The sequence below is a fragment of the Lycium barbarum genome, chromosome 2, assembly GCF_019175385.1.
Source record: "Lycium barbarum isolate Lr01 chromosome 2, ASM1917538v2, whole genome shotgun sequence".
Taxonomy (NCBI): domain Eukaryota; kingdom Viridiplantae; phylum Streptophyta; class Magnoliopsida; order Solanales; family Solanaceae; genus Lycium; species Lycium barbarum.
The window spans coordinates 12,229,047-12,301,135 of NC_083338.1; the positions used below are offsets into that span (position 1 = coordinate 12,229,047).

General features: G+C 35.0%; 3 protein-coding genes, 3 long non-coding RNA genes and 1 other non-coding gene across 14 annotated transcripts; 5 read left to right on the plus strand and 2 right to left on the minus strand.

The window, feature by feature from the left end:
- Nucleotides 1–7,899: 7,899 nt before the first annotated feature.
- On the plus strand, nt 7,900–7,972 carry TRNAV-UAC (transfer RNA valine (anticodon UAC)). Its single transcript has one exon. It is a non-coding gene; the product is annotated as a tRNA-Val (tRNA).
- Nucleotides 7,973–16,877: 8,905 nt separating this feature from the next.
- On the plus strand, nt 16,878–20,764 carry LOC132626186 (uncharacterized). Its single transcript, XR_009577193.1, has 2 exons — nt 16,878–17,105; nt 20,249–20,764. It is a non-coding gene; the product is annotated as an uncharacterized LOC132626186 (long non-coding RNA).
- Nucleotides 20,765–21,502: 738 nt separating this feature from the next.
- On the plus strand, nt 21,503–22,973 carry LOC132626187 (uncharacterized). Of its 2 annotated transcripts, XR_009577195.1 has the most exons (4): nt 21,503–21,765; nt 22,032–22,110; nt 22,207–22,286; nt 22,650–22,973. It is a non-coding gene; the product is annotated as an uncharacterized LOC132626187 (long non-coding RNA). The 2 variants fall into 2 exon arrangements; XR_009577194.1 differs by having other exon boundaries at nt 21,504–22,110.
- A 3,714-nt stretch (nt 22,974–26,687) lies between these two features.
- LOC132626184 (uncharacterized) lies at nt 26,688–32,779 on the plus strand. The gene is made up of 7 exons (XM_060340961.1): nt 26,688–27,161; nt 27,879–27,929; nt 29,133–29,219; nt 29,825–29,922; nt 30,405–31,389; nt 31,817–32,331; nt 32,441–32,779. Exons 4-7 carry the CDS (start codon nt 29,858–29,860, stop codon nt 32,547–32,549), a joined length of 1,674 nt encoding a protein of 557 aa, XP_060196944.1. The 5' UTR covers nt 26,688–27,161; nt 27,879–27,929; nt 29,133–29,219; nt 29,825–29,857; the 3' UTR covers nt 32,550–32,779.
- A 1,099-nt stretch (nt 32,780–33,878) lies between these two features.
- On the plus strand, nt 33,879–37,190 carry LOC132626185 (heat shock protein 90-5, chloroplastic-like). 2 transcript variants are annotated; one of them, XM_060340963.1, is made up of 6 exons: nt 33,879–34,030; nt 35,219–35,322; nt 35,422–35,526; nt 35,605–35,745; nt 36,453–36,545; nt 36,734–37,190. In XM_060340963.1, the coding sequence occupies exons 3-6, from the start codon at nt 35,422–35,424 to the stop codon at nt 36,764–36,766; spliced, it is 372 nt and encodes a 123-aa protein (XP_060196946.1). In that variant the 5' UTR covers nt 33,879–34,030; nt 35,219–35,322; the 3' UTR covers nt 36,767–37,190. The 2 variants fall into 2 exon arrangements, with proteins under 2 accessions (XP_060196946.1, XP_060196945.1); XM_060340962.1 differs by lacking the exon at nt 33,879–34,030 and having other exon boundaries at nt 34,758–35,322.
- Nucleotides 37,191–39,846: 2,656 nt separating this feature from the next.
- LOC132626188 (uncharacterized) lies at nt 39,847–42,655 on the minus strand. The gene is made up of 3 exons (XR_009577196.1): nt 42,182–42,655; nt 41,212–41,277; nt 39,847–40,268 (listed from the first exon to the last, which is right to left on the minus strand). It is a non-coding gene; the product is annotated as an uncharacterized LOC132626188 (long non-coding RNA).
- An 8,285-nt stretch (nt 42,656–50,940) lies between these two features.
- LOC132626189 (transcription factor bHLH49-like) lies at nt 50,941–55,830 on the minus strand. 6 transcript variants are annotated; one of them, XM_060340969.1, is made up of 11 exons: nt 55,576–55,830; nt 54,676–54,723; nt 54,533–54,570; nt 53,544–54,401; nt 53,105–53,332; nt 52,961–53,026; nt 52,813–52,881; nt 52,198–52,269; nt 51,891–52,097; nt 51,477–51,564; nt 50,941–51,383 (listed from the first exon to the last, which is right to left on the minus strand). In XM_060340969.1, the coding sequence occupies exons 4-11, from the start codon at nt 54,333–54,335 to the stop codon at nt 51,346–51,348; spliced, it is 1,560 nt and encodes a 519-aa protein (XP_060196952.1). In that variant the 5' UTR covers nt 54,336–54,401; nt 54,533–54,570; nt 54,676–54,723; nt 55,576–55,830; the 3' UTR covers nt 50,941–51,345. The 6 variants fall into 6 exon arrangements, with proteins under 6 accessions (XP_060196952.1, XP_060196949.1, XP_060196953.1 ...); XM_060340966.1 differs by having other exon boundaries at nt 53,544–54,570; XM_060340970.1 differs by lacking the exon at nt 55,576–55,830 and having other exon boundaries at nt 54,676–55,551.
- Between the last annotated feature and the right edge of the window lie 16,259 nt (nt 55,831–72,089).

The window sequence follows — 72,089 nt, forward strand, 5'->3', positions numbered from 1 at the left end:
CAAAGGAAAGGTTTGAAGATTTGAGGCGAAGAATTGGTGTTTGTCACAAAAATGCCAAGGAGGAGCGTTAGACAATTGGCATTTCTATTCCAGCTTATTGTTTTTTACTGCTTTCCTATTTTCAAGCAAAGATTTAGTCAGATAGTTGCACTACTAAAAAAACGGGAAAAACCGACGACGAAAACCAACGGACTGCGTCGGTTTTTTCAATGAAACTGACGGGAAACCGACCCTTTACGGTCCGTCGGTTTACATAGCCTCGCTTTTTGAAAACCGACGGACCACGTCGGTTTTTTCCGACGGACTGCATCGGTTGCGTGGTCCGTCAGGTTTTATACAATAATTTTAAAAGATTAAAAAAAATTAAAAAAACCGACGGACTGAGTCGGTTTTTTTAATTTCTGATTTATTATGTTATATAAAAAATATATATATTTTATGGAAAAATCGACGCACGACGTCGGTTTTTTATTTAAATTTTTTTATTTTAAATACAAAACCGACACAGTGCGTCGGTTTTTTCATAAAATTTCAGAATTATTTTCCAGAAAACCGACAGACTGAGGCGGTTTTCCATGGGTTTTCTGGAAAATTTCCAAAATTAATTTCCAGAAAACCAACGGACTGCGTCGGTTTTCTGGAAAATTTCCCGCATTCAATTCCTGCATTTTCTGCAGCCACACCTGCATAGAAACCAGTACCAAAAGCAGCTCAAAACTAGCATTAAAATGCTCCAAATCAATTCTAAAAGAGCTACAACACATAAAATCACCCTAAGTAATAATAAAACACATCAAGCACTATCTAAACACATCAAATACGATCTAAATAGACCTTCAAAGTTCAGAAATATTTAAATGTCCAACCAAAAGTACCATTAACTAGTTTTAACACAATCTCTTTGCTTCATAGTAACTCTTAAGTATGTCGCATTCCGGACTAACTAGTTCCTTTACAAGCTTAATCATTGAATTCATAGCAGTTTCAGCAACAGTCCAATCTGATTTGATGTTAATCATTCTAACTGCAACAGACAACTTAGAATGCTGACTCCCTACCTAAAGTGGACGACTAGCCTCTTCTAATTCTTGATAGAAGTGCATTGCTTCTTCATTAAGAGATTCCTCAAAATTTTGCCCAGGTTCAAACCCAGGCTGTACGCCAAAAGCATCATTAACCATATCATTAACTCTATCATATTGGACATGACTATATTCCTGCAACACACTACTTTCACCGACAACCATATTGTAAAATATACCATTGACCCCATCAGTCTCTCTATGATCAGTCCAAACATAATATTTCTGCTTAAACCCACGACTATATAAATGAACCCTAACCGCTTCCGGTTTCAAATACTTCATACACCGGCAATGAGAACAAGGACACCTAATTACCCTTTCATTTTGAAAAGGGTGAAGTGTCATTGAATGTGTGATAAACCCATCAACACCTTCAACAAATTCATCATGTACACCCACACGATTACTATTATTCATATTATACATCCACATACGATCCATTTACAAAAATATACTCACAAATTATTGAGGTTATAGAAATATATTATAACTTAAGAATTCTAACTTAAAATATAACTTAAGAAAACACAATCCCAACCACTTCTAACTTTGAATTCTCAATAACAATTCTAACTTTAATAATTTATAAATTCTAACTTTAATATAATTTTGAAAAGCACAATCCCAACTAATTCTAACTTTGAATTGTCAATAACAATTCTAACTTTAATAACTTATGGATTCTAACTTTAATTCTAAAAAGTGAAAAGTAAATCTAGTCAAATAAAGTCTACATTTTAGTTTTGAGGTTATAGAAATATTATAACTTAATAATTCTAACATAACTTAATAATTCTAACTTTGAAAAGCACAATTCCAACCAATTCTAAAAATTGAAAAGTACATCTAGAGAAATAAAATCTACATTTTAGTATTGAGGTTATAGAAATACTATAACTTAACAATTCTAACTTTGAAAAGCACAATCTCAACCAATTCTAATTTGGAATGATCAATAACAATTCTAATAACTTATGGAATTCTAACAAAAAGCACAATCCAAAAAAAAAAAAAAAACTAGTCAAATAATTAAAGTATACATTTTTGCACATATTCAACATCAATAATATTACAAAGAATGATAACTAAGCTAACACAAATACATTGACAAAGAACATGAAATATAGCACAATCTCAAGCCAAAAAAAAAAAAAAAAAAAATGACAACTAAACTAGTCAAATAAAATTTACATTTTTTTCACAAATTCAACATTAATAACATTGCAAATGATGTTTAACAAAGCTAAATAGATTAGGCCTAAAATCTACAAATAAAACTAAAATTGAAAGAATTTTAAAAGCCCTAATTTAAGATAAACTAACCTCAATTAATTAACTTCAAAACGGGTCTGGGGTTGGTGGGGACGGGCTGCGCAGGCGGCGGCGCTGGGCGGAGGGGAGGGGGGGGGGGCGGTGGGTAGCTAGGGTTTGAGGGGAATGGGAGTTTAATTGGGAAGAGGAAAAGAAATGGGTATGAAAACCCGTCTGCAATGTTTTTAAAGAAAACCTGACGGACAAAACCGACCCTGTCCGTTGGTTTTTCCCGCACGTTTGACCATATTTGACCCAAAAATTTTAAAAAAAAAAGGAAACCGACCCTGTCCGTCGGTTTCCTAAAAAAAAATTGTTTATTATTTTTTAAAAAAACAAATTGAATTGCATATTATTTAAAATATTTTTAAAAATAAAACCAACGTCGTCCGTCGGTTTTATATTAATTTTTTTTTTAATAAAACCGACGTGGGACGTCGGTTTTTTTTTTGGCGGATATATATTTTCAAAATTCTGCCAAAAAACCGACGTTGTCCGTCGGTTTTCTAATTAAAAAAAATTAGAAATGTAAAAAATCGACGCAGGGATTCAGTTTTCCGTCGATTTTTGGCAGTTTTTTAGTAGTGTTGCTTAATTTTCTGAAGTTAGTGACCCTTTATATCTGTTAGTGAACACATTTTCTTATCCAGTTCTCAAACCACTTTGTAAGTGCCTGCTAAATAGGAAGTTGGTTATTTTTTCTTGTTTAAATTCTGAAATTTCGATGTTTAATGATATGCTGGAATGTTAATCCTTAGCTTTTTAAGTTCTAACGCAACATTAACTATCAGATAACAAACTCTAACTAACCTCTTAATTAAGCTACTGATTAACCGACTGACTTTCTGACATATTCCCCCCTTTGAACATTTGTATTTTTTACAAGTATATGTTATTTGCACTCGATCAATTGTTTTTTAAAAAACTTATTAAACACTTATAAAAAGTAAAGCAAAATAAAACAAACACTAAATACAACCATTTATTTTAAAATATCATCTAGTTCCAATCTGGACTAGATGATTATTTAAACAAAACTGTTTTCAAGTCACAACAAATGTAGTCATTTTGCATGCACAATTTACATCAAAATTAAATGATTCACAACAAATGTTTCAAACATTAGGGCCCTCGAGGGTAATCAAGTAATCGAAGTTTCCCAAAAAACAATATTATCCAAATTATTGCGTTCTCTAGTATGTTAATTATTTTCGTCCTCTTTTTAGAATTCATTATTACCTTGAAGAAATTAGCTTGCTGCTATATCAGTACGACAACAAGTTTCACTATTGTTTTGTTTTTCTTCTTTCTAATTTTGTACACATTGAATCAACCAGTGAAAATTCAAAGGAACGGTTGTTTATCAGTTTACACGTTTAATTCATCATAGTTCGTATAAACATTACTGTAAAAACCCAAATGAAGGGAAACTTTGAACGGTAGAGTTATTTTTCCCGGTCACGTGTTCAATCCGTGGAAACAGCTATTAATCCTTGTATTAATATAGACTTTCTACATCATATTCCTTGAAGTGTGGCTATTTCTCAAACCTTCTAATGCAGAATACTTTGTGCACCGAAGTGAGGGGCAGAGCTAGTAAGGGCCAAGGGGGTTCCGAACCCCCTTCGGCGAAAAATTATATTGTATATATAAGGTGAAAATTATTTTTGATGTATATATGATAGACGTTTAGCCCCCTTGACTTTTTCGTTTGTCTGTTTCTTTATAGTTTTGAACCCCTTTTGTTAAAATTCTAGCTCCACCACTTTCGAACACCCTTTTTAATTTAATTAAAACTCGAATGTTTTTTTTAAAGTATTTTAATTGGAGTGTTGAGGGAGGCAGCCACTAGGCCACGTTCCCAGCCCCTTACCTTTTTTCATTTTTAGTCCCCACAAAGTCTTAGATTCTTATCAGTAACACCAGATCTTCTACTGTCATCTACTCATTTTTAGTCTCGTCTTTCTCACTCGGTAAAAAAATTTCTCATTTTTAGTATCGTTCATACACTGACTCAATATTTTGTAATGATGTCAAACTATTTATAAATTTTGTCCTTTTAACCAAATCTTTTCTTTTCTAACTTCAAGCCTGTCCTCTTTTTAAATTATCTTTGTCGTTTTTCTTGATTTGTTTTCAACAAGTATCAATCAGAACAATGAATCTGAAGCAACTTAAGATAGAATAGCTTATTACTAACAAGATGAATATAGATCGTAAATGACCAAAATAAGTAATGGCAAATCGTCCATTAGTGCAATCTGCAGAAATCCACATATTGGACCGCGGACACTGATCCGAAAGTAACGATAAATATACAAACAAAAAAAATCCTAAGTGGATTTTCTAAGCAAAAAATAAGAAAAACCTAATCAATAAAGGTGTATTGCTGTATAAATAATTTCGTCATTTAGGTCCGTGTATAATATCAATATTACAACTGGCAAAAGTAAAGTCGTAAATGCAGTTGCATCTCCTAATTACAGAATATTATGGTCGGAGAAGTATTCAGTAAGCCGTACCAAGTACTTATAAACTGTCAAACAAAATCATTTTTTCTTTCTCGAAAGATATCATTTTCTTACTTTGCTGTATCTTTTGGTTAGGCAAATTGGATTCCCAGAATCTGCCACAGCACCTCCAATTAATATGACTCGAATCTGATACTCCTGCTCTACTCCCACTTTCTTGATCTTAACACCAAAATAACTTTCCAATACATGAGATGATCATCTATCTTTTTTTCTCACCTTTACACCCCATAAGTGCTCCTTTTCTTGTTTCTTCATTTCGATAAGAGAGTCGGATTCAGATTTTGAACTAGTAAAATTTAATAGAAGAAGCTAGTTATAAGACTTATATATTTTTTAAGTAGGTCGTCACGAATTCTCACGAAGTGGGTGAATCTTTTTGTCCATCACAGCCCGAAATCATCTAGAAGATATAAATCATTATGTATTGATTAAGTTGCTTAGTTATAATGAGTCATTAATTGCTCACATGATTATTTAACTACTGAAAAGTATGTGATAATATTATTTGTATAATTTTGTCATAAGAAAGTCACTTTCTATAGCCATTTCGCACCAAAAATCATTCTAGCCTTTTTCCTGAATTTTTCATTAACCAATTCCTTATTTGTTATTTATACCTGTCCACGTAAATTTAAATAGTCTCAAAAGGAAAAAGAAAACTCAAACCCCGTTCTAAATCCGTTGAAACTATAGTAAGATATCACTTCTTTTAAAAAATAGAGATTGAAAAAAAAAAGTATTATGCATTACATAAAATTGGACTGAGTAGTAGCTCTCTTTGCCTCATTAATCATGATGAGGTTGTTTTGCCACCACGTCTACGCATGGTTCCTCAACCACATTAACGATAAGGTAAGTAAAATGACAATTAGCTGACGAGGACAATTTGGCAAATAACCTATATATCTAATGTTTTAGAGATAAAAAATATAATCAAGTCAAATGATCCGTAAACCATAAATTTCATCTACAACTAGCGCTAACTATGAGGTATCTAACTAATGATGTTATCCAAACCCCACTTTTCGTTATAGGAGAGTCATAATGATGTCTTTGCTTGGTTGTTAAGACAATGTAGTTGGTTTGGACGATTCTCATCCATATCTTCTATTTGAATTTACTAGGTTTCCTTAAAAAAATCAAATCTTTCTTATATTTTATGGGCAGTAAAATATCGGGAAAATAACACTTTATATCTATTTGGAGAAAATATTTACAATATTTACCCGAAATAGCGCATATTCTAATATTACCTGTAATGGCACATTTATACATTATTATACATTTTTTTACAAGGTTGATACGTTTTCTACAGTAAGTGTTCATGTTGTATATCGTGTGCATAAATACTGTTGCAGAAAAAATTTGTCTATGCGGACGAAAATTAAAAATATGGCTATATGAATATAATACTTTATGCTGGATTGTATGTTATCGAAATTATGCCGTATACATCGCGTAAAATAGAATTGTCATTTAATAATTATAGTGACAAAAAGTCATTTTTGGTACGTGGTACCCAAAATAGTACACATCTCATACAGTGTTCCAAAAGCCAAGTCCAGCTGGTTGTGTCCTTGGCTTTGAGTTCTCCATGTTAGATATATTGCTTTAATAATTGATATATTTTGTATGAAATTTCAGTTTTTGTGCTGTTATTAATGGTCCACCAAAAACACACGTTTTTTATATTCTCAAATTTATCCATATATTGGTCCCGTTAATGTATTTTACAACTCTGACTTAGTTGGAAAGCCTTAAAATGATTTACTGTGGTACTGTTCTTTAACATATACAGGTCATCTTAATAAAAACTTTGTCCTTGTATTGATGTTCGTGTAGCCAAATTTAGGGCTCTTGACCACTTGGAATTCTCTGTCCCTTTTTACTGTTTAACTAGCATTTTGGTATTATTATTATGATGAGCAGAACATTAAAACTCCTATAATCCTGATATCTGGAACTCAAAATCAGTCGGTTCAGAATTGATGTTATTTATGTAGTACTCTTAAGGAAGAGAAAATTTAATGATGAGTATACTTTTGTTTTACTATTATCACTTTTATATTATAAATTTGCACAATCTGAAATTCTAAAGTTCTGAAGGATTGGGCCTTCAGAAATGTCCGTCATTCTTCATAGACATTGAGGTGCGGAGGTAATATTCTTTCTTTCTTTTTCCTGATATAAACATATACTCCTCCCGTTTCAATTTATATGAACTCATTTGACTGGGCACGACATTTAAGAAAGAGGGAAGACTTTTGAAACTTGTGGTTCAAAATAAGTCTTGAAAATTTGTGTGGCTGTAAATCATTCATAAAGTGAATTTGTTTCCAAATTAGGAAAGAGGTCATTCATTTTGGCACGGACTAAAAAGGAAATACGTTCAAACAAATTGAAACAGAGGGAGTACATTTTTCGTCCCGATTTATACGGCAATGTTTAATTGAACACAAAATATATATATGACAATGTTTGATTGGACATAGAATAATAAACAGACTTTTAAATATATGTTTGTGTTCCTACCTGTGTTTCCTTAATTATAAATGTTCGTGCTAGATAATTAGAAGTGCACGAGAAAATATAGACTTTTAACACATAAATTAAGATTATATATATATATATATATATATATATATATATATATATATATATATATATATATATATATATATATATATATATATATATATATATATATAACATTCCAAATGATCTATAATATACAGCAGTCTTCCACTTCTGCAAATCAGGTCAATTATTATAAAAGCTTGTCAATAAAGACTACATCAAAATGTTAAGACTAAAGAACTTCTAAATGCAATTATGCAAAACTATACTAATTAAAGTTGTTTTTGTATCAATCTACTTTCAACTATTAGTCCTTTGAATGAAAAACACCTAGTTTCGCCAATAGTGGTAACGCTGATAATTAAAATAATCGTAATGCCGTAAGCATCAAAGTTGCTGTGGTGTAGTGGTTATCACGTCAGTCTTACACACTGAAGGTCCCCAGTTCGATCCTGGGCAGCAACAGGCTTTTTGTTCTTTAGTTTTTCTCCTGTAACGTTTCTCTTTTTTCTTTTGTTTTCGGCTTCCTCTCTTTTAACTCTATGGACTAATTAACTAATATCGTAGTCATTGTTCTACATGAGAAAAAGTTGGATTTGGCATATAAAAATTCGAATGATTCGTGATCGCGAATGTAATGGAAAAAATAATTTCAGGAAAAGAATTTTGTGTTAAATATGGAAAATTGATTCGTGAATATAATAATAAAAAAATCCTAGATACTGAATATAAAAATTAGAATGATTCGTGATCGCGAATGCAATGGAAAAAATAATTTCAGGTAGCGAATTTTGTGTTAAATACGGAAAATTGAAAACAATTTTCCGAATCAAGAGATAGTGAACCATCTATATGCTTTTGTCTAGAAATTAACTGGTTCAGTCTTTGTGTAGTGAACTCTTCACTTTCTATTTCTCTAAGAAAAAAATCAAAGTGCAAAATGTTCAATAATTTGAGGGGTAAAAGCAGGTTTGCATTTGGATGTATTTGTACTTGTATCTAGAGAATCAAATCTTTCTTTGGTTTTGATGTTCATTTGGCCCAACTAGAGAGACCTTGATCTTGTGTCAAAGTCCATTTAGAAGCCCAAATTCTACCTTTTCAAATAGGCACCTAGTTTATTGATCCATCAAATAAATTACACCACATACATATATATGTATGCATTCATTTTGTTTTACAAAAAAGATATCATGCCAAATCTTATATGAGGAACTTACTAATTATACTATATTAATATTGATATGTAGAGGTCTCCATTTATATTATATCAACCCAAGTTGTCAGACTCTCAATCAACAATCCTCTATGACCATTTCAATCCCTTCTAAGATAAGATACAATACGATTTTGCAACTCTCTACTATACAACAGCAAGTCTTACCCCTGCCTTGGCAAGTAGAGGCGGTTTTTGCATAGAAAATGTATGTGACATACATTTTTTAAATATACTGTTGAATATCTAAGACAAACAACAATTGTTATGTGATAGAGATCATATTGCGTCATGCTTAGAGAACTGTTAATGGCTTATGACAAGTTGATCATTCTTTTCATAATATTCGAGGTAATTCGAATAATTTGGAGGAGTCTATCAGTAGAGAGAGAAAAGACTTTTAAATCTGAAATCGAAATTTGAAAGTTTTCAACAGCGATCTAGTGAAATTTGGACATTTTCTTCTTCAATTATTTTTGGTAATTATCGTATTAAAGTGGAAGTGTAATGGTAGCCGGACAATATTTTGTAACGTAAATGTATATAGCAGGTGTACACACACTGCTTATACATTGTATAAGTGTGTATAACAATGAATAATAGGTGTATGAACATTGTATAATAATGTATCATGACCTGATATATGATATTTATATATTGCTTCCCCCTCTTTTTTAAAACTTCTGACAGTGAAACATGATGGGAATAAAATAGACCTGCAAAAATAATATTCACGGTATTAGTGATAAACGCGGAACACTAACTTATGGTTAAATCAGCAAGAATAAAATGCAGCAATAATGACACCAAGATTTTATGTGGAAACCCTTCTGAATAAGGGAAAAACCACGGCCAAGAGGAGCAGCTGATATCACTATAGAGAAATTTTACACTGTGTAGTAACGAGTACAAATACTCCTAAGACCACTACACCCTCAAAAGAAATAACACTCTTTTGATTTTCCCACCTCACTACAATATCACTCACACTCTATTTTTCTTCACAGACTATTTTCTTACAGTCTATGGAATACCTCACTTTTGCTCTCACTCAGATGTATTGTCTGAGATTTTGGTGTGTTACAAATGAACCATAAGCTGCCTATTTATAGGAATGAATTTCCTATGGTGAGGTAAGCGCTTACATCACGATTATGATGAGGTAAGCGCTTACATCATGAAAATGTGAACAAAGAAATTGGCTTGTTAGCCAAGTCCACAATTGTTGCCAATGTATAATTTGTCAAAGGAAGAAAAATTTTCCTTTCTTAAAATATGGGATAGGGGACTGGACCCCACAAATCTCCCCCTCCAGTCCCATTCACCTGAAGGAGGGTACACTGGCTTCTAATTTGAGTGCATGCCGACAAGTTCTTTGCACGATTCGAACTTGTCTCTCGGTACCGCCTTGGTCAGCATATCTGCAGGATTTTCATTCGTGTGAATCTTCTTGACTTGGAACAATTCGCTTTCCAATTGCTCACGAATCCAATGATATCTGACATCGATGTGTTTTGTTCTCGCATGGTACATGGAGTTCTTGCTCAAGTCTATTGCACTCTGACTGTCACAATAGACAACATACTCCATTTGCTGCAATCCAAGTTCTTGAAGGAATCTCTTGAGCCATATCATCTCTTTGCCAGCTTCAGTAGCCGCAATATACTCCGCTTCCGTTGTAGATAGTGCAACACACTTCTGCAACTTTGACTGCCATGATATAGCTCCCCCTGAAAAAGTAAACAAATATCCAGTAGTGGATTTTCTGTTATCAAGGTCACCTGCCATATCAGAATCTGTATAGCCCTTCAAAATTGGATTTGATCCTCCAAAACACAAGCATTCATCTGATCTTCCTCTTAGATACCTGAGTATCCACTTCACAGCTTCCCAATGCTCTTTCCCTGGATTTTCGAGAAATCTGCTAACAACACCGACTGCATGAGAAATATCTGGTCGAGTGCATACCATTGCATACATTAAACTTCCGACGGCAGAGGAATAAGGAATCTTGGCCATTCTCTGTTTTTCCTCTATTGTTGTAGGACACATCTTTTTGCTCAATTTCAGATGACCAGGAAGAGGTGTGCTAACCCACTTAGCACTCTTCATATTGAAGCGCTCTAGTACACGTTCTATGTACTTTTTCTGCGACAAATAAAACTTCTTTTCATCTCTCGAACGAGTAATTCTCATGCCCAAAATCTGCTTAGCATGACCCAAGTCTTTCATTGCAAAAGACTTACTCAACTGTTTCTTCAACTCGTCAATCCTGGAAGCATTTTTGCCTACAATCAACATATCATCCACATATAGCAGAAGGATGATAAAGTCACCATCAGAAAATCTTTGTACAAACACACAGTGATCTGAAGAAGTCTTCTTGTAGCCTTGCTCCCCCATAACAGACTCAAACTTCTTGTACCACTGTCTGGGAGCTTGCTTCAATCCATAGAGACTCTTCTTGAGTTTGCATACAAGATTTTCTTTACCTTTTGCCTTGAAGCCTTCAGGTTGTTCCATATAAATCTCCTCTTCTAAGTCACCATGAAGAAAAGCAGTCTTCACATCCATCTGCTCAATCTCCAAATCAAGACTAGCAGTCAAACCAAGAACTGTCCGAATGGAGGACATTTTCACGACAGGAGAAAATATTTCGTCAAAGTCAATACCTTTCCTTTGACTAAATCCCTTAACAACCAATCTAGCTTTGTATCTGGGCTTCAAGCTGTGTTCTTCGGCTTTAACTTTGAACACCCACTTGTTCTTCAAAGCTCTCATGCCCTTAGGCAAGTTCACCAACTCATAAGTATGGTTCTCACGCAGAGATTTCATCTCATCTTGCATGGCTTCAATCCATTGATCCTTGTGCTCATCTTCCATGGCCTCCTCATAACATTCAGGTTCTCCCCCATCAGTGAGTAATACATACTCATTAGGTGAATAACGGGAAGAAGGAACATGCTGTCTAGTAGACCTTCTAAGTGGAATATCTGACTCATCCACGACTTCATGAGTAGGAGCATCTACTTCATCAATAGCAGCATCGTTATCATCATCAACATGCTGATCTGGAACATGATTCTAGGCATCACCATCGTCATCGATCCCACCAACTTCATCAGCATTTGTATGAGGAACTTGATCAAGATTAACTAAACCTTCAGAACTTGAAGATTTTATCTTCTCCGCTTTGTTAATATCTTCAATGGTTTGATCCTCCATGAAGATAACATCACGGCTTCTCACAACCTTCTTCTCAATTGGATCATATAGCCTATAACCAAACTCATCAAGGCCATAACCAATGAAGATGCACTGCCTTGTCTTGGCAGTTAATTTCGACCTTTCATCTTTAGGCACATGTACAAAAGCTTTACAACCAAACACTTTCAAGTGGTCATAGGAAACATCCTTTCCATACCAAACTCTGTTTGGAACATCACTTTGCAAAGCAACCGCAGGGGATAGATTAATAACATGTGCAGCGGTCAATAAAGCCTCACCCCAAAAGGAATTCGGCAACTTTGCTTCAGAAAGCAAACATCTGACTCTTTCCATCAAGGTCCTGTTCATCCTCTCTGCTAAACCATTAAGCTGAGGAGTCTTATGAGGAGTCTTCTGGTGTCTGATACCCTGTTGCTTGCAGTATTCGTCAAACGGTCCACAATATTCACCACCGTTATCAGTACGAATACACTTCAGCTTCTTTCCAGTTTCTCTTTCAACTGAGGCCTGAAACTGCTTAAAGACACCCAACACTTGGTCTTTAGTCTTTAAGACGTAGACCCAAAGTTTCCTTGAGCAATCATCAATAAAGGTAGCAAAATAAAGTGCACCACCCAAAGTTCTTGTTTTCATTGGACCACATAAATCTGAATGCACCAACTCAAGCAACTCTGTCTTTCTTGAAGGAGGATGAGACTTGAAAGAAACTCTATTTTGTTTTCCAGCCAAGCAGTGCTCACACTTTTCTAATTTAGCACTTTCGAAATTTGACAATAATTTCTTTTTGGCCAGAACATTTAGTCCTTTCTCGCTAATGTGGCTAAGCCTCTTATGCCATAACGTTGAAGAGCTATTGCTCTCAACTGCATTCACCATATCAACACAGGTAGAGGCCGTAGTCCAGTATAGACCACGACGCTTTTCGCCACGAGCCACAATCATGGAACCTTTAGTAAGCTTCCACTTTCCAGCACCATTGGTACTGACATATCCCTCATCATCCAAAACACCAACAGAGATCAAGTGCAAACGAACATCAGATGCATGCTTTACATTGTTTAAAACTAGTTTAGTTCCAATACTAGTTTTCAAACAAATCGTTCCAACACCAGCCACCCTGGATACAGTCTCATTACCCATACTCAAAGTTCCAAAGTCACCCGGAGTATAGGATGAGAAAAATTCCTTCCTTGATGTCACATGAGATGCGGCACCACTGTCCACAACCCAGCTTGACTCATCACAAGCAATATTTATCAGATCCGCATCAAGGACAGTAACAAGATCTTCTGTAGTGACAGCGGCAACACGATTGCCATCTTCTTTCTTTTCCTCCTTTTCTCTATTCTCTTTTTTCAAAATCCGGCAGAACTTCTTTGTGTGCCCTTTTTTCCCGCAATGATAGCAGTCAATATCTTTAAGTCTGCTTCTGGATTTGCTTCTATGATGTTCTCTATTTTGAGAACCACGATTCTTGCCTCTCCCCCTAGTGTCAGTCACCAAGACATCTGATGAGGAGGAACCTTGAGATTTTCTTCTCATCTCTTCATTTAAAAGACTGCTCTTGGCAAGATCCATAGAGATCACACCATCCGGAGCAGAATTTGATAATGAAGTTCTAATAATTTCCCAAGAATCTGGTAGGGAACCAAGTAGAAATAAGCCTTGAATTTCTTCATCAAAATTAATACCCATAGCAGATAACTGGTTCATGATCCCCTGAAAAATATTCAGATGATCTGTCATTGCGGAACCATCGTGGTATTTTAAACCCAGCATTTGCTTTATCAGAAACATCTTGTTATTACCAGTTTTTCGAGCATACAAACTTTCAAGATGCTCCCATAGGGTCCGAGCATGTGTCTCTCCAGAAATATGGTTCAACACATTATCGTCAACCCACTGTCTAATAAAGCCGCAAACCTGCCGATGCAACAAATTCCACTCTTCATCTGATTTATTATCAGACTTTTTATTTCCAAAGACAGGTTGATGAAAATTCTTGACATAGAGCAAATCTTCCATTTTGCCCTTCCAAATGGCATAATTTACGCCACTCAAAGTAACCATTCTACTAGTGTTGGCTTCCATCGTTTATCACAAATACAAATATTATTTTATTCGAAGACCAAAGTAATTCTTTTCTGATGTGGAAGTTCAGACTGTGCTGCAACCACAGAGCATACTCAGACAGAACCTTGGCTCTGATACCACTTGATGGGAATAAAATAGACCCGCAAAAATAATATTCACGGTATTAGTGATAAACGCGGAACACTAACTTATGGTTAAATCAGCAAGAATAAAATGCAGCAATAATGACACCAAGATTTTATGTGGAAACCCTTCTGAATAAGGGAAAAACCACGGCCAAGAGGAGCAGCTGATATCACTATAGAGAAATTTTACACTGTGTAGTAACGAGTACAAATACTCCTAAGACCACTACACCCTCAAAAGAAATAACACTCTTTTGATTTTCCCACCTCACTACAATATCACTCACACTCTATTTTTCTTCACAGACTATTTTCTTACAGTCTATGGAATACCTCACTTTTGCTCTCACTCAGATGTATTGTCTGAGATTTTGGTGTGTTACAAATGAACCATAAGCTGCCTATTTATAGGAATGAATTTCCTATGGTGAGGTAAGCGCTTACATCACGATTATGATGAGGTAAGCGCTTACATCATGAAAATGTGAACAAAGAAATTGGCTTGTTAGCCAAGTCCACAATTGTTGCCAATGTATAATTTGTCAAAGGAAGAAAAATCTTCCTTTCTTAAAATATGGGATAGGGGACTGGACCCCACAAAACATATGGGATTGGTATGGGTTCATCTGATTTCAATTTATTTTTGGTTTTTGATACCGAACTGGTGAAGTGATTTTATGTTTTATTTATCCATCTCTACTGATTTTAGTGGGAAACATTGAATTAAGAAGAAGTCATGGATGATATAGATGGAGAAAACAAGGTTAAGCTTTGCGCTGGAGTTTTTTATTTTATTCGCTAATTATTATAACTAATGTTTAAGTTATAAATTGCCAGTGGCAAGCCGAATGGCTAGTGGCGGCTGACTATCTTAGATAGTAACCTTGACAAGAAGTACAGTGCTGGACCCAAATGAGATAGAAAATGAAATGATAGTTAAGAGTGAATTACAGTGGATCAGAAAAAGTTTCAGGTAATAATACAACGCAATAGCTTAGAAAAACCATTGAAGTATCAACGAACTATAATTAATACTTTGAAAAAGCAGATAAATGAAAAAGGAAAATCACATAGTAGATTAGAAGAAGATTCACATAATTTTACAACACAATAACTTCAAATAGATGCATTAAAGCATTACAATGAACTACAATCAATATGAAAAAGCACAATCAGCAGCATATTTCCAAAGAGATCTCCAATAATCAGCATACTCAACAGAATATCTAGAAGAGATAGACATAAAAATTCCGAACCAATAACGGAAATTATACCTTTCTTCGTTTTCTCTTGCCTGTTTCCATGCGGCTGCGACTATCTCCAGACTCCATAGCATGTTTTGCAACTTCCTCCTCACGTCTAGCAATTTGTATATTGCTCTCCATCTCACGTCTTGCTATCTCCATTTCACGTTTTGTAATTTCCTCCTCACGTCTAGCAGTTTGTATATCTCTCTCTCGGGGTTGGTTTATTTGGCGGAGATGAAGGTGAGGAAAAGTTGATCCTGTACAAAGAGTGTCAGAAGCACCATAAAGTGCATATGTTTTGGCTATTGAATTGCACAAGGATGATGTATATCCCTATATCAGTAGGTAACAGGACGATTACAAGTTTGTTCAGTTATAGGAGCACCAAAAAATTGGAATTTGGGTTGACACCCAAAAGCGAGAGGTCGGCGGTGGCTGTATCTATAAGGATTGGGACATCATATATATGGCGAACAAGCTGTCACTGCTGCTTTGAATGATTATCCTAATATTGCTTCGATGAAGGCTTATCCATTCTCCTTGTAGTGTTTAAGATTGGTCCAATGCTCTTTTATTGTACAATAAGATAAAAATCCAAGGTGTTAAGTAACATACACAATACAAAAAATAAATAAATTAGTGTTGCCTTTTTTTTTTTTTCCCTTCATACTTATCGTTTTTAGTAGTATTCTTTAAAGACATAAAACCTCAAATAAACATGTAGTAGACGTTACTTTCCACATTTTGTTAGTCTGAATCAAAGTGTAAGAGTTCCATTCTTTCGTTTGTTTGTTTGCGTCACAAATACTGGCTTTAATTTTTATTTTATTTATTTTATGCAATTAAACATTTTGAATTCGTCAAGTTCCTAATTTTATGATTTAAGCTGATATATGCCTTTTTTTTTCTTTTTCTCAGCCAAAGAAGTGCTTCTCGAGCGTCCTTTTTTTTTTCTTTTCAAAATCAGTTGAAAAAGTCAATGAATTAATATATCCTGGGTGGTCTACTTACTCAAGTAGAGTAAGTGCTGCTCAAATATGATATTAAAGTAAGTGCTGCTCAAATATGAGATTAAATAATTATTTATTATGATCAACTAAACTATATATCCACTAATCACTTATTTAGCAAAGTAAACTATATCCAAAACCTCTTTTTTCCATTTAGATTTGCTATTTCTTTTGTAAATATTATTTAATTTAGATTTCTTCTTGTTATGTATCTAACCTAAAGTGGAGTTCTAGTCAAGTTTATAGCTATGTGCTTGGGTATATTTCAATGACATTAGCTATGAAATATCAATCTCATGAAGATTTGATCAGAGGCGCATTTAAGATTTAATGTTTATGGGCTCCTACAACAATATCAAGTTAATATACAATAATAACTGAGTTCATAATCAAGTATTTATATATATATATATGTGTTCTTGTCAGCCGAGAGAGGGGATACCACTGCAATGGAAGCTTCTTCTTTACTTTTCAAATCACAATAATTGATTCTTTGTATTATGTTGTAGGAGGAGTTTGTGGTGGTTAGCTTCAAAATGTATAGAAATTGGTTGCAAAGACTTTAAGCTATAAAACAATGTTACGAACAGATTAATCTTATTCAATGCATAATGATGCAGATACAAAAGATATGAAAGCTCCAAGCACATAAAACAAGGCCTTTGCGGTGCACTTTCGGTGAGTTAATTAAGTAGATTTCTTGAATGATAAAATTTCTCGGTATTGCTAGAAAGGGTGTGATTCCTATATACTACTCTCTGCTATGTGTCACTAAATTCATAATTTTCCTTAAGATCTACAAGTGATATATGTATCTTGTCAAAGTAAATTATTCAGTATTACAAATTTGAGCAGTCTTTCTTTGCTGCTTTAATTTTTTTAGTGTTGATTTGTTCATGGGTGTCTGCATGCGAATTCTACTTCTCCTTTTTCCTCTTTTCCAGTTCACTCTTTACCGTAACATTCCTTTATTCTTGTCATTTATCTTAAGTTGTGAGTTCAGGGGGTTGTTTTATTTATGAGATATTGAGTTGACCCAAAATATCGAACTTCCCCCCTTGGATTAGTGTTCAATACATATCTACTTATTCATGTATAAACACACACCGCTCCTACATAAATAAGAATTAAATAAGAACTGATGGCACATAATAAAAGATTACCCCCGCTTTTTGAACTCTTGCACAACATGAAATTTTTTCCGCTAGCCGCAGGAGCATTAAAATTAAAAAAAAAAAAAAAAAAATCTCCCTGACACTCCACTAAGGACAATAACATGAACATATCTAGAGATATCGGTTTGCAACATCTCTAACCTAGAGATTTACTTAGTTTGTCATTGATAAGCTTTGCAAGAACAAGTAAAAGGTAGACTTGTCATTGACAATATGCTTCCTTTATCTTATCGTTTAATGTTTATAAATATAACTCAGCAATATTTGCTGAGTATTTCGTTTCTATTTTTTACCAAAATATGGAACTTTTGACTTCAATAATTTACAACTGTTATCAGAATTCTAAATATGCAAAATTTATATTAAAATGCATGTGATATACTATACATGTGTTTAAGTTAATTGAAGTAATAAAACGTTGAAAGACGGTATTTAGCTTCACTCAGATTTATAAAATATATTTATAAATCACATTTCTAAAATAAAAAAGGGCGCCTGGAGCACTAAGCTCCCATATGAAAAATATAATTTATTAAAAGCAATTATTGAATAATTTATGTAGTTAACAAAGTGATTATTCCAAAATAATGTAATAAATGGTCAATCAATATTTCAGAAATGCATTAACTATTCATTATATGTTGTATGCCATTTACAAAATTCACACAATTATGTATTGATAATTGGTCAATTGTCAGTTTCGTACATTTTAGTAGATCAAGAGAAATCAAAAAGATCTATTTCTATCTTTATCCATTTATTTTGCCGATTTATGTTGGTTTATTCTTAGCATTAAAATAATGTAATACCTCCGATTCAAAATGAATGTTCACTTAGTCTTTTTCACACCCTTAAGAAAATATTAATTATAAATAGACTACCATTATTTTGATGCAATATTTTTAATCCTAATATAAGGGAAAATTGAGAAAAAAGATAAATAGAGATCCTGGCCTGTGCGCCACATTAGTTTTTTTATTCCCTCCTTTATATAGGTATATAGATAAACACAGATTAACATTTATTTGTAAAGAAATTTACCTTTAAATACAACAATTACCACATTTTTCTAACCGAAACCTAAGGCCATAAAAGGAAAGTAAAGGAATTTTAGGAGAAGATATCTATAGTTATAATAAGGAATGAAATAAATAGATTACCATCAATTTGATTCAATATTTTTAATCATAATATAAGGAAAACTTTTAGAAAATTGAGAAAAAGATAATTAAAGATCCTGGCCAAAGAGGTATCCACATCAGCTTTTCCATTTCCTCTTTTATATAGATATAAATTACCATTTATTTGTAAGGAAACTTACCTTTTGAATGCCAACAATTACTACGTTGATTGCTACATTTTTCTAACAGAAACGTAAGGCAATACAAGGAAAGTAAAGGAAATTTAGGAAAAGAGATTAACATTAATAATAAGGAATGAAATAAATAGACTACCATTAATTTGATGCAATATTTTTAATAGGGAAATTTAAAAAAATTAAGAAAAAAGATAATTAGAGATCATGGCCAAAGAGGTATGCCACATTAACTTTACCTAGGGTGTCAATGGTACGGTTCAGACGGTTATTTTATAAAATTTATACCGTATCACCAATTTTTTGGTTATTTCATTTTGTAGAACCACAATTAGAGAGTTCTAATATACAGTATACAAATGAAGTAATGGTGTAGAGATGACAATATCATTACAAGATATAAAATTAAAAGGTAATAAAATCTCAAGAAATATTAAGTGAATTAAGCTATTATCAAACAAATTGTAGTTATCTTTTTTCTGTCCTTGCGGATTTAAAATAAAAATAGAAACCTAGCACCTTACAATATTGGTTGTACTGTACTAAAAGTTTCCCTATTGATTTCAAAGTTTGAAGAGAAGGTAGTCCATATACACAATCCAACCAGAATATTATTCAGAGTATATAAATAAGTTAGTACTATATCCATAAATTTTACACGAAAGCACGTGATTCGTGCTCTCACTTTAATGTTTAAACTCATTTTACGTCGTCTTATATTAAATTATTGTATTTATCTTTTACATTTTTATATAAATTAGTCAATGTATAATTTGTAAATTGATAATATATACTAGACAAATTTAGTTTTTTTTTTTTCTTTTTCTTTCTCTTAAGAAGAAAAAAAGTTCATTAATTAAATTATATTAACAAAATTTTGGGAAAAGATCATGGATTCCCCCCCCCCCCCCCCCCCCCCTTTATCACAGACGGATCCATTTTCTTAAATTTTCCTAAACAATTATGTTGTGCAAATCCACATCAAATCAAATAGAATTAAAACCGATATTCCCTTTTAATATGAGGTTTTACTGAATTTATTTTAAGATTACAAAAATCTTTTCACCTAACCATTAAAAAGATTTATCTCAAAACTAAATATATGAGGTTTTATTAAACTTATAGAAATATTTTCTATATCTGTCTAAGATTTTGTTACTAAGATCTGAGAATTTTTTTAATATAAATTTGCATCACCTCCTACATCTTTTAATTAACATCGATCTAAAATGAGTCATCCCTCTATCATCATCCTATTCATGTTGTTATTTATTTTTCCCCTTAACCAGCATATAACAGCTTGTTTTCCACCTCCGAGGTTTCACTTACAGGTCATCGACGATCTTGGTTCCGGTTCCCCTCAACTGAAACTTCATTGTGCTTCTAAAGATGATGATTTTGGCATCCATTTTCTATCCAATACCCAAGACTTTAGGTGGTCGTTTTGCGAGCATGAATTCAGTCGTACTATGTATTTTTGTCATTTCTGGTGGGGTTCAAAAGAGAATAGTTTTGAAGTGTTTAACGACGAATTTAGGTGTGTCCATAAGGCAGACATTCCAAGTGCTCATAAATCCGAATGTGTATGGGTGGTGAGACCGGACGGTTTTTATTTGGGATACCATCAGAAAAATGGAAATCTTTGGACGTTCAAGCATCATGATTGGTGATAATTATGAAGCTGAAGTTTTAATTTATGTTCTTGTTTCTTATGTTTGATCTCTTGGCTAAAACGTTTTGAGTTTTTAGAATAAGTTTGGATTTTTGTCGAGAAAAAAGAGAGAAGAAATACAACAATTCATGGAATATTCACTTTTTCAAATATTTAATTATCACCCTTAAGTAAATTGATTATTGTTATAATAAATTGGATCTAAGATCAGATTAGTATGATATAATCGTGTATAACAGTAATTCCGTATGAACCCTGATTTGGTCTTTAATACATTTCATGATCATAATATAATTGATATTACGTGTTGGGGATGAGTGATATGTTTGTTTGCGCTATTTGATGGCTTTGTTGGTGGATAAGGAAGCAACAGTCCGACAAAGTCGTGTGACTCGAACAACACCGGATTAGTTTCTTAAGGAGTGAAAAGTACATTTTGGATAAGTAAATGTGAATAAACAGAGTATCTTGATTTTATTTTCATCTATATCAAGTAATCAAAAGTAAATTATTAATATCACAGGTTAGTAAACCAGTTCCTCTCTCTTACCTTTACCCCTTCATAAAAAAAAAAAAAACAGTATATTGTAATTTGTAAATGGGACATTGAGGAGTGGTTTTAGACCACCGCATATCTTCAAAAGAAAGGACGATGACCATGAGAGTCAACAATGTTAATGTGCGTCTAAAAAAGTCTTGTTCATGCAAAGTCAACTTTAGTCCTAATCAAAGCTACCTATGGTTGCCTGACCTTAAACCTCTCTCAGCGTTGACATCATTTTCTTGTTCTTATGAATAAGAGCCAACATATCTATATCTATATATATATATATACAAATAAAGTTAGGCATAAATAGGGTGATGTGACATCTCTCTATGACCACCATTCAATTTATCTTTTTTTACAATTTTTTAAGCTTACAACTTTTTTTTTTTCAATAAAAAATTTAAAATATACATGGGTTTACAATATAAGTAAATGTTTACCCATGATCGCAAAATTAATAGCAATAGTCAAGTGATGTATCATGAGTCATGACTATTGAAAGTGCTATTTTTATTGAACATGCTACTTTTTCTCTCTCACCGTGAGTAAATTGAACTTTTGACTTCTTATTATATGGTATTTTACTGCAGATCACAGATACTCAAAGGTATATAAAAACAATACCATAGGTACGCTAAAGAAAGAGATGATCAGGTTTTTTGGTCTTAATTGGTTTTCTTTAAAGCTAGAATTAGGCATATTTTAGTCTTCTCGTGTTTAGTGCAATGTTTCTTTTGAGAGCGATATTGGATATATATAGTGAAAAGAAAAAACTTATTTCTTCTTTTGGTAAAAAATGATTGAAGTTTATTTGTACAATACCTCTAATTTTGAAAAATATATTGCATGGACTGTTTAAGAAAGTACGATTCTGACAATAATATAAAATTCATAGGTATTTTTCTAGATGCGCAGTCTAGACCTCTCGGTTTATCTCTTCTTATAGCTCTGTCCATGATGAGCAGGTGAAGGCGGTAAGTCTTCCTTACATATTCAGATGAAAAATCTGTTACAGATTTTTTCCTTTAGCCAGTTCACTTAATCTTCTAAGTTGTTTTCTAATTTAACAGAAGATGAGCATGATGTTGTTTGGTTCTGGCTAGAGAAGGGCAAGCCACATGAATGCCCAGTATGCACACAGTATTTTGTGGTAAGTATGGAATCTCTCTATTCTTCGGCCATGTTATCAAGTTCTAGGCTGTAAGGGAATTGGTAGAGATGTGAGTTCATAGTCCTTGCTATTCTGTATGTGAAAGGCAGTGGCACTCCTTAATCAGGGAAAATTTTAGATTCCGTGCAGCAATAGGGTGACATTTTCCTTCTTTTTTTTTTTTTTTTTTTTGTGAGAGCAGAGGGAGGAGGAGAAAAGGAGTAAGGAATAAGTGAGTTTTACAGTTCAAAAGAAATTAAGTTAAAATCCCAATTTCTCTCTCAAGTTCTTAGCTGATTTTAATTTCTATTCTTTGTGCCAGTAAGCAAAGTAAGAATCATTAAACTTTCTTTATGTTTACAGTATTACTTTGCTATCTACTGGATTATGTTGGATGAAAGAGTTTCATCTTTCAAGAGCATACTTATGTTCAACTGTCAGAATTCAGATCTCATACTGATGTTGGAGCACCTACAATCTTTCTACTTTTTTGTACCAAGCTACCTATGTAACTGTGTTCCACAAACAATGTCTCTGTTTTGCCTTTCTTGCAAACTATTCCTGTAACTTTGTTCCACAAATGAATGTAATATACTATGAAGCATGTCATGTTAATAGTTAGTTTAATCATCTCTCCTTTATTTGCATCTCTGTAGTAACTAAGGCCCGTGCCTTTCATGGGCACAAACCATCTAGTATTGTTATAATGTATCACAAAAAGACGAAAATTTTTGTATCATTATCAGAATACTATCTTCATCAAACTGTTATAAGGTATCAACAGTCAATGTGACATAAATACACAATAAAAGATCCATGTCGTGCAACAAAGATTTTACAAGCACCATGTTGGTCTCACAGTACATTTATAGATATCGGAAAATCAATAAGTGTCTCCTTCTCATATATAGCTATTGGAAAATAATATGGATATATATAGTATATACTGACATAATTTTACTAAAATACAAAGTCAACACTAAACATTAATCTGGGACAAGGAGCAAAACTTTTGATATTATTATGGTATCAGATTCAAACTACTTATAGGACGATTGTGATAATAGATAGACACCTTAAGTTAAATTATGTTTAATTACTAACTTAGTAATAATGTCATGAAGTTTCTTTGGTTCCTACTGAATTATTGGCTACTGTTTTATTAGGTTGACAGCAAAAAATATGGATTAAAATGTACAAATATAGAAAGATTTTTACACATATAATATAAGGTAATTAGTTATACTAATAATTTACTTGCCATCTTTTTTTGGGATTACAATTTTGCTCTCAATAGGTAAGAGGTAAATAAATTGTTTAGATCCAAGCCTTTTTTTTCCCTTAGTCATCTGCTTCAATTGTCTTCTATGGAGGCCTAACAAATTAAAGTGTCACAGGTACTGATTTACTTTTGACTACTCTCTGTTGTCCCTTTTCTCAATACATTGATACATACTAATTACTATTTTCTCTATCTCAATTTATATATGTGATATCTTTCACTTTCTGAGATTCAAACTGCATGAATTTCGACTAACATTTTAAGATTTTTTTTTACCTTATTGATATCAGAAAAGTTGCAACTTGTCGTACTTTTCATGTAGTTTTTAAATATATAAATTTTAATCTTAAAATATTGAGTTAATATTCGGGATATTTTTAAAAATATACAGCTTTTGAAAATATTTATGCCACGTAGTCCAATATACAATACTATACAACATTATATCGGGGGGAAAGCATTATACATAATGTATCAATCTTGATACAGTGTATAATAGTGTATAAAGTGTGTTTACACACAAATATGTTAGAAAATCGGGTGTTTATACACAAATGATGGTTTACTTGGCGTAAATATTCTCAAAAATAGACATAGAGTGTAATTTTCCCTTGATCCCAATTTAGTTTCAAAATTTAGTCAAATAAACTTTTGAAAAACAAAAAATATCATATAAATTGAGACAAAGGGACTACTATTATATTGCCGAGGTCAGCTCTTTTATTCCATGTCAAACTGACCCTTTTTTTTGGGCCCTCACTCTACATGAATGCCATTTATTTTTCTATCCATTTTATATTCATTTTTTTAATTGGGGACTTTATCTGAAGTATTTGTTAATTATGGATCTCAGATAGATTTTGAATTAAACGAAACGATTGTCGGATACTAAGGCGTGGTGGAAAGCGACAGTTATCTTTCTTTTTTTCGATAAGCCCTCCCTCGTTTATTCTGTTCCCTTTTCCATGAAAATGAAAAAGGATTTGGAATAGAAAAAAAGGTTTTAAGTTAGTAGACATTTTTAGGGGTTGCTTGGTCTGATGTATTAGTTATACGGGGATTGTAATACATGGATTACTTGTATGAGGATTAATAAATAACACAAAGATTGTTATACCCCGTATTAGGTATAAAATGTTTGGTTTCCGGTATTAAAATCCGCATAACCGGAAACTAAACATGGTACAAGGTAATACCGATTTATATACCAAGATTATCTTGGCTTATACCTCAAAGTCTCAAACCAAATGACTCCTTAAAGGGTCATGGATTCGAATCATGAAACGAACCAGTAAAGCTTGCATCTGACAAGCTGCTTATATTACACTCCGACCCTTCCTCAAACCCAGCATGAACGTGGAATATGTCGTGCGCTGATTTGGCTTCTTTTATAATTTAACACTGGATTATGTTTATCTATAAGGAGTAGCATATGATGTTATCATAAAAAAACTATTTGTAATTACTTTATAACAATCTTGAGTGCACATTACTAGTGTACTAATACTCTTTAGACAGTAAATGCATACTTATAACTTAAAAGAATCAAATTGAAAATATTGTTTTGTCTCGGTAAAACAATAACTAACAAGGCGTACCTTCTAGAGCTTTTTTCCTTCGTGCCCTGCACTTGATATGTGCATATGCTTCTACCTGCATGTCACACATGTATATAGTACTATTACATTGTTCATAGAAAACAAGTTAATTTTATTATATTCTGAAAGACAGTTGACTTGTTTTTGGTTGACTGTTCGAATGTTGCTGGCTTCCCACTTTGCCTTTTGTTATGGTTTTTCTTCTTCTTCAACAGGGATAGTCTAATTCTTTTACATTCAGTGCTAAATTGTATCAACCAAACTTCATATTTTCTCTCTGTTGTGTCCCTCTTTCTACTGCGCCGAGCTAAGGTGTGTATTTTTTATCTCATACATACGTACGTGCTTAAGCATTTATTACAGTCATATGCAGAATTTTGCGCAAGCAGTATTAGTATTTATGTTGTCATAATTCGGTTACTAGGTCAGTTTTATCTGGAATGTGGTGATTTTGAGTTTCTATTTTCTGTTATAAATTGAAATTTATTTCGGATTGTTTTCAACCGGTTTAAGCATCTTCTGTTTTTACACGTTTGATCATATTCATCGTTCCGTAACTATTCCAAAAATGGACAGTTTTTGATATAGAAAAATATTATTTACACACATTTAGTGTTTGAACCTCTGTATGCATTAATGTGAGAGTACATGTATCTTTATTTACATTTGTGTTCTAAAGAGGGAGCTAAAATCTTGGGATCAATCTGTTAAATTGACTTTGCTGCAGCAGTTAAGACTTTTTGTAGTTAGAATTGCATTTTCTTAGTCCTATCTATTGCTGCAGCAGTTAGGCTTTCTGATTCACCTTTTGCCAGGTAAAAAGTTAGCCACCTTACTATATGGCTTATGAGATTGGGAATTTTCTTGAAAATGGTAGCAATTGCCATTGTCTTAGGAGATCTTATTTAGTCATTATAGCTTTGTACAAAATTTCCATATTTCTTGTCATTTTCCTCTTCTATGGACCAGGTTCAGATTCCATATGGATGGAAATTTAAACATTAAAGTGTCAATACAAGTCTGGTTTAGTAAGTCCTAGTAATAAAATATCAGTTGATTTGTACTTTCATGAATAAAGGAGCTTCAGAATGATTGCAATCCAAATCTGGTTAGTCTCACATACTGTAGTTCTAATGATTCATGTGTTTGACCATTTTCTCTTGAATCCAGTTTTAAATAATCTCAGCTATCTTCAGATTGTTCTTGTCTGAGTATGTGTTACACCCCGTACTTCGAAGAAACACTGTTAAATTTGAATGTAAGAATGTCGAGTTACGACTAGTTAAAACAACTTTTGAGTATGAGGAATGAGGCATTATTAAGTATATTGTTTAAATAATGGATGATTATGATCTTGTAAGTCGTCATCGGGAAAGAGTATTTTAAAACACAAGAATATGGTCATTATCATGTATAATAAGTGATAAATATCATGTATGGAGGGTTTCGGAATATTTTGAGATCGAGCAAGTTGAAGAAAATAAGTTCGACGAAAATTTGAGAAATGCCGGACAAATTTTTAGTCAACTTTGGAGGGGTATATCTCTATGCATATTTGGAGTTTTAAGGCGTTTCAAAAGCCTAAAATGAAGTTCGTCAAGTCTAGTTTATGATTCAACAAACCACTCATCGATAGGACGTCGGAGTAGAGAATTATAGACGCTACAAACTGAACTGTCGCGCAGAAACAGCACTGCTACAGTACGCTACAGCACTGCTACAGTACTGTAGCTACAGTGACGCCGTTTCAGCCCTTATAAAAAGGGGCAAAACCCCATTTTTATCATCTAAAAACTTCTCAAATTTTCCAGAAAATTCAGCAACAAAAAGGGGCCTAAATCTCACATAAAAGTGAGGATTGTGAGTGAAATTTCAAGCTACGAAGTACTAATCGAAGTCCGGGCAACGCATAATCACGAATATAATTTTGTTTGGAGTTAGAGGAGCATGGGAACAATAAGATGTTGAAGGATTTGCTACTTTCATAAAAACAAGGTAAGAATCAATTCTTTTTTTCTTATGTTATGAAGGTTTGTTTGTGTTGTAGTATGTAGAAATGAGTAGAATTTATGGAAATATGAAAGTTTGCAAAGTGGGTATGTATATATATTATATATGTAGCCATGGGTGTATATATGTTGTATACATATATGAGTTGAATTTTAAGTTGTATACTAGTTGTGGTTATTGTGGAATTTGTATTGGAAATGGAAGTTGAATGAAAATTGGATGAAATTGGAAAGAAGCCATGTTGGCCGTGTGGTAGATTGTTGTTGGAGATGAATTAGTAAGTAGAAAATGTGTTGGAATGGTTTTGTTGCATATATAAGAATTTTGGATTGAATATGGAAGTTGATGGAATTGTTGAATATTGAATATATAGCTTGGAATACTTTTGGTTTATGTTTGAATGGTCTTATATTAGTATGTGAATATGAAAATATTGATATCGGGTTGTAAGTGCAAAGTTGGATTTGGAATTGTCGCATTATTTGGAGAATAAGACTATTTACGCTAGAATGCGTTCCTAGTCGATTATTGATGTTGTATATATTGTTGTTGGTATGGTTGTTGTTGTTTTAGCCGAGTTTTAACCTCGGGGATGATATATATATAGGGGAGATGCTGCTCAAATTTTTATAGACAAGAATTGGTTAAGGTTGAAATTTTAAGTCTTATGAATAGTAAATTGGTAAATGTGACCATTTGTAGGTTTTGGACGAAACGGGATTTGAGTTTTGGCAAGCGTAAAGGGCAAGAAAGGTATGTAAAGCTATCCCGATTCTTCTCTTGGCATGTCCTAGATGTACTAGGCTTGGATTTACGCCTCGGGGAATATTCTGTCCATCGGAATCCGCGTTTGAAATCGTCTCTTTTTCATTCAATAGAATTGAATTCCTTAAGTATGCTTTGATGAAAAATTATGAAATTTTTTTCCCAAATTGCTTAGGAAGTTATGGAATGTCCTAGAACCTTTGTAGGTGACCCCATAAGCTTAAAAATACGTAATTTGAGCCCACCGCTTCATTGGTTCCGAGGTGGGCCCACTATTTCCAATTTTACCCTTTATGTGTCTATGACTTGTCTTCGAGCGTTTTCGTTAGAGATACTCTAACTACTCCTTTATCTACTAAATAAAAACTATTTTAAATATTTCATTAAGTCTTATAAATTGTTTTGAATCTTGAAAACGATCTCGGATAGATTATGCCTCCGTAACCCGTTATGACATCTAAATTTACTTACTATGTTTCCGTCCGATTTCATTGATTTGATTTGACATTCGATATGCCTCATTGAGTCTCTGGAAATATATTTATGGTATTTTTAGTGCATTTAGTTTCTCACTACTCCGTTCGTGGATGCCTCAATGTTTCCCCCACTGAGCCCGGGCCAGGATATGTTGTCAAGCGTGATTCTTTGCATTGTTCGCCGTGCCTCGATGTGAGGGGGCAGGTATACGCGTACATGGGTTTGTGGAGTATGCTGTGCCATGTACGCTTGTTCTGATATGATCTGATATGGCCATCTGATATGATATGCTATGTTACGGGGTTATTCCCCTTTTCTGATCCTTATGTGTTGTGGCACCAGTGTCGGGGGGTGACCACGTTCTGTCTGCCGAGTCCCTTGGCAGGGGCCGGATATGATATGGCATATGTTTTTGTACATACTCTTCATGTTTTGAAAATATGCATTTGATACTCTGGACATCTCACTCACATTTCTGTACGTTCTGTTCCGGTTATGATTTTGTTCCGTAATGGGACCAGGTATGACATACGTTTCCTGTAAGTACTATTTATGCTTTATGATCAGCATTTTGCTAATCTGGATATTCCGTTCATTTTTCTGTACCTCCTGTTCCGATTATGACTTTGTTTACTATGTTCCATGCTTTACATACTCAGTACATATTTCGTACTGACCCCCTTTCTTCGGGGGCTGCGTTTTCATGCCGCGCAGGTACAGACTACAGATTTGCTGACCCACCTGCCTAGGACACCTATTCTGCTATTCTGGAGCGCTCTTTTGTCCAGAGCCTATACTCTGGTACAGTCTGCTGCTGTTGGATATATGTACGCTATTCATGGGTACGACGGGGCCCTGTCCTGTCTTATGTTTCTGTTATGTTCTGTAGAGGTCTGTAGACATACATGTGGGTTCTGTATATGTTTTGGGTTGCTATGATTTGTGATAGCCTTATCGGCTTCCATGTGTTATATATGTTCCTCTATGACACTAGTAATGTCGACTGACTTTTATATTTATATAATCTACTAGTCTGCTGGTTTGGATTATTGGGTACGTTTGGGTGTCCAGCACGGACACTAGTCACGGCCTACGGGGTTGGGTCGTGACAGTATGTACACTATAAACAAGGCACTAACTTTATAACATGATTTGGATTAGCCAGAGGCGGAGGCGGAAAGTTACAGAGTGCTTTCTTTGCTTCCTACTGCATTCTTTGCAACTGTTTTCTGGATATGACTACTAAGAATTTATTAAATGATTAGTATCATTTGGCCTGTTGACTGTATCATTTCCTTCAATCTACTTTATTTGAATTTGTGCTACAATTATCTTTTTTAATGCGTTCGCAAGAATTTGCATCCAATTTCACTTGCCTATATAGAATATGTACTTTCTGTTGACAGATTTCCCAAGTCATATCTACCAGACAGAAGTAGATGTTTGCTTCACAGCTTTTGAGAATACTTCAGACTCTACCAACTGATGCAGACCACGGAGGCTGGTGAGTTTTAATACCTCTCTATAACAATCATCCTCTATAATAACTTTTCACTATGATGACCAAGTTTTCCTTAGAACCGATTTTTTATGTTATGTTACATTATATGTTGAGATATAATAGCATTTCGCTATAGCAGCCAAAAAGTATCCGGCAAACGACACAATTATAGAGGTTTGACAGTATGTCCCCATTTTATTTCTAATTAATATCAATCTGATGCATGTTTTCTGAATATCGCTGCCTTTACTCATTTGGCAACTCTTAGATGTCTAATTAAATGTTGAAATATCATACATTGTTCTTGTACTCATTTATTTTTTAATTTCTTTATGTTTTCAAGTTTATTGACGAATGCGTCTAAACATGATCCGATAAAACTTGTTAACTTTTGAAACTAGTTCATTCTTTGAGAAGCGAAATTGCCTTCATCATTCAACCATGGCCTCTGTGCATAGTACTAAAACATTTGAATGCAACTACAGCATCCTTGACACACCTGACGAAAAGGGTATCATGAAGGACAATCAGAACGGGGGCTTAAGTCGCTCAAATCGCTACAAGGAAGCAAATTCTTTAGCCTTTCCAACAGAAGACTTTCTTGATTCAAATGAATATGGCAGTCGTAAAGAAACATTGGCATGTGACACAAAAGATAGGGATAACTTATGGAAGGTTTCAGAACTTTATGAATCTGTATTTTTCGACGATATTTCCAGAAGCAACAACGATAAAACTAGAGCTTCAACTGTGGAGAATGATCTGAATGAAGCCTTGCCCAACACAATCACTTCCAGGAGATACGGAAATCCGTTTGCATATGATACAAAAGATAGAGATCAACAATGGAACACTCCAGAATTTGAGTGCTCAGTGATTTGTGATTTCCTTGATGAGAAAGAAAATGGATCTGTGGTCTCTGATGCTCCATTTATTGAGACAGACACAAAGTTATATAGCGAGAAGCATATTAAGGAATATGAGTTGCCTGAATTGATTGTTTGCTATAAAGAAAGTAACTATAACATTGTTAAAGACATATGCGTGGACATGAGCATACCTGTGGCAGATAAAATTCTAACTGAAAGTTGGAACAATTCTCAACCAGGTACATATGTTTCTATACCGGCTGATGAAGACCAGCACAGCAACACATCGGAAAGTGCTGATATTGAATCGTGCTCTGCAGGTGGATCTAAATCATCTGTAGAATATGAAAACAATGAAGAAGAGTATACTGAGTCACCCTTTCCTAATGGTTTGAATCCCACCTCAGAAGATAATGTAAACGAAGATGCTGACACGGATACTTATCTGGAGGATTTGATACTGATTTTTGGACCAAAATCTACAACAAGGTGGAAATATACTAATCTATCTGAAATTGATTCATCTGCGGAAGAGTCTAGCATTGAGAATTCTCACCAATCTAATTTTGATAGTGATCAAACTGCCCGGCAGCCTGATCTGGTTAGTTTCTTTTATCTGATGGATTTTCAAGTGATATAACGACTTAAGCCCACTATTTACCTATTTTAACAATACTTCTAAACTATTACAAAAAAAGCTAGAATTTCATTTTATAGCAGATTTTTTACTGTATGTATGTATGTGAAAAAAAACCTGTTGCTATGTTTTGAAAAATCAATAATATCACCACTATTTGTTATTAGGGGCATAAATAGTGCTATTATGAAAATTCCCTTATTTTCCCATGAAAAGTGATCATAAGAATAATAAAAATGGGAGCCCGATGCACTAAGCTCCCGCTATACAAATGGTCCGGGAAAGGGACGGACCACAACAGTCTATTGAATCTTACCCTAAGAATATGTTCATATATATATATATATTAGGCACCTTCATGTAGTGATCTTTAATTTTGCTTGAACTCCAGATTCCTAATGAGGAAGCAGCCCTAGAAAGCCAAAATGCAGTATCAGCAGTCAATAATGAAGCAGACAACAGTGTGCCAGCTACCGACTTATTCTACAACAGCGAGTTTGGAACTGAAGCAATTATTTTCGACTTCAACTCAACTAAGCCTGCATCAACTAGCAACATGGTGGACCAAGGACTCGAAAACTTTCCTGAACCGTCCCTCAGATTAGAGGCCAGTACCGGTCACGAGGATGGTAGCTGTAATAGTCTCTCAGATGCCAGTCAAGTGCATATGTATAACAGTAACAATGTTCGTGGACAATACCTTGAATCCCAAGATGTGGCGAATCTTGAGGATAAATCATTGGGCGGTCTCCTACTTGATAGTCATGGTCAGTTTGCTGACGGGGAGGCAAGTTTTTCTGCATTAGGACCTGATATTGTTTACTCGGGGCGTATGTCATATTGTGAGAGCAGTTCTCTTGGATCAGATGGAAGCACAACTAGTACCGGATCCTTTGCCTTCCCAATGTACTGTTCTGCTACATCTTGTGCTAGTTTCCCTAATCTTTTTTTCACAATTACCAGCTGATCATTTTGGTTTTGTGATTGTCATTTTCCTTATTTTGTTCTGTTGCAGCTTACAATCTGAATGGAACAGCAGTCCAGTAAGAATGGGGCAGGCAGAAAGCAGTCACTTTCGGAAACACAGACGTTGGAGGCAGGGCATTCTCTGTTGCAGATTCTAACATTCTTCTAGTTATTTTTATAGGATTGTTAGTTCAAAAATACATCACTTAACCTTAACATAATGATTCTTGCTTAATGCAAGTATACATAGCCAACTAGCCATATTCTCCACAAATGGGAAGCGTGGTAGGTTTACAGGTCTTCTTTCAGTTTTGTGGTCTTAAAGATTGAATGAATCAAATGTAAAACCTTTTTGTCACATTTTTTGCTTCCTTATTTCATCGATCATATAGTATACTGAACTTCAGTCGTAATTTACTTCTTGAAGACATACATCGCGCAGACGTCTGCATACTCTTGTTAGTGATTATTTCTATCAGAGGTGGATGGAACCAATTCCCTTGACTTATAAGGGTTCTATTACTCTTATTTCCTCAACAACATACCCAGTGTAATCCCACAGGTAAGATATGGGAAGGGTAGTGCGTGCGTAGACCTTACCCCTACCTTATGGAGGTAGAGAGGTTGTTTCCGATATTTACTCTTATTTTCCTCGATTATAAGAAATGAATGATTTTGGCAGGGTCACTGTGAAGAAATTCTACTTCTCACAACAAACAATTACAAGTTGGTTTTTCCTTTGCTGACCAACAACTTCACTAACGTTTAAAACTCACTCATCAACGATGAACATGTAAAGTCCTGCTAATTTTTAAAGGTCATAATTATAGATTTTTCATTAAGGTATTAACGAGACCCTAAGGAACATGCGAACCCAAACGAGGGAGAGAAGGTCATTGGGAGTGAATACACGTCGATTATATCAGTTGGGAAAGGTTCAGGATAATAGAAGTAGCCACCAAAAAAAAAAAAAAGCTATAAGGATTGGTGTCTGGACTGACGCTAGGCGTCTAAAATCCCCATAAATTAAATTAGCCAAATTGGCTAAACAGTGTGCCGTTAGCAAAGTGCCACAAGTAGTATGGGTGGATGTCCCTATGGCACGACGCACTAGACATGGCGTCAAAGGAAAATTTCACCCAGGTTTGAGCGCTAGCTTGGACGTGGAGTGTCCTGTGAGACCTTTGATACCTGAATCCAAAAACATATAAAAACTATAACGACGATAGCATAAAAGTCAACATTTGCTCAACACATTTTGAGGCTTTTGAGAAGGAGTTCAAGCACCCTTTTTGAACAATTATCAAGATGAAAAAACAAAAAAGTTAATGTAAGTGTCCAAGGGGATTTGAAAACTCATTAGGAGGGGCCGCATAACTTTAGGAGCTTCAGTTTCTACGATTATTCCACGCACTCACTTTGTTAGTGGGTTCCAACAAATATTTCTTATATATCTAATGAACTTCTTGATATAAATGCAGGGTTTACACAAAATTTACTCTGCTCCCGGGAACCCCACCCTATCCCCTGAATCCGCTCCTGTTGAAATCAACACTTTGAAAGACTGAATCACTAGGAATTCATGCAAAAATCCCAAGAACCCCAACAAGGAGAAGAGTTGGAGTTTGAAGTTCAAATGGTAAATCTTCCACCCTATAATTCCCAAAAGCAAATTGCCAAACAAAACCCCCTTCTCATTGATTTTTTTTACTTTGTACTTCACACAATTGATATTAAGATCCCGTTTGGACATGGTTTGAAATCGTGATATAAAATCAGTGATTTGAAATTAGGTTGACATGAAACTGAAGTTGTGTTTGGATATGCAATTTGAATTTAAGTTGTATTTTTAGAGCTTTTTTAATTTTTGGCCCGTCGTCTGATTAATTACGGGCGCTAGCCAAATTATACAATACCTATACACTGATTATGTATATTATATAAATTATATGTATATTCTATGTATACAATACGTATATTATATGTATATTTATAACAAATTATACAATACCTATACACTGATTATGTCTATTATATAAATTATATGTATATTCTATGTATACAATACGTATATTATATGTATATTTATACTTATATAGAAAACCTATAAGTTTGCTGGCTATTATTCTTTGAGCGGCCCAAAAATGTAATTATCCCAAGTTATTATTGCGAGCTCGCTTTTGTGCTTCTTGTTTACAACAAAATTTCGAATGCGAAAAATATCTACAAATATGTTGAAACAAAGATTTTATTGATGAATATTGCGGGTACAAGATTTGTTTATTCCCTTGATTCTTCTCTCCTAATATTTCTCCGTAATTTGAGGGTCATTAGTGGCTTATTTCTCGAACGTAGGATGATTTGGATTTGGATATATGTGGACTTTCTAGGGATTTGTTTGATCTCCATGAAAGGATATTATGGATCTTCTTGAAGTATTTGATTGTCAAGAAATATCCAGCTACATACTGACAGTGGCGGACCCAGGATTCAGTGGTCCAGGATGCTCACCTTAAAATGAGCAAAAAAATATATTGCTTTGAGTAGGGTTCAAATTCTGCTCCTCCATGGCTTAGCCTAAAGCCCACCACCTTTCAACCAAAGCACCAAGATCTTTTATTGCTTGTTGGGTGCTATTTATTATGTTATACCAAAAACTCAATATTTTCTACATATCTACATAAAGTATCCGCCATGGTTAATGGATGCTCGAGCACCAAAAATTGATACATGGGTCCGTCCCTGCGTACTAACGTCTTTTTGAATACCCATGAGTTAATGGAATATTTGAGATGTCTTTCAAGGGAATATGTACCCCTTTTTATAGGCGTGATCTAAAGTTCAGGGTAGAGGAGCCTCCAAGAAACCCTAATGGACCTTAGAGTTTGAAGATGGATTGGACTCGTCTTGTAGAGTCCTATTTCAAATCTGGTAAAATTTTGATGTCTACACTACTATAAGCAAACAAGACGCATGTTTATTGCCGAGTGATCATCTGTTTGATATTAAGTACTACCTGCAAAATTGTAGATGCGGAATCCAAATGAAGTTGAGAAAGAACAATACGAGGGATTCTACAAGAAATCTGTCAATGAGTTTTTGGATCCACTTGCCTATACTCACTTCACTACAGAGGTAACACGCCAATATTGGACAATGACTAAATAAATTTGTTGTTTTTGAGGTTTCTAACTTTGAGAATGATTTGTGCAGGGTGAGGTGGAGTTTAGAAGTGTTTTATATATACCTGGAATGGCTCCTTTGAAGAATGAAGAAGTTACAAATGCCAAGACAAAGAATATTTGCTTGTTTGTGAAGCGTGTATTTATTTCCGATGATTTTGATGGGGAGTGGGTGAGTTCATTTTCTAGCTCTCTTTACAACTACCAGTTAAGAATCATCTTTTTTGATAAGTAATGGTAAATATCCATTTCACTTGCGCCAATCTGGTCATGATATGTTTAGCAAAAAGATTCCATATTCGGTTTAAACTTTCAGGGAATGAAATATACGAAAGCATTTAGATCACAGTCAAATGAAAGGTTACACCAAGATTTTAACATCTGTAATCTTCTAAATTTGAAACAAAAAATGATCAAGCATTAGTAATGCAGGAATTAGTTATGTAGGGACTAGTTATACCCGGTTTAGTTATTTATGTATTATTAATTCATGTATTAGTTATTTTATCTTCTACCCTGCATGTTTTACGCCAAAGCCTTGAGGAAATGTATAACAGGAACCATAGGGTTTTCCAAGAAGCTGCTTTCTTCACTTGTTATACCAATATGTGGTTTACTAAACTCTGTTTTACTGTCCCAAACCCAGCTCAAGATTATTCCAAGAGTGGAGGTTGTATTGAGGCCCATTTTATAAATCATGTTATGCATATACTGGTGCAAAAGAAGATTGCAATTTGACTGTTAAAGAGGTTTGCATTTTACCTACTGGAATAGAGCATATGCATTTCTGCATGGCATAAAACAATTTATGTTTGACGTCTATTGGCATACAACATCCATTTTTCTCTGGCAATTCATCCTTATTTTCATGCATTGCAGTTCCCTAGATACCTGAGCTTTGTCAAGAGATTGGTGGAATCAAATGACCTTCCTCTTAATGTTTCAAGGGAGATCCTTCAGGAAAGCCGAATTGTAAGGGCAGACTTTTTGTGTTTGCATGAATCGATTATGCTTTGCAAACTTCATTTTCTTGTTTACCGATCTGTGATGATGTCAGTGATGATTATGATAAATTACTCCAAGCCAACCTTGTTGGGTTAAAATTCAAAGCTCTATGAATTCTTGATTTTAATTTGTTTAGCTTATTTCATCCAGGTTAGGACAATGAGAAAGAGACTGTGACGTATGGATAACTGCTTGGTCGTGTGGAGCGAAGATGAGAAGATGGGACGCGATGGTGGCTAGCTATGCAACAGGGCTATTTTCGCAATTCAAGTCATTATCCCTAAAGAAGACTACCAAACAAGGCACTTACTTCATTAATGGTATTTTTGTAATTGTTAATCTAGTCTTCTTTAGCCTAATAGTATAAATACTAGCCTTAGTTTATTTCATTACGAAGATGAGATGAATTATGATTTGAGAATACTCTTTGGAGTGAGAGTTTGTTTAGCTACGTAGTTATAGAGTTAGTGATAGTTATAGTTCATCATATGTGGATTTCTTTGTTGGCTATGAACCATTTTCTATTGATTTCACGAAGAGTTGTTCATTTGTGGATATCAATTGAATTTCTCTGGCCTTGATTTCAAATAGTATAGGTTCTCTTAGGTTGAAGTTTGCCCATAAATCCAACCCTAATTGGGTCTTGCTTCTATCCTTCTATTCTCATCCCAATTTCTTCAATTCTCACCCCCAATTTCTTGTTATTTTAGTTTTCACGTATTTGTTTGTTGAATCCGTGTCTTCCACAAGCCGGATCCTATCAAAATCTAAATGATTTGAACTACAGGAACATAAGCACCATTGACTCATACTTGAAAATGAAACAGTAAAAGTTGCATCCTCCAATTTTATCAAATTAACCAGTCTCCCAACAGTATTGGCGCAAAAGGATCGGTCCTTCACTTGCTGATCGTTCGCGAGTCGAACTCGCTCTCTGGCAGCTTATCAACTTAGAAGATGTTAATAATAGTAGGAATTTACTCTATATCAGTTCTGTGGAGTAATATTAATAATAAAATTAGTGTTGAGTGCAGTGAAGTTCAACAGAAAAAGGGCCATTTATTTATTAGACATTAATTGTAAGAGTCCACTTGCAGGCTGCATGCAAGAACGCACCCGATAGTTCTGATGCTAAGCGGGCTGTGGAACTTTTGTTCGATACAGCATTGATCTCTGTTGGATTTACTGTAAGTACAATAAAAAAAGTTACAAACATTACATTTTTATCAACAGAACTTGTATTTTAGTGCTTGTTTATTCATACAACCTGACATTCCAGCTGAGTTAGGTAACAAATACTCCCTCTATCCCAATTTATGTGACGCTCTTTCCTTTTTAGTCAGTCCCAAAAAGAATGACACAATTCTATATTTAGTAATAATTTAATTTTAAACTTTCCATTTTACCCTTAATGAGATGATCTACAGCCACACAATTATCTATGGCTTGTTTTAAAATTTAGACCACAAGTTTCAAAAGTCCTTCTTTCATCCTTAGACTTCGTGCCCAATCAAACAGCTTCACTTAAATTTGGACTGAGGGAATATATGATGTGATGTCAACAGAACATGCATTGTAATGGTTGTTTATTCCTACAACAACTATGCCTTAATCCCAAGCAAATCGAGATTAACTGATGAATCCTCACTGACCATATCCCTCCATTTAAGCTCATCTCAGACCAATAGTATGCGTGCTTGCTTATTCCTAAAACAACCATGCCTCAATCCCGAGCAAATTGGAATCGGCTATGTGAATCCTTACTCACCTTCTCACTCCATTTAATCTCATTTCAGACCAATAATATACATGCTATTTTATTCATACAACTACTGTGCCTCAATTCAAAGAAAATCAGGATCAAATTTATGAATCCTCACTACGATTTCTCTCCATTGAAGCTCATCTCAGGCCAAATATTATACTTGCTTGTTTATTCGTAATACATGAATTTAATATGTCACATTTCCTACAGCCTGACAGTCCAGTTAAGTTAGGTAACAAGATATATGATATGATGTCAATGACCCTTGGAGGAAAATGGGGCAGATATGAGGAAGGGGAAATAGAGTCATCAGAAGAGTTAAAGGAATCAGATTCAAGCTCAGAGGCACAAAGTTGTTGAGCCATCAGAAGTAAGGACTAATGTCCTTTTTCAAGTGGCCTTTTTTTGGCATTCTTTCTGTCCCAATGCCATCAATAATTGTCAGAAAGAGACAACATTTGGGTGGCAAAGGGCACAAAAATGTAACCTGTTGGGGGCGGGGGGTGTTTGTTACAGGAATTTTGGATGAACAATTAATTAAAAAAATTGTCTGTTAGTGATAAATAATGTAAATATGTGGTCAAAGAAAATTTTGTAAATCTTCTAATTTAGGTTAGTATATTTTGTAGCCTAATAGGACACTGTAACTATGGTATATTTACCAACTCAATCAATGAGAATAATCACGGAATTAATCTCTTTCATGGTATCAGATACTAGGGTTTCTTTTCCTACTCTTCCGCTGCCCTAATTTTTCCGTCGGCCTCTTCCTTCTTTTTTCCGTCCACCTTCTTGCCTTCCATCAATGGCAGACACCAAGCTCCATCCTGCTATGGCTGTCTCCAACATCAAGAATCACATTCCTATCGTTCTTGAGATGGAAACGGATCATTATTCGGCTTGGGCTGAATTATTCAAGCTTCATGCCCGGTCTCACCGTGTTCTTTCCCACATTCTCCCGACCGGAAAGGAGAAGGCTCCTTCCACCGACGACGAAAAGGAGTTATGGTCCACCTTGGATGCCACGGTACTTCAATGGGTGTATGCAACCATCTCCACTGACTTATTGCATACGATCATCGAAGAAGATCTATCGGCAAAGGAGGCCTGGGATCGCCTCCGTAATTTTTTTCAAGACAACAAAAACTCCTGAGCCGTTGCATTGGAACATGATTTCTCTCATGTCAAGTTGCGGTATTTTCCGAACGCTTCGGCGTATTGTCAAAGACTCAAGACCTTGGCCGATCAACTCAAGAGCGTGGGGGCTCCGGTGACCGACAACCGCCTCGTTCTTCAACTGGTGGCTGGCCTCACCGAGGCATACAAGAATGTGGGCACCTACATCCGGCAAAGTAAGTGTCACGACCCAACCCCGTAGGCCGTGACTGGCGCCCTACTTGGGCACCCTGACATACCTATCCATATTTGATCACACACAAATAGCATATACGGCCATAATTACTATATGCCGTCTCAAACTATATCAAACTGTTCAAACACATCTCAACGCAACCGTATGCGGATATATATGTATAGATGTCAAAAAGCCGGCAAGGCTATCAAATATGTCAAAAGCCGACAAGGCTGTCAAATGGCACAACGGCCCAAAACGCATATACAAATGCACGCCGACAAGGCTGCCACAACATATACAAAATGCACGCCGACGAGGCTGCCATAACGAATAGAGTCATGCAAACACATCCGTACAGAAGTAGGCACACACCCACAAATACGTCTACAGACCTCTAAACAGACAAACCGAATCATATGGCGGGACAGGGCCCCGCCGTGCCCCTGAACAAATACATATATACATAGCGAACGAATATATACCAAAATGTGTGCTCTGAAATGAGAAGAGCACTCCAAACAGCAGAAGAGGGTGTCCTAAATGGGTAGATCACCAAACTGTGCGTCTGTACCTGCGGGCATGAAACGCAGCCCCCCCGAAGAAAGGGGGTCAGTACGAAATATGTACTGAGTATGCAAAGCAGAATATACAGAAAGCAAATCTGAGACATAAACGAAATAGTAGTACAGAGAATAGGTACAAATCTATCGTATCAAAATGTTTACTTTAAAAATATGTAAGTCATGCATAAGGTACAGAAGAATATGGTCGCCCACCCGTCGATGGCGCCATAACACAGCATAACACCAGAAAGTTTCAAATCTCCGTATCCCCGTCACATATCACATCACAACATAACGCCATACACAGCATAACACCAAATATATGTGGAACCCGACCCTCGTTTGCGAGTAGCTCGGAGAACCATAAACACAGCATAACTTCGGAGTATATCAAAGCGCGCACGATAACAGAACCAGCCCGGGAACCGGTGAAAGATATAACAGAACGCACGAGCAGAGTCATGAGTAACCATATGCATAAAATCATTATCATAGACTCAAATATAAGTAAATGACCATACTTGAAATTCGAAATGATAATCATACCAAATTCTTTCAAAAGTCGTCCGAATTACATAAAAAAAAAAGTCGCGGGACCCACGGACGGGCATTGACCCGAATCGGGCCCGCCTATGAAAAATATACTCATTATATGCCATATAAACTTCTACAAAAATATTAAAGCAATCCGAGCCTTTCGGTGAAAGATATGGCGTTCACAAATTACGAAATTCTTTAAAGTGAAACCTTTTTATGCAAAGTTCGGAAAGCGATTATTTCAAAGACATAATGGTTCATATTTCATCAAATCATACATAAGAGTGCCAAGGAATATTTATAAGGCTCATAACATGCTCGGATTTCGAATCTTAGAAGTTTCCTCAAGGTTTATAATCTAGCTTATTGAAAACTAAGGCATGCCAAAAGAAAGAAGGGTTGCGCTTTACATACCTCGTACGCGCTCCAAGTTTGCCCAACTAAAATTAATCCCAACCTACGCCTCGGGCTCCCCAAGGCCTATGAATACGCCAACGAATATCAAACATTAGCCATAGGTACTTAAGTCATTTATTCCAACTAATTCTAAATTCTACAGAAAATTCGGCAGCACTTCTCCTGTAAATAGGCTAACCCGAGAATTTAACTCGCTCAAAATCAGCAACAACAACCACAATAACCAACCTAGCAACATCGATAATCAATTCGAAAGGCAAAATAACATTAATAGCTCTTTTTTACACCATACGACAACTTTCCAAATATTCAATTCAACGGTTTACCTCAAAGCCAACATCAACACTTATACATTCAAATACTAACCCAAACCCATACTAACAACATCCAAGAACATTCTAAACAATTCACATAATATTTCCAACAATCCACAATTTTTCCATCTATGGCCGAAAACAGCCCCCTAGCGTAGAGCAGCCCCCTTTTCACTTCTTATACCGTATTTCATGCAATCTTTTCAGCAAATTTAATGAAATACTGCAGCAGCTACACCACAACTACATCATCTATCCATATGCAAGTAAACCACATTATTATCATTATAATCCTTATAACAACCCACAACAAATTTAACTCCAACTCTAACCATTAAATTCCTTCATTCTCATCACATAATCCATGATAACAACAACAATAATCATATGAGCATAATCATACCCTTAATCCTTTCAATTCAGCAAGGATAACAACATGTCCATAAAACAACACAACTTTAAATTTAACCATTTAATTCCTCCATAATGCTACTAAAATCAATTCATCATTCTTACTCAAAACACCCCCCCTTACACGGCTCAATTTATAATTCAACATCAACATACATAACCCGTTTGTATTCAACACACATCTACCAAGCTATACAAGTCTAAACTACCTCCAAAACATGTAGAAAGGAATTAAATCTTACCTTAGAGACAAGCTCTAATTTTTCACCATGAAATGTCTTCAAGAAAGCCATGGCTACCATGAGCTCCATCTTTTTTCTCCTCTTAATCTTCAAATCTCTCCAATTAATTGTGTAGAAGGGGGCAAAAATGGGTTGGCCGTGAACAGTGGCGGCGTGAACAGTAGCGCCGCCGTGAATAGTGCGCCGTGAACAGTAACGCCACCCGTGAATAGTAGCCCCGCCGTGAACAGTGGCCGGAACAGTACCCGCGATCTTCTCTCTCTCTCTAGGCTTGAGAGCCCCTCTCTCTAAGACCTAATTTGTAAGACTAATTTGTGGTATAAGTGATGACTTAGTCTTCCACTTATGCCTATATATTTTATCTTTACAAAGTGGACATGTGTCAATTTTTCATGACATGTGTCCATCTTTATTCAAGTCCAACCAAATCTCGCCACGTGTCGTAGGGCCCACTTTTCGATAATTAGATTAATTAATCACTAATCACCACTTAATAATCTAATCATGGTAAATTAATCCCAACTTTCCATTAATATTTTTACACTAAGTAAAATTCATAAGCAATTCATTTTCTAATAGAGACCGGAAATTAAAGATTTTTGTTTCGTGCCCGAAAATGATCCCGTCTTTAACTTGAGTCGATTCTCTTGCGAATAACTCGACGTATAAAATTACGGGGTATAACAGTAAGCCTCTTCCATCATTCTCCGAAGCTCGGTCAAGTTTGTGCCTTGAGGAAAAGGCGTTGGCTGAAATGCATGATGACTCGCCCACGGCTATGTTGGCTAATTCCCAACGTGAGTTTGATGACTCCACTCCTCTGGAAAATTCAGGTCTTTCTCACCATCATCGGGGCAAAAATAACCACAAAAATCGTGGCTCTAGCGGCGGGAAAAATAACGGCGTTGGCCGTGGTTCTGGCGGCGACAGTGCCAACCGACGCCATGGTGGTCGTTCCTCAGGCGACCGGCAGCAGGTTCCCGTGCCGCAGCAGTCATCTTCACCGTGGCCATGGGGGTGGATGTCGCAATGGGCTCTCCCTTGCCCGTATCCCACCCAGCAGTGGGCTCGGCCACAGCAGCAGTGGCAGCCGCAGCCACCTTCTTCTGGTGGCAGGTCGATGGCCCAACCTGCAATTTTGGGCTCGCGACCACAGCAGCAAGCGTAAGCAGCAGCAGGTCCAACGACGCAGTGGACTCCGACTGATATTGAATCGGCCATGCACACGATGACGTTGAGCCAACCCGATCCAAATTGGTATATGGATACCGGCGCCACATCCCATATGACATCCACAAAAGGTACTCTCTAGTCTTATTTTAATTTGAGCGATCATAATACTGGCATTGTTGTTGGTGATGGTAAGTCAATTCCAATTCGAGGTTGTGGTCATGCTAAATTGCCTCCCCCGAACTGTCACGACCCGACTCGGGGCCGCGACGAGCACCCGGTGCTAACCCACCCGAGCACCCTCTTAGCTTACTCTTATACTTACATCTAGGTGAGCCACATAATTATACATGCATTTCCATTGATTCGTCAACTAGTCCCATATGGACAACCGCACATTTATATCATCATAGGCATTTATGCTATATCAATATACATGGGCCAACGTGGCCGACAAAATGATATACAAAACATAGGCCGACAAGGCCAAACACATCTACCCCCACACACACACGTCTACGAGCCTCTAAGAGTATAACATATCACATTAGCGGGACAGGACCCCGCTATGCCCATAATTATATACACAAGAGAATGAGTACCCAAAAGATATGGCTCCGAAGGAAATGGAGCTCTCTATGAAATCTCCGAATAGGCAGCTAAGGATCAAATCTGTCTCCCTGCGCACCTGCGGGCATGACGCAGCGTCCACAAACAAAAGGACGTCAGTACGAAGAATGTACTGAGTATGTAAAGCATGATCAACATCAATATAGAAGCATAATAGATATCATATGAAGATAGCATAGGAGGGGAGACAGTAATATCATCATCATGTCGCTTACTTGCATACATCGTCGTTCGTATCCCATAGTAATACTCGTACCATACTTGTGCTCATATTCGTATACATGTCCTTATCCGTATTCCTATACATAGTCTTTTCACATTCATATTCATATTATATACATAGTCATTTCATATACATAGCATTTACATAGCATACCCGACCTCATGGGATCGGTGTCTTATACATACTTGGCCAACCAAGGCTCAAGGTCATACATACCTGGCCCTACCAAGGCATCAGGGCTATCTGTACCCTCTGCAGAGGTGTGCGCGCGTTTCGTAATCGTATACATACTTTATACATAGTCATATACATATAGTCTTACCCGGCATCATAAGCTCGGGGTCTTATTATAGTCCTTCATAGGCACACATACACATATATCGTAGCTCGTAAGCATCTCTAGTCTCATTTTACTCTCATCATCATTTCTATCCTCATCATTATCGTTACATTTACATTATAGACTTACTCGTCATACGAGGAACGTAGTATAAGCATAGTACATATCAAGGGTCGTGAGCTTATGAGCTCGGAATGTCAACCATGTGAAGACAACATACTCATATAGAGGAATTTAGGAATTTGGCCAAGAACCATGCCTTATGAAAGAAGGGTTAGCCTTACATACCTTTCCGTCGAACTATTCTATGCTTGCACGTTCCCTTCCAATGCTAGCGTTTATACCTTCATTAATATCATAACAATGGTCATTAGTCATTCACATTATCCACATTATCTAGAATTCCTTAATTTGCCTCTAATTCACCCACATTCATGATTATAACACCCATCTTCGTCCATTCGTCTAAAGTGTTTAGTTCATGATCTTAATACCATTTATAACACATTCATATCACAGCACAACAACATTCATAACTCAATTCAAACTATTTCTCAAAATGTCACTATTCATCATTCATGACCTAGTTGACCACATTTCTACAATCCATGTATTTTAATTCTCCAATACCTCAAACATCTTGTAAAAATCATGAATCTTACCTTAGAAGTTGTAGGAACAAGCTTTGGTTGATAATACTCTTCTTTGAGCAAAACCCTAGTTTTTCTCCATTTGGATTTCTTGACTTGGATGATCCTTGATGATTCCCTTATCCTTGATTTACTTGTCTTAATGTTATGGATGACTTATAATCCTTGAAAACTCATAAAATAAATGTAGAGGGAAGTTCTAGAGAGAAGTGGTGTAATGTTGTAAATGAAATAAGACAAGTCTTGATCCTCATATTTAATGAATTGAAAAATCTGTGCTGGGTGAACAGTGGTCGTCCATGGAGGTTTACGGTCCGTATTTCAGTTTACGGACCGTCCCTCGTGGTCGTTTTTAAGCTTAAGCAGAACTAGAAACTTTGGCCTGCATGCATGGTGATTTACGACCATGGTTTACGGGTCGTAAATCACTTTACGGTCCGTCCACCAGGTCGTATTATACCTCTTCCTCAGCTGGCAGAAAGTTGAAGTTTGGTATGCCAGTTTACGACCTGGCAGTTTACGGACCGTATACCAGCTTACGGTCCGTATTTGCACTTTACGACCACTGGCAGAAAGCTGAAGCTTTTGCATGGCAGTTTACGACTGCCAGTTTACGGACCGTATTGCACTTTACGGCCCGTATTTTGCAATATACGACCACTGGGCAGTTTTGCCAACTTTCAATTTTTTCTCATTTCTCGACTTTTCATTCTAATCATCCACATCCCTTTACATACATTTCCCATGAAACATTATACACTCGCACTCCTCGCACACCTCATTAGTTCATTTACTTACGTACCAACGGGAAATTTTCTGAGGTGTAACATGAACCCTCTATTATTATTAAATAATGTCCTTCTTGCTCCAAAACTCATAAAGAATTTAATATCGGTTCGTAAATTTACTACTGATAACTTTGTAAGTGTTGAATTTGATCCTTATGGGTTTTCTGTGAAGGATTTCCGGACGGGGATGACTCTCATGAGATGTAATAGTAGGGGTGCTCTTTATCCATTGTCCACCTTCAAACACCCCATCCACTCACCATCAACTTTTGCTGCCTTGTCTTCTACGCGTTGGCATGATCGTTTGGGCCACCCGAGAGCTTCTATTTTGGATTTTCTTAGGCACAATAAAAGTATTGAATGTAATAGTTCTAGTTCATCTAGTATTTGTCATTCTTGCGTTCTTGGTAAACATGTTAAGTTGCCCTTTGCTAGTTCTATTTCCGAGACTTTATTTCCGTTTGACATTATTCATAGTGATTTGTGGACTTCTCCCATTTTGAGTTCTATGGGGCATCGTTATTATGTTTTGTTCTTGGATGATTTTACTAATTTTTTGTGGACTTTCCCTTTGGCTAGAAAATCTGATGTTTACTCAAAATTCATAGATTTTAAGTCCCATATCCTTACTCAATTTGAACGTCCTATCAAAAATGTTCAATGCGATAATGGGAGGGAATATGATAATGGTCAATTCGGAAAATTTTGTGCGTCCAATGGGATGTCTTTCCGTCTTTCGTGTCCTCATACATCCTCTCAAAATGGGAAAGCCGAAAGAAAAATCCGTTCAATAAATAATGTCATCCGAACTCTTCTTGCCCATGACTCCATTCCTCCATTTTTTTGGCATCATCCATTGCAAATGGCGACTTATCTCCTTAATATTTTACCAAGCAAGTTGTTGGGTCACAAATCCCCTTTAGAAGTCCTTTACCAACGGAAACCATCTTATTCTCATCTCCGGGTCTTTGGGTGTTTATGTTATCCCCTTTTTCCGTCTACTACTATTCATAAGTTGCAACCTCGGTCAACTCCATGTGTCTTTTTGGGATATCCACCAAGCCATCGTGGCTACAAATGTTTTGATTTATCCTCAAATAAAATCATTATTTGTCGTCACGTGTTATTTGGTGAGACTCAATTTCCGTTTTCTAAAATCCACACTCCCACTCCCACCACATATGACTTCCTTGATGATGGCTTTTCCCCTTACTTGGTCCGTCATCTCGCCACCAGCCCCCCTCCACCGCTGCCGTGTCCCCCTCCCCTGCTGCCCAGTGGTTTTCCGCCTGGTCTGGGCCAGCTGCCCACGCCACCTTCGGCTGGGCAGCAGCGTCTGCCTTCCTCTACGCTGGACCAGCTCGCACCTATGCCAAGCCAGCTTGCCAACAGCCCACAAAACTCCACCACTCCTCCTCCTGTCCAGCAGCCCCCTACCCAAACGCGTATGGTCACTCGTAGTCAGCGCGGGATTTTTAAGCCCAAGCACCCATTTAATCTACATACGACAGTTACCAGGTCCCCCATACCTCATAATCTGTTGGATGCGCTACGTGACCCGAATTGGAAATTGGCCATGGATGATGAATATGATGCTCTTATTAAAAATAAGACGTGGAAGTTGGTACCCCGTCCACCTAATGTGAATGTTATTCGGTCTATGTGGATTTTTACTCATAAAGAAAAGTCGTGATTTTGAGAGGCATAAAGCCCGTCTTGTAGGTGATGGCAAAACACAGCAGGTTGGCATTGATTGTGGTGAGACTTTCAGTCCGGTCGTAAAGCCAGCTACGATTCGCACTGTCTTAAGTCTAGCTCTCTCTAAGCATTGGCCCATTCATCAGTTGGATGTCAAAAATGCATTTCTTCATAGCGAGCTCAAGGAGACAGTATATATGCATCAGCCAATGGGTTTTCGAGACCCATCTCATCCCGATTATGTGTGCTTGTTGCGCAAGTCCTTATATGGGCTTAAACAAGCACCGAGAGCTTGGTATAAAAGATTTGCTGACTTTGTTTATTCCATTGGTTTTGGTAATAGCAGGTCCGACAACTCCTTCTTCATCTACAGCAAAGGGCACGACTTGGCCTACATTTTACTATATGTGGATGATATTATTCTTACTGCATCTTCAGATACTCTCCGCTGTTCGATTATGGCACTTCTTGGCTCAGAATTTGCAATGAAGGACCTAGGTCCTTTGAATTATTTTCTTGGCATTGCGGTGACCCGTCACAAGGGTGGTATGTTTCTTTCGCAACGAAGTTATGCTTCGAAGATTATTGAACGTGCAGGCATGTCATCGTGTAAGCCTTCTTCCACTCCGGTTGACACTAAACCAAAGGTCAGTGCCTCTTCTGGCGATCTTTGTGGAGATCCTACTCTTTTCCGGAGTCTAGCAGGTGCTCTTCAGTACCTTACGTTCACTAGACCGGATATTTCTTATGCCGTACAACAAATTTGTCTTCATATGCATGCTCCACGAGATACGCATATGCTTGCTCTTAAACGGATCATTCGGTATATTCAGGGTACTCTTGATCATGGTTTGCATCTCTACCCATCTTCGGTCACTGATTTGATTTCCTATACTGATGCTGATTGGGGGGAATGTCCCGACACACGACGTTCAACGTCAGGTTATTGCGTGTTTTTGGGAGATAATTTGATATCTTGGCCATCCAAGCGCCAGCCTACTCTATCTCGCTCCAGTGCAGAAGCAGAATATAGGGGGGTTACTAATGTTGTCTCTGAATCATGCTGGATACGTAACCTCCTCTTGGAACTACATTGTCCGGTCCCTAAGGCTACTTTGGTTTATTGTGATAATGTCAGTGCCATTTACCTGTCAGGAAATCCAGTTCAACATCAGCGCACCAAGCACATTGAGATGGATATCCATTTTGTTCGTGAGAAGGTGGCGCGCGGCCACGTCCGTGTCCTTCATGTTCCGTCGCGATATCAGCTCGCCGATATTTTCACTAAAGGGCTGCCACAGGTCTTATTTGAGGATTTTCGGGACAGTCTCAGTGTTCGTAAACCTCCCGTTTCGACTGCGGGGGTGTGATAAATAATGTAAATATGTGGTCAAAGAATATTTTGTAAATCTTCTAATTTAGGTTAGTATATTTTGTAGCCTAATAGGACACTGTAACTATGGTATATTTACCAACTCAATCAATGAGAATAATCACGGAATTAATCTTTTTCAGTTAGAGTTTAATTGTTTTCCTTTCTATACATGCTTTTGTAGGTTGCAAAAAAATTTTTAAAAAAAAACCAGATGTTAGTTCAATTATCCTTTTTTTTTTCTTCCAAAGTTTCACTAAATTTGCTACGAAGGAAGTAATGTTTTTATGGAAAAAGAATGTTTTTCGAAAAACATTCTCATCAAAATGTTCTTTCGATTTTTGTTTAGTGATTTTTTTTTAAATATATTTAAGATTCATAATAACATCAGCAAAATTAGCGAATCTTTTTTAACACTAATAACTAATAATAATGTTTAAATATTAGTTTGACCATGTAATGAAGTTAAATATTAAGATACTCATAAGAAAAATAACTTCCTCACTAGTGAGGGAAGACATTTTCCCTCTTTTTTGTGGGGAAAACAAGATTAATTTTTGGTAATTAACACCAAAAAATGAAAACGATTTTTTCTGAAAGATAAGACTTTCGCAACACACATGGTATTGTATTGGCAGAATGGAGTATCTGCTTCAACACGTTTTTCCCCAACTCTGCTTCAACATTAGCCTTTGTGAACATGGAATCATCTTTTATTAAAGACAATTTAGATTAAAAAAAATTGTCCTTTATTCATTAGTTTACTCTTTTCTTTCTTTCTTTCTTGGTTCTTTACTCTTAACATAATAAAATCATCAACGATCATCAAGGGATACAGTGGGATAGATGAGATCCCTCCACTCTTAATCGGAGGTTTTTATTAAGTGTTGCTCCTTTTAACATGCACTGTCAAACACGATGCAAATTTGAAATAGTCGGGTCAATAGACATTCCAGACAGTTATGATTCCTTTAAAAAAATAAAAAAAATAAACATCAAGCAGGGGTTCAGATTACCAACAAAATCATATTAGATACTTTTACTCATACCCCCATCTGGATGTAGATCAACACTCAAAAAGTAGCTTTTATGACCTTGGAAGTCATAGAGATCTGATGGATATGAGAACATAGATTTCTACCAACTTTGGATCCTTTGAGAAAAGTGTGACTATTAAAATAGTAATACATCTAGTAGAATTCTTGCTGAAAACAATAAGGAAATGTGAATTTTTTAACTCCTTGTATCTTTAAATGAATCCCAAATTCAGACAGAATAGTGGAAGATTTTCATGTTTTTCCTTTTCCCCTAATCCCACCAAGATCTTTTTTGCTTTCTTTTTTTCTTTTTCCTGGAAACTTGTAAGATTATCAGACATCTGGTACAGAGAATCTTATCAACTCAGTTGCTTATAAATTCCATGACCCCATTCACTGACTGATGTGATAATGTAGGTAAGACAGTACATATATCATTATTATGGCATCTTTCTAGCATATAATTGGCTGTACAGCGACAGAAAATAAAGCAATGACAATGTCAAATCCAGAGTAATCTACTTTTTCACTTTGGTTTAACTGAAACTCACTGACTCGACAAATTCAAATTCCAATAGAGATTAAGGGTTATCAATATTTCAGGAACTACATAAATATTCATGTAAAGAATGATATCAAAAGGAAAAGAATGAAACTTCATTTTCTTTCATCCAAAGCACATATTTTTTTATCCGCCAACCCATTCAATTCTGAATTCAGACCTATTATGAATGTGGACATTCTCCGTTTTCAAATTGGGGTCAATAGATCAAATGAAAGCCATAAAACAAGTAGTTGGTAAGTTAAAACGAGAACTAGCACAACTCGCAGAATCAGAAGCCTTTGCACAATTTGCGAATGAAACTTCATTATCTTCCACTCAAAGCACACATTTTTCAAGTTCCTTCCAATAATTAAGGGTACAATCATTCATCTTCAATGATTCAAAAGAGTATAACTAAACATGAATGAATGACTATTCTCCCATGCACATAGTATCCCGAGCGCATAATCTTGAATCCTCATTTGCATTTGTTGATGGAAGAATTTTGATCGTGTGTGTAAATCTTCACTTGGACTTATATAGAATGAACATAAAAAGGAACTTTGTGGACTTGCTGTACAAGACAGGGAGCTCTCCGAGTGATAACTTCCCAAATATTTTAACTTTCTCAGTGCCAAAATGAACAAGATTATCTATGCAACTTACTACCCAAAGAAACAGAAAGTTTATCCAGTTGACTGTTTGAAACATTTCAAGGTTCTGCTTTCATCTGGTCGGGTGGAAAAGAACCTATAAGTAGCAGAGAGAGTTTGGTAAATGATTGAAGTAGCTGATTCTGATTTGGAAAGAGAAAACCATGCTGAAGCACAGAGAAACACTTACTTAAATCCTGACAATCGAGGCGCGCACTTGAATGGAATCCCATCTCCACAACATTATGCAGCTGATCATCCCGCCATACATTAGGTACCTGAAGACGATATCAATTGCAAGGCGAATGGTTAGATCACGAAGCAAGATTACTTTGGTTCATGACTCAATGTGCCAAGTATTCTCCTAAAACACGATCAATCAGAGGCGGAGCCACAATGGTGTCTACGCGTTCAGCAAAACCCAGTAGCTTTGGCTCAAATCCTGTGTTGTGTTAAAAAATTCATTTAATATATACAAAAATTGTTTCAAGAACCCAGTAAACAAAAATAATTGTGGTTCAGAACCCATAAACTAATAATCCTGGCTCCGCCTCTTGTCTCAATACAACCTGAAACCTGAAACGCATAGCTATCAAAATACTACCTCAGATGAAGGGTCCCTGTAGCCACCATTCATAGAGGCAAAATGGGGATTGATGGATCTACGGAACGCATCATTACAATTTCCATCACCAGGAAAGCCTGACTGAAGCAGACCAGATTGCAATCCGTGCAAAGAAGTATAAGTCATGTTCGCATTATCAGGTGGACAAGCAAATGAGGATGAAGGACCTGCGTGTGACTGGAGGATCTGCAACAAAAGGCAGATGTATTCCCGGAATTAGCAGCTGGAATTTATGCAGCGAGCTTTGTTTTATGAATTTTCAGCAGAAGATTATACTAGTTCTTACATCTTTTGCGAGGAGCCCATCAAGATTAAAATCTAGCTGTGGGTTTACTGTTGAAAGCTTCATTGAGAGGAACTGAAAGAATAACAAGAGTCATTCACATGCACATACATCTAGGAACCATGAATAACATTTTTTTTCTTTAACTTCTTCATAACAAAATTACTTATAGGCTGAGATTAGCAAATAGTAACAATATAACCGAAAGAAAAAATAGTTCGAATCTTTTTATTTTTTGATTTCTTATCCGATGTCCGATACCCGCATTGAGACCCTGACTAAACCGGATTCGCGCCGCGTAAGGTCCATTAAGGCAGAATCGCTCCCTAAAATGATTTTTTCCATACCAGGGTTGGAACCGAGAGCTCTGGTTAAGGGTGGAGGGAATAGTTCAAATATTCAATGCTCATTGGAAAAATACATGTTAAATACTCTGTAGGTTAATCTAAAGTGGTTGTATTGTACTTTACACAACAATCAGGGAAAAAAAGAAGGGAAGGGAATCATTCATTTTGAACAGCAGAATGTAAAGCAACCGACAATTCAATTGGATTTTGAGGGAATACTAGATACGATTTTGGAAATGAGAAGAAGATAATCAACTAATAGCTATCATACCTCAACCTGTCTTTGCAGAGATTGAACATAATTAATGATCTCATCGAGCATTACAGCTTTACCAGTAATCTGAAAAAATCAAGCCCTGGGTAATATAAACACCAAATGCCTATTACAAGTTTTCCATATGTGCAATGATAAAACTAACCTTGTTGCAACCAGGTACAAGATCCTGAAGATATTTCATTCTTTCGCTTATTTTCTCTCGCCTTACCTGTAATCAGGACTACTTAAATCATTTCTGAAACAAGGAAAGATCCCCTAACTTAAAGCTACTACTATGAGGTCTTACTCTTTCTGCAAGACTATGGCTGTTCGTTGCCTGGCCTCTTCGAGCTCGAACATGTATGTATTCTTCTTTAGGTGGATCTGAAGATTGAGACCTCTGTTTACTGTTTTTTCCACCATTCTTGCTGGCAGGTGAACTCAAGCTGTCCTCTCCTTTCTGAGTTTCGGTTCGTTCTTGTTCAGGTTCAGCTGGCAGCTGTTGTGCTCCCTTTATTCGATCAAGCTCGGTATCCTGCCAAAAATTATTAAGAACACTTGGCAAGAAACCATGTGGAGCTATAGTGGTCACAAGCTATGTTGCTCGGACTCTTCAAAAATACTGATGGGTGCGTTTTAGATCCTCCAAAATTAGTGCTTTTTGGAGGATCCGACACGGGTGAGGTAACATTTCTGGAGAGTCCAAGCAATGTAGGTCACAAGAGAACATACTAACAATGTCCTACCTGACCATATCTTTTCCTTTTCCTTGAGCCAAGGCCGCCCTTTGTGGAAGACTCCAAGCCGGCTGTTCCCATTTCCTCTAGACGGCCGCTACATTCAGCTTCGTCAGATTCATTTCCAGACAATCCAACTGATTTTTTTCCTTCATCCCGAGAGATATTAAAGTTTTCATTCTTCTTCTCATTCTTGAGAGGCCTTTGTTCATTAGTCTTGTTCTTATTAAGTAAAGAAACATCCTTGGAATTTTCAACCCCATTTCTCATGTTCTGCTTCTGAGGGTTCACAGTTTCTTCCGGTCTCCACGTTGGCGCTTGTTCCCTATAACAAGGCTTCATAGACTCGGGGACGCTAAAATTGTTCATGATATCACTGAAGTTTCCTCCACTGAAGCATGAAAACCTTGCAGCTCTCTCAATCAATCCTGAATCAGCTGGAAGCTGAGCTAAGCTTTGAGGAAGCATTCCAGGAATAGACGGTACAAACAAGCCCCCTTTCAGCATTGCATTCGGTGGGCCCGAGGCAAGTGCTGCAAACTCGTGTGGATTTGTAGTGCAAGGATTGATTTGAGCATTAGTACCATAGAAACTTAAGTTTGACGAATTGGTAGGCCAATCCCAAATAGTGGGAAAAAATGAATCTACCAAACGATTGCTACTAGCGATCATCCCCATGGATGCATTTGTCAGGTTGCTTCCACTTAATTGCCAGTCTAAGGACATATTTCGTGACTGAAAATTTGTAGCATCGTCGTTCCTCTTTTGTCGCTCAGTATCATTCTTGCTACCCGTATCCATTATTTGGAATTGAATCAAATTTACACAAGCTAAAAAAAGCTTCTCCTTGCCTCAAGATTTGATTGCCTATAAGATTGAAATAAAAAACTTGGACACTTCCAAAGATCTCGTCGTTGAGACAAGATAGATTTGCTCAGCTGGTGAGACAACTCCACTCCCAATTGATAAGTCACAAGTTTGAAGGAACAAGATTCTACCTTGTGCATAAGATTTGAGTAATAATTCCCAAAAAATCCTAGTTCAACAAATGAAATAAATCTAAGTAATTACACCAAAAAATTTAGGAGAATTCCTCCAAGAAAGTTAGTAAAAGGCAGGAAAGAGAAACCAGTCAAGCTACCTGCTCCCAAACAGATGGAAAAAAGGCAGCTAACAGCATCCCAGTTTACTACACAAAGGAAAAAAGAGTTCCAATCTTTGCTTCAAAATTACAAAAGAAAATTGCCACCAATGTCCAAGAAAACACAATCCCAGTTCAATAAACATAAGGGAGAAACAAAGTTCCAATCTTTACTTCAAAATTACAAAGTCAAGTCCAACCAGTACCAAGAAAACACAATCCCAGTTCAATACACATAAGGGAGAAACAAAGTTCCAAGCTTTACTTCAAAATTACAAAGAAAAGTGCAACCAACGTCCAAGAAAACACAATCACATTACACAAGGGAGGAAAAAAAAAAAGGTTCCAATCTTTGCTTCAAAATTACTAAGAAAAGTGCCACCAATGTCCAAGAAAACACAATCCTAGTTCAATACACACAAAGGGATAAACAAAGTTTCAATCTTTATTTCAAAATTAAACACAAAAAAAAAAAAAAAAAAAAAAAAAAGTACAACCAATGTCCAAGAAAACACAATACCAGTTCAATAAAAAGTTAAAGAAAGTGTTCACAAGTACCATTTGGATGGGATTATGGCTTTTGATTTTGGCTTATTTTATTATTTCAATTTAAAAATAGGTGCTTAAATAACACTTTTTTATCTTAACAAATATTACAAAAGTGTTTAAAAACTATTTTGGCTTTAAAGCATCTAAAATTAGTCAATCCAAACAGACTCTTACTAACTGAAAACAAGAGACATTAATTTCAGCATCATAAATACTCATTCACAGTACTCAACTTCCTAACCTCAGCTCTGAAACTGAGAAAAATAAAAGACCCAAAAGTAGGAATTGAATCAAGAAATATGATATAAAAAATAAAAATAAAAAAGATAACAAAAAAATGAAGAAAGATACCTTATTTCAGATATTGTGGTCTAGTACTTTTGCTGCTACTCTGTATAGTCAATACAGAGTACACTTTTTTTTTCTTTTTTTTTGAAATATTACTAAATGTACAATGCCTTTTGTTTTTTGTTTTTTGTTTTTTTAAACTTTGAACTGCAATGTACAGTAACTATATAGGAAGATTATAAGAGAAACAAACAAGAAGAAAGCAATAAAGATAGAGAGATAAGTATCACTATATTAGAAAGAGAGTGTATTTGAAAGAACTAAAAAAGAAAGCTTACATACAAAGGTTCTCTGCATTTATACCCACGCCTGCATAAAAAAGAGAGCTATTGATGATTAACCACCCCTTACTGCTATTATAAAATATTCAGACCATTCCCTTTTACTTGTCTACTACTCCCTCCGTCTCATAATAAATGTTATCTTAGTCAAAATATGCATATTAAAAAATTAATAATAAAATATAAAGTTTACTAAATTACCCCTATATAATAAAATAAACTATTTTTCCTCTTGATTAGAACATGCACAAGTAATAAACTTTTTGACATTGGGAATCCAACAATACCAAGTTACAATGTGCTTTTTTCAATCATCATTTAGATGTTACTTTAATTTGTAATTTTTATCTAAGGGTAGAGTTGGAAAAATTAGTAAATTTATGTCTTGATTTCCTAATGTGACTTTTATTATGGGATAATTGTTTTTTGCTAAGATGACACTTATTATAGGACGAAGGGAGTATATTGTAAATACTCTCTTCATTTTAATTTAAGTGTTTTACTTTCCTTTTTGATTTGTCCTAAAAAGAGTGCATTTTTTTATATTTAGTAAGTTGACAAGTCAAAAATCTTACATCACAATTTTATGACCACAAGTTTCAAAAGATATTTTAGTACATTATACACATATTTAATTTAGGACCACAAGATTCAAAAGTCTCTATTTATTTCTTACATTCCGTGCCTAGTCAAACTAAGACACTTAAAATGGGACAGAGGGACTAATTAGTTACTCATTTCCAAATCATTTTTTCATTAATTACTCATTTCCAAATCACTTTTTCAAGTCTATTGATGCTATACACCAATTAATATGGGTATTATGATGAAAGACGTACTTTATTTATTGATTCCTAAGGGGCGTATAAAATTTAAAGTGGACGAGTAAACGTGAACGGAGTGAGTATGTTATTGAACAAGCACAAATTTTATTGTATAAAAATGAAATACTGTACAACTATTACTACAAGATCTTTTATGGCACCTCACTTTTAGGAGTTTTAGTAGTATGATATTCTCTCCAATCTCAAATATTATTCCTATGTCTCATTTTATGCTGACACGTTTTTCAAAATTTGTTGGAAGAAAGTTGATATTCCTCTCAATTTAAGTGTCTTAGTTTGATTAGGCACGGAGTTTAAGATATAAAGAGAGATTTTTGAATTTTGTGATCATAAATTTTATGTGTATAATGTACTAAAATGTCATTTGAATCTTATGATTATAAACTTGCTATGTACATGTTTGAATTATTAATTTACTAAATATAACAAGAGATGCTCTTTTTGGAACATATCAAGAAGGAAAGTAAGTCGTATAAATTGAGATGGAGCGAGTCTTTTTAATTTTAAATAATTTTATAGTCATACAAATGTCTAGAGCATATATTGGATCAAAGTTTCAATGAACAAAAATTATTGTAAAAAAATGGAATACTGTAGAACCATTACAAGATCTTTATGGCGCCTAACTTTTAGGAGTTCTATTAGTACAGTATTGTCTCCAATCTCAAATATTATATCTATATATCTCATTTCATGTGAAATAGTTTTTCAATTTCAATTTTAAAATAACATAAATTTTAATTTTTTTATTTTTATTTTTAATAATATAATTTAATAATCATACAAATGTCTAGAACATATTTTAGATCACAAGTAGGGTGTACATGAACCGGGTTGATTCGAATTTTTCAAATATCAAACCAAACCAATTGTGTCAGGTTTTTAAATCTTTAAACCAAACCAACAAAAGTCGGGTTTTTTAACCTCGGATTTTTTTGGGTTTTTTCCGATAAAGTCTTCGTATAAAACATATAACTTGTGCTTCAAATATTTTTTCAGTCCTAATAATATACAAGTACTAATTAAGGTGTTCCTTAAGAAAATAACACAAAATTTGAATGGGTGATTCCTTTGTACTAAAATATTCAATAAAAAAAATAATGAAATCGCATAAAACAAATATTGCTAAATAATAAGCAATAATGAAAATGATCATAATTTAAAAGTGGTAAGTAATGCTAAATAAGTACAACTAATAAGTATTAATTACAAGATTAAGTATTAAAGACCAAAAAAAATTAAATTATGTATTTTCACTGCCTAAACCAATGCAAAATTAAAGAATATATATCCAATATTATTATTATTTCTAGTGTAAAATTGAATTTCTTTTGTTAGCATTAGTATTGATTTGATTTTAATTTGGGTTTTATTCCGGTGCAAATCCAAAGTCTTAATTACATAAACATACTTCCATCAAATTCCACCATCTATTACCAAAAAAAAAGGGTCTGTTATGTCCCTCCTACAATATAAGGAGTCTTTGTGTCAAGTGATGCAAATCTAATCAAAAGTTTGATAATATCAAAACTTTTTAAAAGCTTGATATATATCATGTAAGTATGTGGAAGTTATCGTACGTACTAAAGTAGTTCCACTGGCAATATCATCGTTGAAAATCTTGCAAAAGCAATTTTCTTTAGCTCTTTTTTGGTTCTTTGTAAAATTTAAGGTAGTACTCTATATATAAACTGAATTCCTTCGACTGAAGTAATAGTAAAAGTTATGCAAAAAGTATGTTAAATACAGAAGGACAAAGTTGGTATGTTAAAATAGAAGTGAGCTGAATATTTCTTCCACTTTTATGGACTATGTGACTTGGCTGAACAAGGAACACATAGGTTTTCGGTTTTCTTTTTGTTTCACGCTCGAGGTCCAGTATCCGTATTAGGACTCGATTAAATTTGATTTCGTGTCAGAAAATTTCACATTGTGGATAATCGCTCCCTAATAAAGGCGACTCCATACTCAAAACTCAAACCCAAATATCTGATTAAGGATATGAAAAAATATTTATCACAACCCTTGTTGATTATGTTTTCTCTTATTCTCTACATAGCAAGCCAATGTATTGAACTTTTTCCTTATTAGTAATACAATTTGTGATGCCTTAAGTTGTAAAATCACCTTTTCACACACAAGTAGAAATTAGGAAACAAATATTCGAGTCTAGCTCGCTTTCCAGCCCCACCGAAAATAAACAGTAATATAATTATGCTGCAAAAGAAAAAAAAATATTTAAATTGGCCTATCTAAATTGCTATATATGGATTACTATACAATTTTCGTTTTCATTATTATTCAAAACATTACAATATGAGAATTGAATGATAACTCATCTATAGATTTGTTATAATAAAAATATCAAAAACTTTTCAAAATGCTTTGTCATCATATCTATTGAATCGGACAAACGAACTAAATGCATTTCATGAAAAACTTTGCCCGTGAAAACATATCTTATTTTGAAAGACTATTTTTCAAGCATTTTCTGATATTTATTAAGTTAACTATTTTATGCATTAATGTAGTATGGTTGAATACTGGGCGGTGTTATGGAGATAATATTGAGTAGTGAAGGTTCACACGGTATATCCCCAGTTTTTTAGGTCATAAATTTGACCGATGTGCTGCATGATAAAAATTTACCTATACAAAATATTTATATTAAATCAATAAATATATGATACGTAATACATATAATTTTTTATTATTTAATCCGAGTTAACTAATGCATATTTTTACCTTATTAGATTAATTAATTACTATCATGGCTTTCAAGCTTGTGGCATGGTTAGCTAACATGCTTAAGAAAAAGTAATCTAATCTTAGGGCTGGGATGTTCTCGTTTTTATCGTCAAAGTTGACTCATGTTTAAAAATGCTTTAATTAACTACTGTAGTCCATTATTAAACGCAATAAAAAACCTTAATTGTAGTCACAATTAAATAATATGGATTCTAATCATGTTATTTTTTTCTAAAGCATTTGTTTTTCACTATATGGTACACCGTTGATGGACTGTCCCTTTTGCTTTGTCTCATGTCTCGGGACTTGAAATCACAGACCTAAGCCTTAGAATAATGGAAATCTCCATTCACACTTTGCTTACAAATTCCTAAATAATCTATCTTAAGCTTAAAGATTAAGAGGGGATGGAGCATTATAATTTGGGGTTAATTGAACCCCCAAACTTTTAATTCGGTGTAAAAATTTATATGTAAAAATTTACAATAAATAGTAGATATGAATTCATAACTTTAGAAATATAATGGTTCAATGCTAAAAAATTTAGAAGGTTGAACCCTGAGAATTTAAATCCTGAATCCGCCTCTGTAAAGATTATATTATTAAAATTATAGAACAGGCAGCGTCAGAGGAGAAAATAATTTGCATTGATTGGGTTGGTTTTACTAGGTGTTATTTAAAATACGGAAAAGGTCCATAGATGCCCCTCAACTATATGAAATTTTACGTATTTGCCTGTCGTTTAAAGGTCGGTTCACCCATGCCCCTAACGTTACGTTTTGCGTCACCCATGCCTTTGAGTTAACGGAAACCTAACGAAAATATCGGAGGGCAAATTTGTGCAGTTCCGCATAGTATAGAGGCATATTTGATCCACTGAAATTCTTAAATATTATGGCACAAAAGCAACAATATGGCACAACATATCACTGCATTCCAAAACATAAAAAACATTTGCAATTACAATCCATGCATCCACCATTACATTACATCTAAATTATACAACTAAAAGATCAAATGCAATTACAACCATCTTTTAAAGATTGTTTTCACAACAAGAGCACCATTTTACCTTTTCAAAAGATTTGTTTTACTAATGATAATATCTTCTTCTTTTTTCAATTAGTTGATGACCTGAATAGTTCTTTCTAGATATTTTTCGTCTTTCCAGTCTCAATATCTATACAATAATGCATGCAACAACTTTTTATTATACCAATAGTTCTTAGATTTTTTTTTAGTGCACTTTATGCTAGCCAATGATTTTTTGGTACTGTATTTTGAAACTCCACACTTATCGTGCAATCCACACTTTGCTCTCTTATTCTTTCACTTGTTTATGAAATGTCGGAAGCTTCGAGTTCTTCAAATAGTTGTGGAAGGGTTCGTCACTCCATCTCACATCTTGGACTCCAAATAATTCTACTAAATTTATGTTATGCGTGAAATTCGTGAAAGGGCCAGACCACATTAAATTTTATGTAAGACAATATAAATCCCTAAAATGTAATATTCTCTCTATTATTGCTATCAAAATTTCAGCACTGCGGGAGACGTTTTTTCAGGTGTCATTAGTCTAATGTAAGTTATCTTTTTTTCCTTGTGATTTTTTTGTGGCAGATCTGTAATGAATTTTTTTTTATGTTTATGTTTTGTGCGGCAGTTGTTGCATGCATTATCGTATAGATATTGGGACTGGGAAGACGAAAAATATCTAGAAAGAACTATCCAGGTCATAATTGAAAAAAGAACAAGATAGTAAAACAAATGTTTTGAAAAGGTAAAATGGTGCTCTTGTTTGTGATATGGTTGTAATTGCATTTGATCTTTTAGTTGTATAATTTAGATGTAATGTAATGGTGAATGCATGAATTGTAATTGCAAATGTTTTTTATGTTTTGGAATGCAGTGATATTTTATGCCATATTGTTGCTTTTGTGCCATAATATTTAGGAATTTCAGTGGATCAAATATGCCCCTATACTAGGTGGAACTACACAAATTTGCCCTCCAATATTTTTGCCAGGTTTCGTTAACTCAAGGGCATGAGTGACGCAAAACGTAACGTTAGGGGCATGGGTGAACCGACCTTTAAACGACGGGCAATACGTGCAATTTTGTATAGTTGAGGAGCATATAAGGACCTTTTCCATATAAAATTTAAACAAAATCTTTATTCCCCCTTATATTGGACTGTCAGATAAATCTTATAACATAATAATATATACTCATATAAAACTAGATATAGAAAATGCTAAAAAAAAAAAAAAATGATCCCTTGAAGGCAGATTCAAGGTAGTTACTTAAGTATGTATTGAACAGTTTTGGTTATTTATATTTGTCAAAAGTTAACACTTTTAGCCTTGTCAAATATTTATCAAATTATGTCAGTTAGATTCGATTGAAATTATGGAAAAAAATCAAAATAGTGGGAGCTCACACTGCGAGGTATAATTTTTGTAATTTCTGCTATTTTTTTATTTATTTCTTAAGTCTGGTGTAGTTTCTTAAGATGTAATTTTTGCAATTTTTTTTTATACCTTTTAGTGTCTAAAGCTTTTTTTTTTTTTTTTTTTTTTTTTTTTTTTTTTGTGTTGCATATTTTAGGATTTGATAAGACTTTCTTTTTATTTATGATTAGATCTTTTCTTCCCCTCAATTTTCATCAAATCTAACGGACATAAATATTGAATATTTCACATAAACTAAAAATATTACAACAACTTTTAGCAAATTTATAGGACCAAAATTGTTCAATGCATACCTAATAAACTATTTTGAATCTACCCTCAAAAGTCAAAACATAAGGGACCATTTTTGCCATTTTCTCAGTACATATACAACAAACCACGAGCAAAACCCCGTGAGAGAATAGTCCAAGGAAGAAGACAGCGAATAAATCATTATTACCATAAATAATATAATTATAATAAATAAAGAGTGATTAGATTCCTTAATTAGTCTTTTCTCCAATAAGAAAACCTCGTAACAAAGAACGCTGCCAATGGAATATGGACACATAGTATGATGTACAAATAGTATATATTGAAGTGTTTGTATACTAATAATAATAGTGATTTAATTTGTATACCAACGACGAAGAAAATCATAATATTGTACATCAGTGTATTTTAATTAATTATAATATGTTATTTAGTTATTTTGTATGCTATCAATCATGATTACTATACGCATCTCATTTATTTGTTGTAATATGTTGATGGTGTACGGAGATTAAACACCATCAGTGAGCAGAAGTAAACTTTGCAAAAATAGACATTTATAAAGGGTCATAGAACAATGTCAATCTACTAATTAGGAAAATGTACCGATATTTGGGCTTGATGCACAAAATAAATCTTTCATACGATACAATTAGAGGGTGTTTGGCTATATCAGCTTATAATTAAGCACTTTTTAAATTATCTACGCGTTTGATAAACATTAAAAGTTCTTATAAGTCAGTGTTTATGAGTCAAAATAAGTCATAAGCCATAAGTTAACAATCCCTAACTCTCTATTTCAATTTATGTGACAACATTTCTTTAATTAATTTTGAAAAGATCGATAATTTTGTACATTTGAAAACAATTTAACTGTTTACACTCAATGATCAAGTTTCTATAGACACACAAATACTATGCTATGTTCAATTAAGATCACAAGTTTCGTTTTTTTTTTTTAATCACAAGTTTGATCATTAGATCTTACAATCACACAAACTTATGTCAAGTTTTAAGACCACAAATTATAAAAGTTCTAATGTTTCTCCGCACAATTAATCAACTATGTTATGCAAATTGAAATGGAAGGAATTATAATATTTAATTAAGAATACACGATTATACACTATAGTTTTAAACAGATCAATTGTATTAAAGAATCAGATCTTAAAACAGCTATACTGTTTTTTTTTCTTCTTTAAAATAATTTTAATATTCTCCTAAAAAGACATTTATTATGCCAGATCTTAAAACAGCTATACGGGGGTTTTTTTTTTCTTCTTTAAAATAATTTTAATATTCTCCTAAAAAAACATTTATTATGTAATCTAAACTAAATTTTGTCTGGAAACAAGATCTTGGATCTAGCTGGCTTGATGGTGATGGATCTACATCATGAAAATGAAAGCTTCATGAAGATTCCATTTTCTAAACCTAATGCAATATAGCACAAGATGAACTTAAGTAAGAGATATTAACAAGACATAGTAACTGGCCGTATTAATTCGTCCTTTAGTTGGATTTTTTTATTCTTTTTCTTTTTCAGTTTTCCTTTTTCTAGTGGAATAGAAAGAGCAGACCTAGATTATAAAGAAAATCACATCAAGAAATTTAATATAAGCTAAAGTAGTAAATGTATTGGTTAAAATGTACAAGCAAAGACTATTTGAATAGACATGTAACAAATATGGACCGAATGATAATTAACTTCAAGACCAACAACACATCCAAGAACGGTTGTAACATGCGATAATCACGAGAACAATTACTGTTTAGTTTATCCTATAAATTCTCCCATCTACCCATCATTGTTCCCATTGGATATACTAACTATTATATATATATAAGTTAAAGTAATTAGAAAATCACAAAAATAGACTTTCTTTCAGCTAGACCAAGAAACGAAGGAGGACCAGAAAGGCAAGGACAAAAGAGACCCAGAGTAAGTTTTTCAGACAATAGAATAGGTAATAATCTTTTATCAAGAATTTTAAATTGGAGAAGACCAGAAGAAAACAATCAACAACTAAGTGAGGTAATAGATATCGATAGAGATATACAAATTTTCCAACAAAGCCAATTAAAACTATTATCCAAAACCTTTATACAATATAGGACAGTTCTCAAGTACAGCACAATTATATAGATATTATAGAGAAGAACAATTATCAGCCATAGGAACTAAAGTTACTACAATAAGTTTAATAGACCCAGCGGCTGTAAAACAAATAAAAAATACTGGAAGAAGTTTAATGCATATGGGATTAATAGTAGTAGGATTAAAAGGATTAACTAGAAAGAACTAAGGAACTAAAGTTTTAATAGTAATTTATGACGATAGATGGTCAGACATAAAAAAATCAATAATAGGACTAATGGAAATAGACATGACAAATAATGGAGGAATACTCAATTATTTTTCTATTCGTCATTGTTTATCAGGTGTTCTTCATCAACCAGATTGGAATACTCAATAATAATCTCTTTGCCTTTTCCTCTTTCAGTTATTTCAATCTGATTGTGTATTTTGCTATTTCTACTATATATGTTATTGCAAACATATTAAAAAAGAATTAAATGAATTTGGACAAATCACACTGCTCCTGACCTCAATCTTAATAATTTAACTGATTGACCTAACAATCGAATTTAGGTTAAACACTAAATATTTTCCCCCAAAAAAAAAAAAGAAAAAAAAAAGCAAGTTTCTGGTAACAATAAAATGAAACATGATCCATTTGCTTAAAATACATACAAAATTGTCGTGTGTATACATTTAATATACTATATACATGGGGACCAAAATTGTCTGTTGATGTTAACTGATAGCGCCAGCAATTCAAACCTCGGTTCCACAATTGATTTGAATATGAATTTGAGCAAAATATCATGCGACAAACACAAGGTTACAGCTAAGATAACACCAAACATATACACTCAAATGATGGAACTGGGTTCCAAGATGACCTCAAAGGTCGTGGCGACCACTAAGTATCTCTTCATCGTTAATTAAAGTTCTCGGGTTTGAATTATAGAAATAAAATCACTTTTGGTATAGCATACTTTACCTTCAAAATATGACTTCCTGACGCGAATCCGAATTTATCGGTGCCAAACTGGATACCGAACACCAAACTAAAAGCAAAAAGACACCTTTAAAATATTAATTATGCATGAGGTGGGGGGCCGGGGGGAGGGGTGGTTATCAATTTCTAGATTTTTCCACAGATCAGGTATCCAATGATTGACTTTAATTTTTAATTAGTTGGCATAGGAAAAAAAATATATAGAAGTTAAACATGTAAGGCTTTATGGTTATTCTTGCTAGCTTGGGATTGATTCCTATCACAGAAATATTCATGAGCAACAGTTCTCGTTCAACAGTCTTTAGAGACATTAAAAATACAAAGTGTATGCCAAACTGTATGAAGATCTCCTTCAAAAAGGATGTTTAGTAAATTGAATGATTTCATAATTAGAAAAATTAGTTTGATAATTTATTTATAAGTATACTATAAGTTGTGATTTTCTGCGTAATTAACCACTAATTCATCATATCGCTATAAAGAATAGAAATCGTAGTGGTAGTCGCATTTCTACTAACACAAAATCCTGGATCAATTTCTGCTTTTTTTTTCTTAATGACTTCTTTTTTCCTTTCTGACGTTGTTTGTATGTCGTGAAATCAAAGAGTAAATGATAAAAATGATCTCCCGTCTTGGGTAATAGGTTCATAATAGTCGCTTAAATATTAAATGAGCAGCTTTGGTCCTTTAAGGTTGCAAAAGTGATCAATTTTAATCTTCGTCAAATATTTAACAAACTCTAATTGCTAACTTTAACCAGAATAGTGAAAAGAAATTGAATCAACAACATTGGAAATTTCCGTCAAACTTCTAGAAATCGCAACATAAAAAACTTTATAGACAAAAAAAAAAGGACTAAAAATAACAGAAACTGGACCTCAAAAGTTGCACCAGACTCTTGAAATAAATCAAAAATAATGTAAACTACAAAATCTATGCTTCCAAATGTGAGTTCACATTAAATATTTTCTATTTTACGGTTCCGATTAAATTTAAAAATAAGAATTTGGTAAAATATCTAATTGAGACCAAATGTGCTCACTTTTGACAAACTTAAAGGACCAAACTTGCTTAATTGATACTTAAGGGACTACTTTGAACCTACTAACCATGGATAAGGGACCCTTTTTGTCGTTTTCTCTTAAATCAAACAAGCTGAAAAAAGGAAAATGGTGTATTTCTGTTCCCTAATCAGTGACGGATCCAGGATTTTGAGTTCGGGGGTGCTTGATAATAATAGAGAAGTAAAATTATCACTTCATGGGTGCTCTATTAACTATTTATATCTGTTTTCTTTATATTTTCTATACAGCTATACACTCCGTGACTGAGTTCAATGGGTGCTGGTGTAACACCTCGTACTTTTAACGTAAGCTTTAACCATGATCCTAGACTTGGAAAATCAGTAAAGAATGTGAGAATTGGAATTTTCCTGTTCAGTTGTGAGATAGTGGTTTACGCCCATGAACAGTGGACGTATTTCAGTTTACGGGCCGTAAACCAAGTCGTAAACTGGTACCAAGGATTTCTGAGCATTCTGGAATTTGGCAGTTGAATGTCATATGGTTAAATACAGACCGTATTTCACTATACGACCCGTATTTCAAATCGTAAACTGAAACCAAGAATTTCTGAACATTCTGGAATTTGGCATTTTGATGTCACATGGTTAAATACGGACCATATTTCGAAACGAAAGTTGTAGAGCTTTGAAATACCTTTCCAACGGTATATTATGGGGGTCAAACGGCATCTGTGTAAAAAGTTATGGCCATTTTACTGAAGAGACGCAGTGCAGTCCGTATTGCAAAATACGGACCGTATTTCAGTTTACGACCCGTAAATTGAAAATACGGCCAGCACTGTGCTGGACGTAAACTGCAATTTCCCAGGACAGTATATATTCGTCCATACCAGTTCAAGTCATTATTTTTCATTCCTTCAAGCCCTAGAACGACTTCCTACCCTCTTCCATCATCAAGAACACTAAGGTAAGCCTACCCTAATTATTCCAACTCAATTCTAATACCTATCCTTGTAATCTAAACAAGAAATTATCATTCTAAAATTAGGGTTTTCAAGAAAACCCATCTCAAGGTTCAAGAATTCAAGATTTTGGAAATCTTCTTCAAAGCTCAAGTCTTTAATTCAAGTTTTGGAGCGACTAAGGTATGTAGAGTTACTATCTACGTGTGGGAACATCATTTTTCTTCCCCACGCCTCCTAATCCATAAAGTATGAAACTTTACAAAACTAGGGTTTCTATTCTATACTATGCTCATGATAACTCTAGGTCCATGTCTATGATTATATTATGTTTGAATTGTTATTATTCTATCATTGTGTTCTTGATACTCATTATGATTATTGAGAATCTGTCCGTAATCCATGAAAACCCATATTTTGTATTCCATGGGTTCTTGCATGCATGTTTTTGACTAAGAATGATTATTTCATGAATATCCTATATGTCTACAAGTTTTCATGCAACTATATTATATAGTTACTTTCATGCTATGATACAAGATACATACGTACTAAATACAAGTTATTTCATGAAATCATATTTACAAGTTATTTCATGAAACCATGTTTACAAGTTATTTCATGAAACCATGTTTACAAGTTATTTCGTGAAATCATGATTACAAGACAAGTACAAGTTAATTCACGAAAATCATGGGCTTCTTAGCCAACTATATTATGTTCATGTTTTTGGGAGTTGCACGAATTACCGAGAAGGCTCAGATAGCCTGAAACTATGTAGCCACCATAGGACAAGGATCGCTCTGCCCAGTTAGGACGATACCTTAATTTTACACTGAATGGATCCATCAGGCACGTTACCACCTTATACCCTGGCAAGGTATAGGGGCTCTGCTAGTCCGGCGAGGTACCAAACTCCACGTATCCACGTGGTGATATCATGTGTCGGTTTATGAAATGCTCTCCCTACTTATCATGTTACTTATGTTATATATATACATATGTGTACTCATGCTCATGCTCATGTTCATGTCCAGGTTTTCAGTTTCAGTTCTTATCATGTTATTCCATGTCCTATGTTGTTTCTTTCAGTTGCTTTACATACCAGTACATTCAATGTGCTGACGTCCCCTTTTATTGCCCGGGGGCCTGCATTCATGATGCAGGTACGGATTTACAGGACGACGCTTTTGCTCATTAGGATCTGCACGTACCAGCTTATTGGTGAGCCCCATCTCATTCGGGGTTTAGGTATTATCTTTCTTTATCTAGTTTTGCATCTAAAGGTATGCTGGGGGCCTTGTCCTAGCAAGTATGTTAAGTGCTTTTCAGACTCATGTTAGAGGTTTCATAGACAAGACAAGTGTCATGTTAGACTTCCAGAGTTAGTTAGCCGGTTTGGCTCATTTATGATATTGTCCGCATTCATGACTTAATCAAGTATTTATGTTTAATATTATGACTTACTATGTTTTATAAAAGCTCATCATGCACTTCACGTTATATTTCCGCTCATGTATGCCTCATGATGGTTCAGCAAGCCATGTGGTTTTATTAAGTAGGGCTGCTGTCACTATCCCAAGCCTACTACTCACATGGATTAAGATGACCTTAGTAAGTCAATTATTTTGTGACTGATTGTTGAGTTTAGACAAAAATTAAAACGCTTATGGTTTTCCCCTCCTTTCGGAGGGCCGGCCAGAGCCATCAATGAGATACCACTTTGGAAGGATTAGAATTCTAGCCTTGTGTTATGACGTACGAGCTAAGGAACAGTCTTAGGTAGACGGTTCCCATGGAGCGTAGGTCTTTCAAAAGATAATAGAGTCGTACGCTATATTTCATCGGGCCGGACAAAGACTGGCCCTCGAGTGCAAAGGCAGAAGGGAGCTTGACTACAAGACCCACCCGTCGAGCAGGTACAAAAATCAACCTTAGTGATCTGAATGGAATGGCGTCACTCACAAAATAAAAGTTACTCTAGACATAACAGGCTGATCTTTTTCCAAGAGTTCACATAGATAGAATGATTTGACGCCTTGATGTTAGCTCTTTGCCACCTAGAACTGTAGTATGTCCAAAGGGTTGTTCGCCCGATAAAGTAATAGGGGAGCTATATTCAAAACGCCGTAAGATAGTTCCGATCCATTCAATTTAAAGTATCACGGAAATGATTGATCTATTGTTTCCTTGAAAACTCAACATAATTGACCCAAGACAAAGGTTAGATGGACGTCTAGTCACTTTTTGATGAGAATGATTAGTATGTTTCATCCATAAAAAATAAAGCATATGTTTAGAATAGGCTAAATTAGTCTTTCTTATCGATAGTCATTTGTATTTCTTGGAGAAAAGGACAAAAATGGTCCCTTAACTATGATAGTAGGTTCAAAATAGTCCTTTAACTATGCACTTAACGGTTTTAGTCCTTTAAGTTTGTTACAAGTTAACAAAAATGGTCCCTTAACTATGAGAGTAGGTTCAAAATAGTCCCTTAACTATGAACTTAACGGTTTTGGTCCTTTAAGTTTGTCATAAGTTGACAAAATGGTCCCTTAACTATGAGAGTTGGTTAAAAATAGTCCCTTAAGTATGCTTAACGGTTTGATAATGTCAGAAAATGGTGTCTCGAAACACAAAGACCGACGGACTCTATCGACTAAATAAAATACACTAGACTTTAGAAATAAATTAGAAATAGCAGAAACTAAAAAAATTGTCACTACCAAAAACAAGCGAAAAAAACGATGGACGGAAACCGATGGATAAAATCGAGGGACACTATTTATTTTTTTAATTTTTATTGTTTTTTACGAAAACCAACGGAAGTCCATCGGTTATTTTTGAGAAAATATGCGCGGAAACTATTTTTTTTTTTAAAAAAGAACCACTACACTGGAAGTATTTAGTTTTCTCTTGTTTTCAGTAAAAACGAATCTAGTGTATTTTACTTAGCGAATGGACTCCCTCGATTTTAATCGACAGAATCCGTCGGTCTTTGTGCTCCGAGACACTATTTTTTGGCATTATCAAGTCTGTAGGTTTTTCCTCAGTTTTTTCCTATAACCGACTAACGTCCGTCGGTTTTGTCCCGAGTTATTTGACCGATCTAGAGTTCTCACTAATTTTTCTCTTTTTTTCATAGTTCTCGTCAAATCTAACAAATAGAGTTCGATGAATATTTTGTCGAGACTAAAACTGTCAACTTATGGCAAACTTAAAGGACCAAAACCATTAAGTGCATAGTTAAGGGACTATTTTGAACCTACTCTCATAGTTAAGGGACCGCTTTTGTTAACTTGTAACAAACTTAAAGGACTAAAACCGTTAAGTGCATAGTTAAGGGACTATTTTGAACCTACTATCATAGTTAAGAGATCATTTTTGTCCTTTTCTCCGTATTTCTTGTGATGGTAACATCTTTCTTAATCGCGCTTTTCCTTGCACGTTAGTTGTCTGGCTTATTTTTAGTCACAGAGCTTGAGACACTATAGGATTTTTTTTTTTTTTTTAAGTTTTCACACTTCATAACTTTTTCATGAGAGCACATATGGATAAGTGTTTTCATATTTGCTTTTTTGGGTGGACATCAAAGGCGATTTGACAACTAATATTAGGTCAAGCTTATGACTAGATTCTTTTGGATTTACGGGTCCACTGTCACTGACCTGTTTGGTTACATAAGCATAGAGAATTTATACCGGAACGTTTCACACTAAACGCTAATATAGAGCATGTTATGATCCAAATTATCCTAATCTTGATTGAGCAGCAATAATTTTCATATGGAGCGAACTATAACAGAAGAAGAAGATAAATAAACTCTGAGTCGAGTCATGAGCTACACTAAGAGTGATTCTATAGATCAATGTCCATATATAACACGGTTGTAGAAGAATTAAAGGAAAAACTCTGATTCGTCGTTGAACTAGACAACTGACTCACTACTAGTACAACAATAGTCGTCTCGTCACAAGCTCACTCTCGAACTCCATCCCGAACTCGAATCAGAATCTGCACATGAAGTGTCGGAAAGGAAATGGGATGAGTAATTGGAGTACTCAATAAGGTCATTTACCGCCCCCAACAAGGTACGTAATGGCAAGCGAAAAGATAAAAACATCAGATTACCATTTAACTTGTACAATATATATAAGAGAACAACAAAGATTTTGCACAATAGCGGTATAAATCAACTTATAATGTTTAATTTGCACTAATGTATATATGTAGCATAATAAAGAATAAATACGCGTGAACTCAACAATAAGATGATGCTCACAAGCAAGTATCAACGAGATGATACTTTGGGCCCGTGAATGGAGAGTACTAAAAAGATCTATGTTTTGGCAGGCTATTACCAATTTCCCAAAATCCATGAGTACTTACATATTTAGGCCCGTTCATTGGACCAACCAATTTCAGAAAAACAGTATAGTACAAAATTTGTCTTGGGTGAAATTGGCTAGGCTAAGGTTTATAAGCTGCATAAGGCAATTCCTAGTACATTTTAGGGATGAATCCTAGCTTTCTAAATTCAAGAAAATATGACAAAGAATCTGGTATCTCTAAAGTAATGTCTCTCAATTGTACAATATGTTTGATCTTGACCTTTATTAAAAGTTGCAAAGAAATGGTCAATTTCTCTTTGGCCAAGCTTGTGAGTTGTGGGTATGCAAAAGTGTATTTTTAAGAGTTCAGATATTTGGATCAACTTTAGGAGAGAAAAAAAATCATTTCGAGCAGTAGCAGAGGTTATTTTTAAGAAGCTAAAAAAATAATTTTTCCCCAAAAATATTTTTGAAACATTGACCAGGCACAAAATATTGGGTTCGGAGCCTAAAGGGC

Bases quoted from the DNA above. Each gene is read 5' to 3' on its own strand.
- LOC132626184 (XM_060340961.1), top strand. From the start codon at position 29,858: ATGTTTGCTTCACAGCTTTTGAGAATACTTCAGACTCTACCAACTGAT. The intron at 31,390-31,816 runs GTTAGTTTCTTT...CTTGAACTCCAG, and splicing joins CTGCCCGGCAGCCTGATCTG to ATTCCTAATGAGGAAGCAGC. The intron at 32,332-32,440 runs GTACTGTTCTGC...GTTCTGTTGCAG, and splicing joins GGATCCTTTGCCTTCCCAAT to CTTACAATCTGAATGGAACA.
- LOC132626185 (XM_060340963.1), top strand. From the start codon at position 35,422: ATGCGGAATCCAAATGAAGTTGAGAAAGAACAATACGAGGGATTCTAC. The intron at 35,527-35,604 runs GTAACACGCCAA...TGATTTGTGCAG, and splicing joins ATACTCACTTCACTACAGAG to GGTGAGGTGGAGTTTAGAAG. The intron at 36,546-36,733 runs GTAAGGGCAGAC...CATCCAGGTTAG, and splicing joins TCCTTCAGGAAAGCCGAATT to GACAATGAGAAAGAGACTGT.
- LOC132626189 (XM_060340968.1), bottom strand. From the start codon at position 54,335: ATGGATACGGGTAGCAAGAATGATACTGAGCGACAAAAGAGGAACGAC. The intron at 52,270-52,812 runs GTATGATAGCTA...TTATTCTTTCAG, and splicing joins CTCTGCAAAGACAGGTTGAG to TTCCTCTCAATGAAGCTTTC. The intron at 52,098-52,197 runs GTAAGAACTAGT...CTTTTGTTGCAG, and splicing joins ATGGGCTCCTCGCAAAAGAT to ATCCTCCAGTCACACGCAGG.